The 72,089-nt window shown below is 47.1% G+C and overlaps 1 protein-coding gene across 2 annotated transcripts; it reads right to left on the bottom strand.

The window, feature by feature from the left end:
• Window positions 1-16,305: 16,305 nt before the first annotated feature.
• HJV (hemojuvelin BMP co-receptor) lies at window positions 16,306-58,841 on the bottom strand. Of its 2 annotated transcripts, XM_088474158.1 has the most exons (5): window positions 58,467-58,841; window positions 56,706-57,036; window positions 24,665-24,791; window positions 22,743-23,242; window positions 16,306-18,455 (listed from the first exon to the last, which is right to left on the bottom strand). In XM_088474158.1, the coding sequence occupies exons 2-5, from the start codon at window positions 56,754-56,756 to the stop codon at window positions 17,826-17,828; spliced, it is 1,308 nt and encodes a 435-aa protein (XP_088330284.1). In that variant the 5' UTR covers window positions 56,757-57,036; window positions 58,467-58,841; the 3' UTR covers window positions 16,306-17,825. The 2 variants fall into 2 exon arrangements, with proteins under 2 accessions (XP_088330284.1, XP_088330285.1); XM_088474159.1 differs by lacking the exon at window positions 56,706-57,036.
• Window positions 58,842-72,089: the final 13,248 nt, after the last annotated feature.

The raw sequence follows: 72,089 nt of genomic DNA, 5'->3' as shown, positions 1-72,089 counted from the left end.
TCACAGTCTTGTTTGTCACACTTTGGTTGGACACCTCATCTGTCTAATTCACAGGTTCTCAAACTTGGTCCGCCGGTCCCCACAGAGTTATTTTTTTTTCCAGGTCACTCAGCAAGTGCACAGGTGTAGTCATTACTCACTGACACATATCCAGGTCACCCAGCGGGTGCACAGGTGTAGTCATTACTCACTGACACATTTCCCAGGTCACCCAGCAGGTGCGCAGGTGTAGTCACTCACTGACACATATCCCAGGTCACCCAGCAGATGCACAGGTGTATTCATTACTCACTGACACATATCCTAGGTCACCCAGCAGGTGCATAGGTGTAGTCATTACTCACTGACACATATCCCAGGTCACTCACCAGGTGCACAAGTGTAGTAATTACTCACTGACACATTTCCCAGGTCACCCAGCCGGCGCACAGGTGTAGTCATTACTCACTGACACACATCCCAGGTCACTCACCAGGTGCACAGGTGTAGTCATTACTCACTGACATATCCCAGGTCACCCAGCAGGTGCACAAGTGTAATCATTACTCACTGACACATTTCCCAAGTCACTCACCAGGTGAACAGGTGTAGTCATTACTCACTGACATATATCCAAGGTCACCCAGCAGGTGCACAGGTGTAGTCATTACTCGACACTGTGGTTCCCCAGACTCAGGAGGAGAGCCATACAGCGGAGACGCACTGCCGCCATCCTCCACAAGTTATACGGGGAGGCAGACACTAATATTGAGTGAAAGCATTTCTTCTGGATCCCATACGCTCAAGCTAAAGGAATCCCAGTTTGTGCTTTTCAACTTGCCGGTGAGCATTACACACTATACGTACACAGCTAAACTATACAGGAGACTGTGACTAATTGCATTTCATTAGTGAGAATTTAGGGCCTGATTCAAGGCGCTCGCTGTTTGCGAGCGCTCGCTCTGAATCAGGGCGGGGATTTTTTTTTTTCATCCTCTAGGCCGCTCGCTAAGCTGTGGGTGACCACCCACAGCTTTTACGAGCGGCCTGGCGATTGTCGCGATTATCGCGACCATCGAGCTTGCGAGGAGACCCTGTGGTAGGGTCTCAGCTCTCGCAAGCCCGAGTGGACTTCCTGCTCTAATAGAACAGGAAGTCCACTACTGACATCACGAGTAATGTCAGTAGGGCCGCCCACAAACGCCAGGCGTTCCTTAGGGAACTCCTGCGTTTGTGCAGCCACCCCGCCTACAAAACGGGGCGAGCTGTCAATCAACATCGACAGTCGCCCCGTCTTGTAGCGAGACCCATTGCGACGGAGCTGCTGTCGCAGTACGGATCTCGCGCATGCACACGCCAGAGGGGACGCATGCGCAGTCGGGGACCACCGACCCGCTTACCAGCGCTATGCGCTCACGAGCGGGTCTGAATCAGGCCCTTATACTCAAGTTACCTGGTTTCATATTTCACATCGTTTTATACAAGGACCGATTTAAGTCCAAGGGACACTATTTTATACATGTATGTTTTATTATGTGGTAGATTTGTTATATCTCATATGTGTCAAAATTGCTCATTTTGATTATGTATATTACATTTGTTATATTTTGCTAAGAGATGCCTTCTCTAAATATTTTGTTTCAAAGTCAAGTGGTTATTACATTGTAGTAAATTTTATTAAGCTTAACTCTGAGGCGCAATCCAACAATCTTTTGGGTCTATTTAGTCATTACTCACTGACACATTTCCCAGATCACCCAGCAGGTGCACAGGTGTACTCATTACTCACTGACACATTTCCCAGATCACCCAGCAGGTGCACAGGTGTAGTCATTACTCACTGACACATTTCCCAGATCACCCAGCAGGTGCACAGGTGTAGTCATTACTCACTGACACATTTCCCAGGTCACTCACCAGATGCACAGGTGTAGTCATTACTCACTGACACATTTCCCAGGTCACCCAGCAGGAGCACAGGTGTAGTCATTACTCACTGACACATATCCCATTTCACCCAGCAGGTGCACAGGTGTAGTCATTACTCACTGACACATATCCCATTTCACCCAGCAGGTGCACAGGTGTAGTCATTGCTCACTGACACATTTCCCAGGTCACCCAGCAGGTGCACAGGTGTAGTCATTACTCACTGACACATATCCCTGGTCACCCAGTAGGTGCACAGGTGTAGTCATTACTCACCGACACATTTCCCAGGTCACCCAGCAGGTGCACAGGTGTAGTCATTACTCACTGACACATTTCCCAGGTCACCCAGCAGGTGCACAGGTGTAGTCATTACTCACTGACACATTTCCCAGGTCACCCATCAGGTGCACAGGTGTAGTCATTACTCACTGACACATTTCCCAGGTCACCCAGCAGGTGCACAGGTGTAGTCATTATTCACTGACACATATCCCAGGTCACCCAGCAGGTGCACAGGTGTAGTCATTACTCACTGACACATATCCCAGGTCACCCAGCAGGTGCACAGGTGTAGTCATTACTCACTGATACATTTCCCAGGTCACCCAGCAGGAGCACAGGTGTAGTCATTACTCACTGACTCATTTCCCAGGTCACCCAGCAGGTGCACAGGTGTAGTCATTACTCACTGACACATTTAAAAAGATACACAGTTTGAGCTAATTATTTCAATTGTGATTCTGTGAGGAGACCTGGAAAACATACATTGTTTGGGGTCTTGAGGGCCGCGTTTGAGAACCTATAGACTAATTGATTCCCTTCTTCTTTGTCCCATCTTGCCTATCATTGTTTGCCTCAGATCTGTCCCACCTGTTGTCCCATCCTATGTTTGGGCAGCCAGGGCTATCCAGCTGTTTGTTCCAGGCCAGTATGCCCTTCAGCTAGGGGCTTGATGTCCATGATCTACATGATTGCCTTGCAGGACACACGCTTTGGACATAAAGGCAGCATGGCTTTATGTAATATGTTAGTGCTATGCGAGGACATGAAACCACAGTGCCCCACTGATAAAGAGGAAGTCCTGGGCACCATGCAGAGTGTTTGTTAGAAAGGATACTGCCAGTCCTGTGCCATAGGGATTGCAGACAGTTGCATTGTTTAGTAGTTCCTATGCTAGTCTTACACAAACGCTAATCAGCGGGCCCAAGCTGATGACATGGGCAGAACCAGAAATTGGTTGTGGAATCAGCTTAGTTACGAGCATCATCTGTAAATCTGATAGCCCAAAGACTGATGACCTTCAATGAACTGCGTAGGGCCTCTGTAATCCAGACATTTTACATCCATATCCTGTTGTTTTAATATATTAGCTTGCAACCTCGTGTGATAAGCCTTATAGCTCACTTATAGCTTGCTTTTTTCCTGTAAGCTGACAAATGTGTGAGAGCCTGAAAACATGGTCTTGTCTATACAAATGCTTTGTTAATTGCAGCGACAACACAGAATTTTGCTCTCCATGCACAAATCCTGCTATTATCTGGCTACATAATATCCTTGATAAGAGCCCGATTAAGATTTGTGGGGTCACCATTGAGAGTAATTTGTGGGGTGCTAAGATGTAATTATCTGAGCTGGTTGCCCCACTTGCTGATGGGTGATGTCACCAGTCCCTGCCCCTATTAAGTGGGCATATACGCCAGTCATGCAAACACTTTGGACAATAAAGTCTTTCTGACCACCTGCACTTCATGCTGTCAGACCGTGCCATAGTTCCTGAAAGCAGACAGCTGTCTGCGGGCAGCGTAGGTCACATCATAAGGAGGGTGGTGGGTGCCTTGTGGCAGGGGATTCATTAGTTTATGAGGGGTCCTGCTTTATGGTTGCCCCAGGGGAAGCCCCTCATATATGTCTCTGTCTTTAATCCTATTGTTTCCTTATGCCGCAAAAAATATATAAACATTATTGGCTTTGTATATTCTACAGTCTTTGTTCATGTGAGTAACAAAAAAAGGTAAAACTACATATTATAGGGGGCTATTTATTATAGGATGATCAGTCCTATCGCCCTATCATACCTGCATCCATTACAAACTATAGTGTGCATTTAAATTACAGTGCTGTATTGTGTTACTGCTAACTTATGTAACTTAGGGTGATTAGTACAGTCATAAGTGATATAAGCATTAATTGCGATCAGCTATCTGTGTTGCTCATCTATTTTGGGATGTAACATAAATGTATAATTAGGACAATTATGTAAGATGAAATTCAACACACACTGTAGTACAACATTAATTTATTTATCTTACTCAGGGGCTTATTTACAATCACATGTGGGGAAATCACATGCAGGGAGAGGGGCTCCAAAAAGGGGCTCGTCCCCGCAATGTGCACAGAAGTGAAATGATCAGAAAAGCGATCGGTTCCCTTCTATATCGGGAGCCAGGGCTGGTCTGCGCTGGGGATTGTATTTTTTGCGCAATAGTAGCCCATACTATTCTGGAGATGGCATTATCCTATGGGAGCCAAGCTCTAGAATTCTTTGCATTCCGGATCTTGGTAAATCTGACAACTTCATAGGCCCCGTAGTAACCGATGGCGGCTGCGTCTGCTGTCGGTAATTGGAGGGACCGCCACAGATATCTGCGCTGGTCTCTCCTTCATACAATCGGGGGATTCTTTTATTTTTTTTATTTTTATTTCAGAACTTTGGAAAATGACACAAAAATTATATGCTTTCTTCAACAGTGCCGCAATTAACATTGTATAAATCGAAATATAAATTACATGCATACATACAAATATAAAATGACCAACAACATTCTCAAAACAGAAAAAGAGTGAGGAACATAATAGGATAAAAAATCAAAGTAAAAATCAACAGGCGCGGCCGGCACATCCCCCAAGATCTAAGAAACCATTGTTTGCACATCAATTGGTGCATCTCCCGATAACAATCTGTGGAGTGAAAACATTTATGTAACTGAGGGTCTCATTCAGAACCGCTCGCAAGCGCCTATGCGCTCGCAAGCGGGTCGGTGTTGAGACCCAGCGCACATGCAGCGGCCGCACTGCGCGTGCGCAGGCCCCGGAGCAAGAGAGAAATTCTCTCGCTCCAGGGCTCACTACAAAAGGGGCGGCTGTCGATGGTGATCGACAGCTAGCACCGTTTTGTAGGCGGGGTGGCTGGCCAAACGGAGGCGTTCCCGACGGAACGCCTGCCGTTTGGGGGCGGCCCCACTGACATCACTCGTGATGTCAGTTGTGAGCTTCCGGCTCTAATAGAGCCGAAAGCTCACTGGGGCTTGCGGTAGACGAGACCCTACCACAAGGGTCTCGTCGCAAGCCCCGATGGTCGCGATGGTCTTGACCATCACGACCATCAACCTGGCCGCTTGCTAAAGCTGTGAGTGGTCACCCACAGCCTAGTGAGCACCAAAGAGACCGGCTCTGAACATAGAGGCGGCTCTGAATGAGGTCCTGAGTTTTAAGATAAAGAATCATTGAACCCCTCCCAGATGTGAAAAAATGTTTCAGTACGCTCTTCCTTGTGTAATGAGGCCTCTAACCAGTCCATGTGGAATACGTGGAACATTTTCGCCTTGAACAATTGTATGGATGGGGGTTCCCCGTGAATCCACTGGTGTAATATACTCTTACAGGCTACTGCAGATATTATAAGCGTCAGCCTCTTACTTCCTTGCACCATTTTGGTTGTAGGGGGCATATATCCCAGAACTGCCCAGTCTGCTGAAAGAGGCAAATCACTAAGGAGTCGGGGGATTCTTAATCTTTGCAGGTATCCCACAAATATGACGTGATAGAATAGGCCCTTCAGTCTTAAAGACTTAGGCCCTCATTCAGAGGCGGTCGCAAGAAGCGTTCGCTCTCTCTGAATGAGGGCATCTTTTTTTTAGTGCTAAGCTGATCGAGCAAGAAGCTCCCCACTGACATCACTGCTGATGTCAGTGCGGCCGCCCACAAAACGGTAGGCATTCCGTCAGGAACGCCTCCGTTTGTGTAGCCACCCCCCCGCCCTGCCTACAAAACGGGGCGAGCCACCCCTTTTGTAGTGAGCTCCAGAGCAGGACCAAAACATCGACCCGGTTGTGAGCGTGCAGTGCTTGCGACCGGGTCTGAATGGGGTCCTTAGTTATTTTGCATTAAGACGTTTATCTTCATCTTTTTATTTCCTTCTGTTGAGCTTCGCTCTCAGTATAAAAGTACATTAATGTAGGTGACCCAATTTTGGAACACTCATGGATTAGACTTAAAAACAGAAGCTTCCCATCATGGCACGGGTCACGCTCCTTCCAGCTGTGGCTTAAGTTTCCCAATGAGGAGTGGACACGTCCTCACACCAATATCTCACAGTTACCCCAGCCCTTTCCAGTACCTTTTGCTGCTTAATATAAATTGATTGAGCATCTTGCCTTGTAATTTTGTGATACTCTTATAGTTACTCCGCAATGTGACTCTTCTTTTACTAATTCCTAGACACACTGCTATATGGCGTATGGCATTTATTTTACTCATACTCAACTGGATATGTCCAGTTTTAAATGGATGTAAATGGGGTAGTGGACGTGGTAAATTGCGCTTGTTGCTGAGCGGGCATAAGGCGTAGTCTGAATGGACACATCTGTCATTATTTATCATGTGTAAGTTATCGTATTTGTACATTTCTATACTATGGAGCTGGTGCACAGCTAAACGTGCGCCCATTTGTGGCGCGTATCTTAAGTGAATTTGCGCTGCACATGGTCCAAAACTGACCACACTCAAGTATGGGCGGCAGAGCCGTAACTAGACTTTTTGGTGCCCTGTGCCAGAAAGAGCATTGGCGCCCCCCTCATTTTTCAAAGGGACATAATGCACCCAAAAAAGGGGAATGGCCTCATGGGGAAGGGCCAGGGAAGAGATAGGAGAGGCCAGGAGATCCTGGGGATGAAATAAGAGGAAGCTACAAGCAAGAATGATAATAAACAGAAATGTGACAGGTCCAAACAGTGCCCACTGACCTGTGGTGCTCTGTGCGATGGCACCGGCCGCACTACCCTAGCTACGGCCCTGATGAGCGATGTAACTGATCGTTCTCACGTAGGTAAAGGTCAGTGAGGGCGCGCTCACACAAATGCGGGCTACGCATAGGCGCCGGAGAAAATATGCCCGTTTGGAGGAGTATAAGTAGCACCTAGTACAGAGCAGGTGCAGGTCACTTGAGGATGACTTGTAGCAAACCAGCCGCACACACTGATGCGGTCGCCTGGATATGTGTGCAACATGTGGGCCAACAGAGGCATAGAATGCCCAACTCTGCATCAGGTCCCACGTTCTTATATAAAGAGCTGTGGGGAGAAATGCACCTTATTTACAGCTGGGGTTATTTGCATGTCCAAAGGTAGCATTTCCCAAATCATCCGAGATAATGGCACGGAAATGTTTGATTCCACTTACAGCCCCTTGCATAAGAACTGAAATTAAATAAATGTAAACATGGGTGGAGCATAAATTGGCTAATATATATATATATACATTTTATTTTTAGGATTTGGGACCTTGCTTTTTGTATGTTTGCGGTCACATCAGGATTTTCATACCATTGCGGAACAAATTCACGGGTACGTTCAGCTCTGCGATGCAGAATTTTGATTTCTTTGAATGATCAAGAATGAATAAGCTCTAATATAGTCATTATTATTAGCTTTTGTACCGCTAACATGTTACATAGCATTTATTTATACATTATTACATGAGTCCCAGGGGTAGATTTACTAAAGTGAGAGTTTTTTAGAAGTAAGTTTTAAAAGGTGATGTTGCCCATAGCAACCAATCAGATTCTAGCTATTATCTTCTAGGAGGTGCTAGTTAAATGTTTAGTAGAATCTGATTGGTTGCTATGGGCAACATCACTTTTAAAACTCACTTCTAAAAAACTCTCACTTTAGTAAATTTACCCCCCAGCCCCAAATTCTCTACTGAATAAAAGGGTCTATGTACTAAGCCTTGGATGGAGATAAGGTACCAACCAATCAGCTCCGAACAGTCATTTTTCAAACACAACCTGTGACATGGCAGTTAGGAGCTGATTGGCTGGTACTTTATCTCCGTTCACTTCATCTCCGTCCACAAGGCTTAGTAAATAGACCCTTTAATCTCTCTTCACATTATATCTGTCCAAGGGGCCCGTTTATGAATGATCACATACGCAATGCCGGATCGGGCATGACATCACCGCCTATGAGCGCAGTGCGAAATGCGATCCCAGTGCCAGGATGTATCACCCGCCACATGCAGGGAAAGGAGCCCGTCCCAGCGATGTTCCTGGGGTGCTGTCGGGGCTGCTGGGCATGCACAGTCCCGCTGATGGCACATGCGCGGCCGCCATTACTGGACGAGGGTTCCTATGGAACCCTCTCCCAGTAAGTTTTGCAATGTATAGCCCATTGGCTACAAAGGGCTAACGCCATCTGAAGCTGCCGGGGCTAAATCCGGCAAATCTGTTGGTTAATCTGGCAGCATTGCATCCCCCATAGAAACCTGTGGGGGATGTGGCTGCCTGCGGGAAGGGAGGGATCGCAGAATGTATAGGAGATATCTGCTGTGGTCCCTCTTTCTTACTAAATATTTGCAGTTACCCCCCATAAACACCCGTTTAATAAGCCGCAAATATTTACTGAGGATCGGGCCCCCTAGGCTTAGTACATCTACCCCCCATACTCACTTCAATTACCAGCTACTGTAGTTCAAACTGTGCAGAGAACGTTTCTCTCTGATCCTGAATACAGGAATGTGTTAGTGTCACAGACCAAATGGCACAAAGAAAAAAAGTAAGATATCAGTTTGTATGTTGCGTAGAATTGATGATGTTGTCTTACACTGATTGTGTTTTGTGGATGTGCCCAGCAGTGTCTGCCGGTTGCAGCTGTCATAATGAATTGCTGGAGTACATGTGACGTCTGTCATATAGCGTTATAGTGATCTCCGGCACAATGGAATACACACTTTGTTTTCCTGAGCTCAGAATAAACATTGTCTGCACTACGTAAGCCCTAAACGGCAGTACTGTACAACATTAGCACCCTGTGGTTTGGACAAAGAACATAAAGCACTTCCACTATCAGGTCACAGGGTGCCGAAAAATTGCCACACACAGAGCAACACCTGATACACACTCATATACTGCACTATGAAAAATGACTTAAGTCCACATTTTAGTGGCTATAGTTTCCGTTAATAATGGCGCCTATCCACTACACGAGAAAAATGAGCGATTGAATGATTACAACATTGTTATCATTCAATCGTTCATTAATTGTGCGGTGAATATGCCGGCAACGACCCAGCGATGCGCGTTCCCGCTGGTCGTTGTCGGCATCTGTCTTCGCCTGAACATGCAGGCCAGCACCTGCCGATATGGACAGGTTGTGCATGTTCGGGGATGAGGGAGGGGGCCTGCACTGACTGACATATCATTCAGTGTGGGCACATTGGACCTCATTCAGAGTTGCTCGCAAAAAACGAGCACTCACTCTGGATGAGGGCAGCAGCTTTTGCGAGTGGCCAGGTGATCGCGACCATCGGGCTTGCGACAAGACCCTTGTGGTAGGGTCTCGTCTGCCGCAAGCCCCAGTGAGCTTTCAGCTCTAATAGAGCAGGAAGCTCACTACTGACATCACTGGTGATGTCAGTAGGGCCGCCCACAAACGGCAGGCGTTCCTTCAGGAACGCTTCCGATTGTCCAGCCACCCCCCCTCCCCGCCTACAAAGCGGGGCGAGCTGTCAATCAACATCGACAGCCGCCCCGTTTGTAGCGAGCCCTGGAGCAATGAATTGTTCAACCATCGAGCCGCTTGTGAGCGCATATCGCTTGCGAGGGGGTCTGAATTAGACCCATTATCCACTGCACAGGATGGTGAACGATTGCACGATTACAATGTTATGATCGTACAGTCGTTCTTCTCTCATGTAGTGGATACGCACATTAAGTCTTACAAATCTAGAGGACCTACAGGCATTTTAGGACAGTTCAATCACGGACTTTCCTATGCCAGTAATTTGGCCACAATTTGATTATCTGGGTAATCTTGAAGTAATGATAGTAGTAATCTTATCTCATTAGATTCTGAAATTCAAGCATATTACAGATGTTCCCACACGCACCTATCCTCAAATCTCGCAAGATAACCCTATTTGGCAAGCCGTAAAACCTGCGAATAAGCAGCGCCACAAGTCTTTTTCGTGGAATAATTTACTCAGTTCGCACTGCTAATGCGGCCTAAATCCCGACAGGGGAAGCCCGACAAGGGACTTAAGTTAAGCATCAAAATACCGATGCCTATCTTAATCCCGATGGCGGAATGCATAAGGACGGCTGCCCGAACGAGGTAAGTCCGGGGCGCCCTTAGCGTTAGCCGTGGGAGGGAGAGGTAACATAGCGGGAGGAGGTTAGGGTTAGGCACCTCTAGAGGAGAGGATTAGGGTTAGGCACCACTGGGGGGATGGGGGGGGAGGGTTAGGCACTAAGGGTTTAGGTTTAAACATGAAGGGGGAGACTTAGGTTACAAGAAGGGAGGGTTAGGGGGAGACTTAGGTTACAAGAAGGGAGGGTTAGGGGTAGACTTAGGTTACAAGAAGGGAGGGTTAGGGGGAGACTTGGGTTACAAGAAGGGAGGGTTAGAGGGAGACTTAGGTTACAAGAAGGGAGGGTTAGTTTGAGACTTAGGTTACAAGAAGGGAGGGTTAGGGGGAGACTTAGGTTACAAGAAGGGAGGGTTAGGGGGAGACAGGTTACAAGAAGGGAGGGTTAGGGGGAGACTTAGGTTTAAGCACTAAAGGGGAGGGTTAGGGGGAGAAGGGGGATACCAACCATCGGGATGCCGCTGTCCGTATTTGACAGTAGGCATCCCAACACCCGGCATTACATACCGATTCCAAAATTAAGCTATTACACAGTATTGCTCAAACTCGTAGCAGAGGTGACCTCCCCCACCTCTGAAGCGCATAAAAACACAAAGAGAGCCGCTCACATGTTGAATGGCAATCTCATTACCTGGCGTACCTGCCCTTACTCCACCCTCCGGACACACTCCTATACCTCCATTAGTTCCAAGACCATATGAGGAGATGAAGCGGTTTTGTGATATCTGTCGCTGTCCATTGCAAGCTATGTTTTTTTTTTTTTTAATGATTTGTAACAGAAGACAAATCTAGGAATGGAGACGCCACAAGTTTCAATCCTTTTAAAAGTGTAACTTTTTGTAAGAAATGTTAACCCACACATTCTGGTATAATTCCCGCCATCCTCACAGGTGACCGCGCTGGGGGTGGTGTCATGCGTGCCGTGTGTGAGGTAACACAAATATATGGGAATACAGCAATTCAGCAGTCTGGACACAGAGTAGTTGCTCTTGTGTTCATACCAGAATACTCATAATACATGAAGCAACAGTGCCACCTTCTGGGAATAAAATATAACTGCACCTATTTCAGAGAACAGAAGCAGTAGTTAACATCACAGGCAACCATGGGGTAACATGATGAGATGCTTTGTGATAGAAAACGAGCAATACCCAAATTCCAGTGTCAGTACTGCAGTGGGTGCAGGGGTGTAGCCTGCATGGGGAAAGAAAGTGAGGGGGCACCCAGCAAATGCATGCTCCTTAGCAGATGTCTGGCTACAAATTCACATAAATTATACAAATAATTCCTTAAAGTGGGTGAAAAAATTACTGTCATCTACTTTTGAAGGAATTAAGTAAGGGAGCCATTCATTGTACCTTTCATCTCCAACCCAGGTCGCCATCCTTCTTCATCAAACTCAGGAAACTGAAAGGGAGTTTGCCTGCGGGAACCCTCACCATCTTCAGTGGACGGTTCCCGAAGCCCCACAGTCACAGCCCTACACAATCTGCCCCGATACTTATCTTGGTCGCTGTTTTCCTCGGCTCTCTGTAGGATTTCTGACACATCTCCAATGCTTCAGACATTTATTCCTGCTGCTACTGCCATGGGTGCCACCATATTGGATTTGGCCAGCTGACTGCGGATCATCCAGTCAGTGCCTATCCTCTGTCCAGCTGATTCCAGTGGCTAATCAAGACCCTGCACACTATATATAAGCCTTCTCTGAACTCAATGTTGCTTCTTAGGAAATCCTTTTGGCTCCGTGGGTTAGCAATCCTGCTCATCTCAGCTGTGTTCACTCCAGTTTCTCTCTTGCTGAATCCTACTTTGCAGTTTCAAGCAATACTGGTCCCAGCCTGGTTCCAGCGATACCGGTCCCAGCCTGTTTCCAACGATACCGGTCCCAGCCTAGTTCCAGCGATCCCGGTCCCAGCCTGGTTCCAGCGATCCCGCTCCCAGCCTGGTTCCTGCGATACCGGTCCCAGCCTGGTTCCAGCGATACCGGTCCCAGCTTAGTTCCAGCGATCCCAGTCCCAGCCTGGTTCCAGCGATCCCGGTCCCAGCCTGGTTCCAGCGATACCGGTCCCAGCCTGGTTCCAGCGATCCCGGTCCCAGCCTGGTTCCAGCGATACCGGTCCCAGCCTGGTTCCAGCGATACCGGTCCCAACCCTGTTACCAGCAGTACTGGTTCCAGCCGGGGTTACCAACAACACCGGTTCCAGCCCGGTTACCAGCAATACCGATTCCAGCACGGTTTCAGCAATACCGGTCCCAGCCCGGTTTCCAGCTATAATGCTCACAGCCCGGTTTACAGCAATTTTTTTACTTTATTTTTAATCTAGCTTCTTCAGTACTGTAACTAGCCGGCACTGCGGCCTGTGCCAGCCACGCCCCCCTGACCTGATGATATGACGTCATGCCAAGGGGACGGGGTTGCCAGCATCTGGCAGTACAGAACTGCCCGAAGCATACTGAGTACGCTCAGAGAGGCTGTACAGACTGCAGTGTGCATGTCTGGAGCATCCAAAGGACACTCCGGATGGCACTGCAGCAAAGTTCCTGGCTGCAGGTGCCATTACGGGCACCCTGGTAACCAGAAGCAAAGGCCATCTGGCACCACTTACACACCCCTGAGTTTGATAGCAAAGATAACTGATATGTCATTTTTACCCAATCTTGTATACGATTCCCAGGACACGGTATGGCCATATTTACAAAAAAAGGGTTTTGGTAATATTTTTAAACAGTTTTCTGTGCAATGTGGTAAGATCTGTTCCATTTGTTTGCCAATAATGTTCTTGCTAGATTCATGGCTGCCATGCTGTGCTGTGGGGCGTGGCTAAACCCTCAGCATGTATGTGTGGAGCATTCAGGGGGAATATCGTTACACTTCCCCCCCATTCTCTCCCCCCCCCCCACCCAGTGCTCCCGGACCCCTACAGAGACCTAGGTCCAGATAATCCGTACCTGCTACCTGTTCTCTCACAGTCCCTGGCTGGATTTTACACTGCAAACAACACTGATTTATAATGTCTGCTATTTCTTGGTGAATCAAGATAGGTTCTCTGCTGTTGTATACAATTTTACTAACGTTAATTTTAAAATATGTAGCTATTTAAAATTGTGGCTATTTTCTTATGCTGATCTCTGACGATGGGGCCTATTTATGAAGCAGTGATAACCCCTTTCTCTGGCTTTTTTATTTTTCTTGCTAGAGAAACAGGTTATTTATTATCACTACTTACTCATATTTAACAACAGGGAGTCTGCAGCGAAATCACTAATCTCTTTTGCAGTCATTGTATCTGCACAAATGACTGCACCCCCCTAGTTTGCACGCCGGCTGCACGTGCGCATATTACAGTCACACTTCGCAGGCAGCAGGTAAAGCAGATCCAACAGGAGCCCCGGATTGCTAACTAGCGGCGTTACTAAAAATCGGTATTCCTGTAAAAAGCATAAACTGATCAAGGAGTGTAGGCTTCCATTATATTCATATGCTTCAGGTCAATCATTTTGCATAAGGCTGCATGTTTGTTATATGGTGGAAAATAGTTTTGATATAACAGTCTCCGATTTTATTTTATTTTTTAATTATCTGCATGTTTAACACACAGGGCCAGATTCAGCATGGATGGCAATTGTAAAGCTGCACGCAGGCATATACTGTAGTGTGTAGTGCACGCAGGCTATAGATATGATGTATGCACGCAGGCTATAGATATGATGTATACACGCAGGCTATAGATATGATGTATGCACGCAGGCTATAGATATATGATGTATGCACGCAGGCTATAGATATGATGTATGCACGCAGGCTATAGATATGATGTATACACGCAGGCTATAGATATGATGTATGCACGCAGGCTATAGATATGATGTATGCACGCAGGCTATAGATCTGATGTATGCACGCAGGCTATAGATATGATGTATGCACGCAGGCTATAGATATATGATGTATGCACGCAGGCTATAGATATGATGTATACACGCAGGCTATAGATATGATGTATGCACGCAGGCTATAGATATGATGTATACACGCAGACTATACATATATATGATGTATGCACGCAGGCTATAGATATATGATGTATGCATGCAGGCTATAGATATGATGTATACACGCAGGCTATAGATATGATGTATGCACGCAGACTATAGATATATGATGTATGCACGCAGGTTATAGATATGATGTATGCACGCAGGCTATAGATATATGATGTATGCACGCAGGCTATAGATATGATGTATGCACGCAGGCTATAGATATATGATGTATGCACGCAGGCTATAGATATATGATGTATGCATGCAGGCTATAGATGTATGATGTATGCACGCAGGCTATAGATATGATGTATACACGCAGGCTATAGATATGATGTATGCACGCAGGCTATAGATATATGATGTATACACGCAGACTATACATATGATGCATGCACGCAGGCTATAGATATGATGTATGCACGCAGGCTATAGATATGATGTATGCACGCAGCTATAAATATGATGCATGCACGCAGGCTATAGATAAGATGTATGCACGCAGGCTATAGATATGATGTATGCACGCAGGCTATAGATATGATGTATGCACGCAGGCTATAGATATGATGTATGCACGCAGGCTATAGATATGATGTATGCACCCAGGCTATAGATATATGATGTATGCACGCAGGCTATAGATAAGATGTATGCACGCAGGCTATAGATATGATGTATGCACGCAGGCTATAGATATATGATGTATGCACGCAGGCTATAGATATGATATATGCACGCAGGCAGCTTTGCAGTTGCGATCCTTGCAGATATGGTAATGCAGCAGGAGGCATCATGCCTCCTGTGCATTACTTATCCGAGCTGCGTTGTCCAACGTAGCATCGGATAATCTGCGTAACATCGGCCGGCTAAGGTGACCGATGGGGTCACGCATCCGGCCGCCGCAGTTGAGAGGAAGAATCCAGGAAAATCTCTGTCAGCCGAAGGTGATCCTGGCCTCTTCCCTCCCCCCCCAACGGCAGCGTCACGCCTCCCCGCCCACAAACGGCAGCAGACTGTCAATCACTGCCAGTCTGCGAGCGGGATCACATACCCGCTCTGCACATACAAAATTGGAGAAGGTTACACAAGAATGGGGAAAGAAAGGCACCGATACACACAAATGGGGGGAGGGGCAGAGACATAAGGTGATATAGACTTATATCATACTTGCTGACTTTCTGGCTGCCCCTTCTGGGATGGGGGGTGTTAGGTTTAGGCACCCCCCCGGGGAGATTAGGTTTAGGCAACCCCGGGGAGGGTTAGGCTACAGGGAGGGGAGGTTAGAGTTAGGCACAACTAGGGGCAGGTTAGGGTTAGGCACCACCGGGGGGAGGTTAGGGTTAGGCAACAGTAAAGGAGGGTTAGGGGGGAGAGGGGGAGGTTTAGGGTACTTACCTTCCCTGTCGGGATCTTTAGCGTTCAGGCTTCCGGTGTCGGGATTTGAGCCGGTATATCATACCCAACCCATCGCAAGTGGCCCCATTCATGTTAATGAAGGATGGAGCGAGTGGTCGTTCCGTCGTTCATAACATCACTCTAATGTGTAGCCGCGGCACGATATGTCGGCCTGACGGGCCGACATATCGTCCCAGTGAACATCGCCCAGTGTGTACCTAGCATCTAGCATTAGTGTTTCACAGAGCAAATTTGCAGAGGGAACAAAGTTATTGTGAAGTGGGATTGCAGCTTTAACAGTGACGTCCATAAGGAACTGAAATGATGAAGTCCAAAGAACACACGAAACATAGGAATATTTGCAATATATATTCTGCTTTAAATATTTGCTAGATTATTTACAAGACAACACAAAGTAACATGATGCTAGTGTTTAAAAAAAAAATAGATTGAAATTATATATATATATATATATATATATATATATATATATATATATATATGTTTTATAAAACTAATTTTCTCTTGTCAGTCAATATATAAAACACATCTCAAAAAAATATAACTCCTTTTATTCTATTTCAATATATTAAATATTTCTAGACATTTTACTTATTTACAGTGGTACTTTTACCAGTTGTAATGAGACTACCTAGGCATTGCTGCCACCTAGTGGTACAAGTATATATTACTTGACAAAGGCACATCTTTGTAAAAGTTTTGTAGCTGCTTTATTACAGTCACTGACACTGCCTTCTCTGATTCCATCTCCTGATACAGAGGACCAGTCTTTAGTCAGAGCTGCACAGTTCCAGTTTTGTTGGGATCTCCTACATTCAAGATGTCTGTCACAAGACACAGGCTGACAAAATGAAAACAAGGGAACTTTTTGACCACATCTTAAAAAATAACAAGTATTATTACAGATGCATTACACAGTTCCTCCTCTCGGGGTCGCTGAAGAGCAGACTCAGGTCTTTATTTTCTCTACCTCTCGTGTGGACAGCCAAGAAATAGCGCCACCCAGTGTGTGCAAATGGCAGATACACTTTGAAATCCTTGTCCAGCAGCAGAAGTAAGGAAATGGTAGCACCCTCAATAAATATCCAGGGCCACCTTTCCTCCCTAAACCCATATTCTTTCACAGTATATATTTATTATGCTATTAAATGCAAAATGAACACAGCATTTTGCACAACTTTTTCTCTCTGCAAATTATGATATTAAAGTTTAGTGGTAATATAAGTGCTTTAACATTAAGATATTAAAACAACCTGCATTACTGACCTTTGAGGGAAGGAGAGTTTTGGTGCCATTCACCAGTCAATAGAATGTTCTCTTTCGATAAGGTGCATTATCGGTGGCCAGTGTCACCGTGCTGTACTTGCTAAACTAATACCTAATGCTGTGATGGTGCCAAAGAAGCAATGAATACCCATTATAGTGGCAAGATTACCCACAATGTTGATAACAACAATGGATGACTCAACATACTTCCTCAATTCAGTAATGAACCTTAAAAACAATCCCCACATCGACCTACCCTAGTTGAAACCTCGACGTGCGATTCATTTGTTAAGTGCCACTATTGCCTTAAACGCTGACTCATTCAATGCATATTTACCTACATTTTCTTCAGTCATCCCACCACCCTCACTGCCATCCCACTCATTTCACTAGGAAGTGGGCGAAATGCGTGAGTATGAACTAGTGTCGCAGGAGTCAGTGGATACTCTCTGATACTTGTGTCCCAGGAGTCAGTGGATACCCTCTGATATTTGTGTCGCAGGAGTCAGTGGCTACCCTCTGATAATTGGGAGGCAAGTCTGATTCAATGTGCTACTGAGAATCTTAGAGTTAGACTAGCTATATTAGACATGTCTGTATATAATTATATAGCCATGTCCATAAATAAATATATTGCAGGAGGTTACAACAGCTTAAAACAAGGTGTCACAGTAGGTTGGTGAAGTGTCTTGCCTGTAAAGGCCCACCATATACAAAACGTATGTTCACATTCATATTTCCTGCGGGTCCTTCTGCAAAACTCAAACAACCTGCACAGTATAGCAAATAACAGTCCTGAGGAGTAGTAAAAGAGAGATAGAGAAAGATAAATGGGGTCCATTATCCCCTCTACTGAATATATGTAACGTTCCAGGCTCAGGATGGAAATCTCTGCCATCTTCCAAAGCATAGTAAGCCGCGTCCGTCAAATTTGCGTTCCCTGAAACCATCAAGTCAAACACACAAGCCTGAAAATACACGTCTTCTATGGACAATTTCTCCTTGCACAGCGACCTGACCGTCTCCATGCTCAGAGAGGCCGTCCTGCGGAGGTCTGTAGTTCTAGAAATCCGCTGGCCGGACGGGCAGCCGCTCACACAGAGCTGCAGGTCCTGCTCCTCCTGGAAGGCTTGGGAGATCTCCTCCGACATACGCAGGGAGAACGACAGCTGCCCTTCCAACTGTCGCACCCGGATGGTGGTACCAATGTAAGCGGCCTGGATCTCTATGTACTTCCCAGGCTCTCTCTCGTGGATAGTCAAGCTGCTCCCACCTGCTCTCTTGCCGCCGTCCACCGAGCCATCGTCAAATGCTGCTGGCATGTTGCCCACCTCCGCCTGGTAAATCCTCTGGTCAATGCATTGCTTCATGTCCTTGAAAATAATTGTTAGCTGTGAAAACAAGTTAAGCAGAGTGAGAAAGTGAGGTCATCTCTTTAAGTCCAGTGTTCATAACAGGAAATCATTGTTCCATTTCTTTTTGTTATAGAGTTCCCTGTGGGCTTCTCTGAGAATGCTCTAATTTATAGGACATTACTAAAGTAAAACTTAACATGATATATATTCTCTATGGATCATATGGGCAAAGCAAAATACTAGCAATTTTCCCTACATTGCTAACCTACGCTTTAGTCAAACTATATATATATATATATATATATATATATATATATATATATACAGAACGAAAAATAGTGGCACTCTGAGACTTAGCAGCAGTTAGAAAAAGGACATCGTTTTATTCCAAAGTCAGGAACATCGACCAACGTTTCGGGGCCACAGCGCCCCTTTGTCAAGGTAAGTGAACTTACCTTGACAAAGGGGCGCTGTGGCCCCGAAACGTTGGTCGATGTTCCTGACTTTGGAATAAAACGATGTCCTTTTTCTAACTGCTGCTAAGTCTCAGAGTGCCACTATTTTTCGTTCTGCGTATTCTTCTTTAGTAGGAGGCACCTGAGCACATACTGACTTGGATTGTTGTGAGTGCTGGACTATTGCACAAGTATATATATATATATATATATATATATATATTACTGACAGATATATTGCAAATCCTCAAAGTATATTTATATTAAACAGATGTCAGAAAAGTTAAGGCGCGTATCCACTACACAAGAAAAATTAGCGACTGAACGATTACGACATTTTTATCGTTCAATCGTTCGTTAATCGTGCAGTGAAATGCCGGCAACGACCAGCGATGTGTGTTTCCGCTGGTCGTCGTGGGCATTTGTCATCGCCTGAACATGCAGGCCAACCTGGCGAGATCGTCAGGTTGTGCATGTTCGGGGATGAGGGAGGGTGTCTGCACTGAATGACATATCGTTCAGTGTGGGCACATTGGGCCTGATTCAGACCCGCTCGCAAGCGCATATCGCTCGCAAGCGGGTCGATGACTGGGCAGTGCGCACGCGCGGCATGCGCACTGCGCGTGCCCTCGCTCCGGGGCTCGCTACAAACGGGGCGGCTATCGTTATGGATCGACAGCTCGCCCTGTTTTGTAGGCGGATCAGGGGGTGGCTTGCCAAACGGTGGCGTTCCCGAAGGAACGCCTGCCGTTTGGGGGCGGCCCTACTGACATCATCTCGTGATGTCAGTAGTGAGCTTCCTGCTCTATTAGAGCAGGAAGCTCACTGGGGCTTGCGGCAGACGAGACCCTACCACAAGGGTCTCGTCGCAAGGCCGATGGTCGCAACCATCGCGACCATCACCTGGCCGCTCGCAAAAGCTGTAGGCGGTCGTCCACAGCTTAGCAAGCGGCCAGAGGGCCGGACAAGAAAAAAAAAACGCCCTTCAGACCTGCGAGCGGGTCTGAATCAGGGCCATTATCCACTGCACAGGATGGTGAACGATTACAATGTTGTAATCGTACAGTCGTTCCACTCTCGTGCAGTGGATATGCACCTTTACTCTCCCCGCTTATTAGGCCCCCTAGTGGAAGATCGTTGCTATGTCCATTGTGTGCACTTTGCAGCAGTGAAAAACCATGGCCATTTGTGGTGGGCATCCATCGCTCTACATTAATGGGGCCACTGTGTCTACACACCTCAATTTAGAAAGCTCAGTACGAGTATATAAACATCTAAAATACAGGTATACTAGACAATACGTACATCTATTTCCTTTGCTTATTACAGTGCACGCCTATGCCCTTATTATACTAGCATTGGACCATTATGCTAACAGTCCCTTATTATCCCAGTAACGCCCCAGGATGCACCAGCAGCTCAGCCATTTATGACAGCAATACTTTGCCACTGCCAGCAGTGCCCACAATGTGCCAGCAAAGGCCAACTTTACCAAAGAACATAACCCAACATTGATCATATTATGTGGCTGCTGCAGGGTTTAACACAAGTCAGTTTTGCGGATGGTTCTTGCGTGTTTTCGCACTGCTCATGCTGCGCAGCAGAGCGCATGGATCTAAGGGCGTGCCAAAGCATACTTGCCGACATTTTGGCTGCGCCCTCCAGGAGTGGGAAGCCAGGACGGGGGGCGTGGCATAAGGAGGGGGCAGCCAGGACGGGGGGCGTGGCATAAGGAGGGGGCAGCCAGGACGGGGAGCGTGGCATAAGGGGAGCGTAGCAAAGATTTGACGCAGCATTGTATCATCGTGGCCCCGCTACACAATACAGAGATTACTTACATTGTGAAGCAAGGGGAGGGGCCACGATGACGCGGTTTAGAGCGATGTGAGGGTGTGTGCGGAGGGGTCTATGAGTACAAGGTGTGGCGGAGATCCATACAACTGCTCAAAGCTGCGTATACAGACTCTGACGTATGTGCAGTTGCTAAAAGGCCCCAGTTATGCCACAATGGGCAAAATTTACTAAGCGGCGGGTTCTAAACCCCGGCGGTTTGGTGGCGGTTTGGCTATCCGCAGATTTACTAAGGTGAAACCGCTGCAAAACCACCGTCAAAACAAATTTTAGAATAGAACAGAGCTGTCATTTAGAAATTGACGACAAACCCCGGAGTTTAGAACCTGCAGTCAAACCGCCATCAAACTGTCGGGGTTTAGAAACCGCCGCTTAGTAAATTTTGCCCTTCTGCTCCATTATCACAGAAGTGACCACTATTACACTATATACTGAGCCGGCACATATCCCAGATCTCTGCGGGTAGTCCTGAGACTGTCCCAGGAGGTTCTGTATGAGCCTTATTCCCAAATATACAATGATTAGCATCAGAGGGGGGAAAACCAACAATTGATGCAAATGTTGGAAAAGGGTATCGTAATATTCCTATTGTGATATGTTCCGATTGTAATATAATGCTGTTGTAGATTGTTTCCCACTTTCAAGTGTGAATCAGGTCCGATGTCTTTATCTCGCTGCTCTGATTGCAATAATGATGTCATTCTGACTCCAGTCATCAAACCGTCTACACTCATAGACCAGTCCTCCAAATAATGTTCACAGTTTTGGTCAACAAATTTCAACAACCACTTTTCAGGGCACTGTAATATCATGATTCTGGTTCTTTAAAATGACCTTGAGGTGGGTACACGCTTGTGGAGACCTTGGACAACGCATGATTGCCGGTACACGCTGCAGCGATCACTCGTTCTGTCCTTCATTAACATGCATGGCACCGCATGTGATATCGTCAGGTATCGATGTGCCGCCTGACACCTGCAACCGCGGGAGCGCGCATATCGTGCATGCACACTGCATGATATGCACGATATGTCATTACGATTTGGCCAAATCGGAACAACATGGCCCCAGTGTGTACCTGGCATTATTCATCCAAGTGTAGCTTGCCACAATGTATCCATTAAAAACCAAGTTGCTAAAGCCATATATCGATTATTTAGCCCTTTGATTATGTAGCTAATGAATTGTATGTACCTTTCTTAGGTCTATGGTCACTGCTGTGCTACATACACATAGGCATCTGTCATCGTGCTGTAAGTGTTAAGGAGCGTACACACGGTCAGATTTTTCTTCAGATCTGAACGATAACGATTTCAAAAATCGTTCATATCTGAAGGAAAATCTGACATATCTGACATGTCTGAACGATGAACGATGCACGTTCCCGATGGTCAAATAACGATATCTGACATCTGATGTGTTTGCAGTCAGTTTTGGACGATTTCAGTAATTTTAATGCAGTCAAAAATCATTCATAGTTCAAATCGTTTGCAAAATCGTTGGTCAAATCGTTCAGTCGTTCATCTGACACATCTGACTGTGTGTATGCTCCATTAAGGGCGTACACACTGGGCGAACTGCAACCTGAATGATATTGCTGAACGATATAGCTGATCTTTCAAGAGCAATCGTTGATCTTTTTCAACCTAGTACACCTTCTTTTTTCAAACGATTTTTAAACGATTTTTCAAACGATTTTGAAACCGATCAACATGTACAACATGTACAAACTGAACGATTGAACGATAATGTCATCGTCCACATCAAGCAGCATGTACTGAAGTTGAATAATGTCAAAAAGGACCAGCGGGAGCGCGCATCGCTGGTCGTTTTTTACATTGATCAGAACGATTACTGAGCGATTAATGAACGATTAAACGATTACGATATCGTAATCGTTTAATCTTTCATTTTCATCGACCAGTGTTTACGCACCTTTACACAACACGACACAGGTGAATGACAACAGCATCGTTCATCCTGTTTATCCCATCATACGGAACTCATCAGCCCTTACCTTGCTGGTTACCGTAGCGTTGGACATAGGAGAGAGTGGCGTGCTGGTGGCCTGTACGTACAGATATTCATTGTCCAGGAGAGGCCAGGAGCCGTTCACCTGGCACGTTTGAAAGTCGCCACTGAAAGTGCGTACGTGCGGATCCCCAAAGACGGCACAGTGTAGGTACTTGGGGACAGTCCCGTGCTTCTCATGGAAGATCTTCTCATAGTCACAGGCCTGTTTCACCGTGGCATCAGGAAGGGGCTGTGGGGGCTGCCTCCGGGGGGAGTTCGAGGGCCCCACCTTGGAGCAGTTGTACTGAATCATGCGATCCTCGATGATGTGCACGGCGGTGTGGTACACCAAGTCTCCGCGGCAGGTACGGGCTGTGCTGCGCGTGCACTGAGAGTAGGAGCGCAGAGCGTTGCAGTACACGACGTTCTTGTTGGTGGTCCTGGTGTTTGATATGGCAGCGACATAGTCTGTATTACATTTGATGATTTTACACTGCGCATCCACTGTAGAGAGAAGAGAGAGGTGTTACTACTGCTGAGCTGGATGTATTGAATGGTAAAATACATAGTTTAAAAGAGCTATTTACTTTAGGACAGCCTCCAACTTTTTGGAGCCAGGACAAACCCCTACCCAGTGATAGAGGCTCACAGCCAGGGGCGTATCTATAATGGATGCAGGGTGTGTGGCGCACACGGGCCCCTGGGCCTAGGGGGACCCAAACCGCACACCATGCACCCATATACAGCTATACTTACCTTTCCTCAGTCTCCAGAGTGCTGTTCTGCAGCACCAGGCCGGCGCTGCAGAGAAGCAGAAATCACAGGGAAAATGGCAGTGGCGGCCATTTCCCCGGTGACTCGCACATGCACAGAAAATATGTTCTCAGGAATAATGTGTGGGCGCCATTTTCCTGGAGATTAACGCATGTGCAGTAGATTCTGGCATTAAGCTAGATGCGGGCAAGTCTGCATATGGGCTAATTTCCATGCGCGCAGTGCGGACAACTTTTGTGCAACTGTGAATCAGGCCCAGTGAGTGCTATGCATAAGCAATTGAAAGCCTTTATTTGTGACAGTGAGGACTGATGCTGATTCCATGATCATTGGAGAGGTGGGGCGTTGAGAAGAACCCTTGTTGAATTGCTACTTAAATTGTACTCCTGCAAAAGAGGAGGATTTGTCCAAAAGTTCCAGACAACTTTCACTGTATAGCCTGGAATGAACGTAACCTCAGGGTTTTGTATAATGGCACCATATTCCTACTGATCTGGACATGAAAATGACTAATACTTTATCCTATGGCCCACGTGTCATTAATGAGACCGTAGAAATCACATTCATTACTGCGGCAACCAGGCCGGTCCTGGAGCAGAAGAGTCTCTTCAGCATATCGTGCACCCCCTGGTTCTCAGCGCCAATGCCGAAGATGATCAGCCTTCCTCTACCTCACATAAGTCGAAGGGAGCACGAGAAGGAGCATTTGGCCCCCAGACATGTGTCAAGCATGAAACAAGACTATAGAGAAGACGTATCAAACCGTATGAGTGCAGAAGTTTCCCATTGCAACCTATCAGCTTCTACATATCGTTTTCTGGAATGTACTCAAATGCTACCTCAAAGCTGATTGGTAGCTATGGACAACTTCTCCGCTGGTCCACTTCTCCTCTTTCCCTTTTGGAAGGAACTCAATGGCCGAAAATCGGCGCCAGGTTCCATTCCAGAACAGCACATCATGCCCACCAGCATCACAAGTTTTCCCTCGGACACCATAGTAGTGCAAGGGGAAACTGGAGATGTCTGCACTGCCATAAGTTCCTAATATATGTGCAGCCGGGCATCCTCCCCTGTCAGCTAATCGGCATGAACTGAGTACAGTTACTAAAGATGCTGTGCTAAAAGCTCTCGCCCGGCCTTCAACGCCCTTACCTTGCTCCCAGAAGATTAGCAGAAGCACGGTTTTCAAGAGAACACTGTCTGAAGATCTCGAGAGGTATCGTCTAACGGTCGGTCTACCCATTCCAGTCCATTCAGATCTCACCGGTGCATCTTCTGCCTGCCATATGAGAGTTATTCATGCAATTAGTATTCTGCAGCTGAGATGAAGCAGTGGTCACTTGGTATGCAAAATTAATAAACAATTACATAGAAAAGATTAGGTACCAAAGCACATAAAGGCTTATTTATCGCATACCCACTGTGAAAATCATTTGATGGTGTTCCAATTTTTGTTTGTTTTTTTAATTCCTGATAGCTATGCCTCCCCTGGTTCCTTCCTGGCTATTGTGTCTGCATCAGGACATCTTCATGGGTTCTTTGGAGGATGTCTCTCATTCTCTGTCTGTCTCAGACGTGACCCTGCTCAGTCCCTGACACCCTCCCCTCTCTAGACTGCTGCTAAGCAACATGGCACATTGCTATCAGAGCTTCGCCCTTGGCCCTGCAGCAGTCAGTCAGTCACTTCCACAGCGAAACAGATTTTGCTGTGACTTGCTTCATTCCAAGGCTCAGTTTCAGATGCTCTATTGTTGTTTCAGCACCCTGGCCAGCTCCTATACAGCAGCTCAGTGCAAGTTTTTTTTTTCGTGACTTGCGTCACTAAAATCATCACTGCTCAGCTCCCTTTTGTCACAGATGAATGGCTCAAACATCTAAACCATCCTCTATCAATGCTGTATAGAATAGTGAAAACCCCATCAAAATCCATCCAGCGGTTTAAGAGATTAGCCCAGTGGTGTCAAACTCGGGTCCTTCAGCTTTTGTGGGACTACATATCCCAGCATGCCCTGCCACAGTTTTAGCATGCCCTAATAGCAAAACTGTGGCACTGCATGCTGGGATGTGTAGTTCCACTGCAGCTGGAGGGCCCGAGTTTGACACCACTGGATTAGCCGAACGAACAGACAGACCCCTAAACCGGGATGTGCTATTGCTGTTTATCATATAGAAAATCCTCCCAATAGTTTTGATTTTTACAATCAAAAGGGGTGTGGTGTCATCAGAAATGGGGGTGTTGTCATCAGAAATGGGTGTGGTGTCATAAGAAATGGGTGTTGTCATCAGAAATGGGTGTGGTGTCATCAGAAATGGGTGTGGTCATCAGAAATGGGTGTGGTGTCATCAGAAATGGGTGTGGTGTCATCAGAAATGGGTGTGGTCATCAGAAATGGGTGTGGTGTCATCAGAAATGGGTGTGGTGTCATCAGAAATGGGTGTGGTGTCATCAGAAATGGGTTTGGCAAAGACAGACTGGATCATGGTTTGGGTGGATTAGGGGCTCGGCATAAATTAATGTAATTAAACATAATTTATTCATATAAGATTTCTTGCAGACATATTAGGGCTGAAATAGATTTGAACCTCTGTCCATTTTCAGAGCATATTGAGTGTAAATTTGCATCACACATGCTCTAAAAATGGGCGCACGCAAGTACGGAAAATGGCGTTTGTCGTTTTATTACCTGCACTTATGACCTGAGGTTGAACAGCGAAAGGAAGGGGCGTTGTCATGTAGGCAAACTTCTAGAAAGGCAACGCAAATGCGGACTAAGTATATTTTTTCACCTAGTATAGGGCAGATGCTGACAATGATTTGTAATAAACCAGGGACATATATTACGCACGCAGTAGCGAAAGCATCTCCGGACGCATAAAGCTCTGCCTACGGGCGAAAATGCAAAATTTTTCCGTATGTGTTTCTTCTGAGCAAATTTCACCGGATTTGCTTCCAGCTCTGCATCGGCTCCATTTTGTATATTATTACACTTTGACGTCAATTCACATTTATGAGCGATCGTTCTGGCGCAATGTATGGAAGACGTGCAGTGTGCACAAATCCCGTACATAGGGTATCCCGTGCATTTTCAAGCGTCCCCCTATGAGACTGTGGGCCTGATTCAGCAAGGAACGCAACTGCTAATAGGCACGCAATCAGCCGATTTTCGTGTACTGCGCAGACCCATAGCCACTTGTGGGTGGTGCGAGGGAGTGATCAGGGAAACGCAGGCGTGCCAGTGCGTTTGAATGCCGTTGCAGGGGCGTGCATAAATTATCCACTGCGATGCCTGATAGCGTGCGCTGAAGTTACCAGTTTCTGAGTAAAGTCAGAGCCTGTGTAAGGGTGCGAGAGGCTGCGATGATACTCCATTGTAACGATGGTTTCGCAGTCTTGCTAAACATTACGGATGTGTGTAAGGTAAAGTGGGCGTCCTTATGTAGTGCAGCTGTGGCGTAGCGATCGCACTGGATTTGCATACCATCCCAGTTGAACTGCGTGCGTAATCGCTATTGCATTCGCAGTTGCGATCCGTAAAAAATCAGGCCCTGTGTACGAAGGGCCTGATTCACTGACGGTTGCAAATCCCGTCGAAGACTGCGTCTTTGGATTCGGCAGCTGTGCAAAAAATTCAACTATCGCAGCTGCCGGGTTTGCGTTGAGACACCCACTGGCAGCTTACAAATCTGCCGCTTGCGTAGAAGGACACAACCATCGGACGATCATGGGACTTCCCTAAGGACGTGCAGAATGGACAATGGAACTAAGATGCTGGAGCTTTAATGACTGCGTATGGAATCGCAGACACAGAATGTGACATGTCCCCTCAATGGTTGCGACTTGTCTGCATTTGAGTGGATAAGAGAAAAACACTAGTGTTTTCATTGTACACAACCAGCTACTATCAGCGCTGTAATCCATGTCAGTAACAGTGAGTACACTGCTAAATAATCAGTACTGACAATACAAGCTGAGTACGCGTGTTACCGCTGCTCCGATAGTATTGCAGATTTGTCATTCTCGTGTAGTTTGGTTTGACCACAGAGTTATATCATTGCCACAAGCGAAAGACGAAACCACAGAGGGGATGCCCCTGTCTCCTGACACCTTCTCAGTTTACTGGTTAAATTTCCAGCACCAGTGCCTGGTCAGCAACTTGGCAGTTTTAGCTACAGACGCCCAGTGCCACCCACTTTCCCCAAGCTGGCAGACATCCGAGTTTACTTTATAGTGGTGACTGGCTGATTGCCCAGATCTTCCTCAAGCACCTCTTGATGCTCAAGAAGGACTAGTTGAGATTGGCAAAGGCGGACGTCAGTAGTACGTGGATTTCAGCGCCGTTGGTCTCTGTAGTGAACTTATAACACAAGTGTGAAATCCTTTAACGGTCTTGGTATAATGTATCTGTAACTTCATAAAAGTAACCTACCAAGTACAACAGCAAGCTACAATCTCGTTTCACTTCTGTATACGTTAGGTGGGTTCTTTTGGAAAGTGTTGTAGCTGGACGTCTCTGGTCCTCATTTATGAAGCACAGAGAATACACTCTCTATGACGGTGTTGCCCTCCAGGTCCATCTAGATGGCCCACCCACCGCACTTCAGCATGTAGGACTACTCTCTGCTCTCAGATGTCTCTGCAAACTAGAGGTGTGCCTACATTTGTGTCCACACTATTCCCAAGATTGCGGTGCCACAGATTAAGCCATTTATCTGCACCATGCGTTCTGGAATGGGATTGAAATACTGGCGGCTCAAATTCCGACTGCGGAAGCCCGACAGGAGGAGATCTAGACGAAGGAAGATACGTTTCTTAACCCTCTCCCCCTCCCCCCCCTCCCTTGGTGGTGCCTAACCCTAAAACACCTGGGGTGGTGCCTAACCCTAAGTCCCCCCTGGGTTGCCTAAACCTAACCCCCCATTCCCGCACCCTAACCCTAACTAGGGGGTGCCTAACCCTAACCTCCCCCCGGTGGTGCCTAACGTTAACCCCCCTCTCCCTCCCTGGGGGGTGCCTAATCCTAAGTCCCCCCAGGATGTGCCTAAACCCCCCGCCGCAGCTCATATTTAACCTGCCTCCGGTCTCTTACGATCGGGATACTGGCTGTCGGGATTCCGATGCCGGTATCCTGATTTTTGTGCAGAAATAGCGGCGTCTGCTGTGTGTTTGTTTTAGCAGCCGGTGAGAGTCAGACAGACTCTCATCGGCTGCTGCGCCCAATGCCGGAGCCGGGCTTCCGGCTCCCGCAGTGGGTGATGGGAGAGACGTCATGACGTCTCTCCCATCATGCAGAGCAGGCCGGCCTGGGAGGACGCATGCCAGAGCTAGGATTTAGGTAAGTGGAGGGTTTTTTTTTTTCATGTGCGTGTGTGTGTCTGGCAGGGGGGACGGACTACTGCTGGGGTACTACTAGGGGCACTGATGGGGGTACTACTAAGGGCACTGCGGGGGTACTACTAGGGGCACTGTTTGGGGCACTACTAGGGGCACTGACGGGGGCACTAATGGGGGTAATACTAGGGGCACTAATAGGGGTACTACTAGGGGCACTGATGGGGGTACTACTAGGGGCACTGTTGGGGGCACTGATGGGGGTACTACTAGGGGCACTGCTGGGAGGACTACTAGGAGCACTGCTGGGGGGACTACTGGGGGCACTGCATAGAGGGGGATTAATACTAGGGGTACTGTTGGGGTGGACTGCTACTGGGGGCATTGCAGGGGCAGACTGCTACTAGGGTCACTGCTGGGGGGACTACTACTGGGGGCACTACATAGGGGGGGATTACTGCTGAGGGCACTGCTGGGGGGGCTACTGCTAGGGGCACTGCTACTGTAGGCACTGCACTGGTGGGACCATTACTGGGGGCACTGCATAGGGAGGGCTGCTACTGGGAGGATTACTAATGGGGCACTGCATAGGGAGGGCTGCTACTGGGAGGATTACTAATGGGCACTGCTGGGGAGGAGACTACTACTGGGAGCACTGCATCGGGGGGACCACTACTGGGGGCACTGCATAGGGATGGTCACTATATAAGGGGCACTGCATAGGTAGGGGACTACTACTGAGGGCACTGTATAAGGGGCACTATATTGGGGGCACTGCATAGGGGGGACCACTACTGGGGGCACTGTATACGGGCTTGTGTAGCTATCAAGGGTGGGGGCAGGGGGCGTAAGGCTGAAGAAATGCCTAGGGTGCCAAGAAACCTTGCACCGGCCCTGGTGCCACTCAAACGCTAACCTAGGGAAAAAAGCAAAAGATAGGAGTGAGCGGCGCCATGCACCCTGACACACATCGCTGTGCTTAATCTGTGACTTTATACAAGTTCCACTGCCACAAAAATACTAATCCTAAATGCCCAGCAGGGGTTACAGTGGGGCGGAACGGAGTTCCGTCAGTTCCATTTGGAGGCGCAACCAGTTCCGCCTCCTCTGGCCCACTTTACCTGGCCAGTCAGCACTCAGCCCGGTGCCATAGGAAAATCAATTTGCCGGATGCCCGCTGAGATTTTGTTACCAGCGGGCGCCCGCCTCCTTCCCCGCAGCTCTGGCTTCCGGCTCCCTCCACGGGCACTATGGGAGAGGTCTCTCCCATAGTTCTAAGGAGCGGTTGGACCAGACGACAGCGGACGCAGGAGCGGGGCTTATTGTAAGTATTGCGTTTGTATTTTTTTTTGTGTAAGGGGCACTACCACTGGGGGCACTACTAATGGGGGCACTATCACTGGGTTTGCTACTAATGGGGCATTACCACTTGGGGCACTACTACAGGGGGCATTACTACTGAGGGCACTACTAGTGAGGGCATTACTACTGGGGGCATTGCATAGGGGGCACTGCATAAGGGGCATTAATACTGGGGGCACTACTAATGGGGGCACTGCATAAAGGGCACCACTACTGTGGGCACTGCATAAAGGGCACCACTACTGGGGGCATTGCATAAGGGGCACTACTGCTGTGGGTATTGTGTAAGGGGCACTACTGCTGTGGCATTGTATAAAGGGCACTACTACTGTGGACATTGTGCATAAGGGGCACTAATGTGGGCATTGTGTAAAAAGGGCACTATTGTGTGTCATAACATGAATAAGGAACACTATGTGAATCAGGGGCACTATGGGCCTCATTCAGAGGCGCTCACAAAAAGCGACCGCTCGCTCTGAATCAGAGCGGACGCTTTTTTTTTAACCCGGCGACCACCCACAGCTTTTGCGATCGGCCAGGTGATGGTCGCGATTATCGCGACAAGACCCATGTGGAGGGTCTCGTCTGCCGCAAGCCCCAGTGAGCTTCCTGCTCAAATAGAGCAGGAAGCTCACTACTGTCATCACGAATGATGTTAGTAGGGCCGCCCACAAATGGCAGGCGTTCCTTCAGGAACGCCTCCGTTTGACCAGCCACCCCCCTCCCTGCCTACAAAACGGGGCGAGCTGTCAATCAACATCGACAGCCGCCCCGTTTGTAGCGAGCCCCAGGGCGAGTGAATTTCTCACTCGCTTCGGGGCTTGCACAAGCGCAGATGTGCGCAGATGTCGGAAAAATCGCAGACGTAGGGACCATGCTCTGAGAAGATGTGCGCGGATGTCGGACAGATCACAGACGTAGGGATCATGCTCTGAGAAGATGCGAGCGGATGTGGCGCAGATCACAGACGTAGGGACCATGCTCTGAGAAGATGTGAGCGGATGTCGGGCAGATCACAGACGTAGGGACCATGCTCTGAGAAGATGTGCGCAGATGTTGGGCAGATCACAGACGTAGGGACCATGCTCTGAGAAGATGTGCGCGGATGTCGGGCAGATCACAGACGTAGGGACCATGCTCTGAGAAGCTGTGCGCGGATGTCGGGCAGATCACAGACGTAGGGACTATGCTCTGAGAAGATGTGCGCGGATGTCAGACAGATCACAGACGTAGGGACCATGCTCTGAGAAGATGTGCGCGGATTCGGGCAGATCGCAGACGTAGGGACCATGCTCTGAGAAGATGTGCACGGATGTCGGGCAGATCACAGACGTAGGGACCATGCTCTGAGAAGATGTGCGCGGATGTCGGTCAGATCACAGACATAGGGACCATGCTCTGAGAAGATGTGAGCGGATGTCGGGCAGATCACAGACGTAGGGACTATGCTCTGAGAAGATGTGCGCGGATGTCGGGCAGATCACAGACGTAGGGACCATGCTCTGAGAAGATGTGCGCGGATGTCGGGCAGATCACAGACGCAGGGACTATGCTCTGAGAAGATGTGCGCGGATGTCGGACAGATCACAGACGTAGGGACCATGCTCTGAGAAGATGTGCGCAGATGTCGGACAGATCACAGACGTAGGGACCATGCTCTGAGAAGATGTGCGCGGATGTCGGGCAGATCACAGACGTAGGGACCATGCTCTGAGAAGATGTGCGCGGATGTCGGGCAGATCGCAGACGTAGGGACCATTCTCTGAGAAGATGTGCGCGGATGTCGGGTAGATCGCAGACGTAGGGACCATGCTCTGAGAAGATGTGCGCAGATGTCGGGCAGATCACAGACGTAGGGACTATGCTCTGAGAAGATGTGCGCGGATGTCGGACAGATCACAGACGTAGGGACCATGCTCTGAGAAGATGTGCGCGGATGTCGGGCAGATCACAGACGTAGGGACCATGCTCTGAGAAGATGTGCGCGGATGTCGGACAGATCACAGACGTAGGGACCATGCTCTGAGAAGATGTGCGCGGATGTCAGACAGATCACAGACGTAGGGACCATGCTCTGAGAAGATGTGTGCGGATTCGGGCAGATCGCAGACGTAGGGACCATGCTCTGAGAAGATGTGCACGGATGTCGGGCAGATCACAGACGTAGGGACCATGCTCTGAGAAGATGTGCGCGGATGTCGGTCAGATCACAGACATAGGGACCATGCTCTGAGAAGATGTGAGCGGATGTCGGGCAGATCACAGACGTAGGGACTATGCTCTGAGAAGATGTGCGCGGATGTCGGGCAGATCACAGACGTAGGGACCATGCTCTGAGAAGATGTGCGCGGATGTCGGGCAGATCACAGACGCAGGGACTATGCTCTGAGAAGATGTGCGCGGATGTCAGACAGATCACAGACGTAGGGACCATGCTCTGAGAAGATGTGCGCAGATGTCGGACAGATCACAGACGTAGGGACCATGCTCTGAGAAGATGTGCGCGGATGTCGGGCAGATCGCAGACGTAGGGACCATGCTCTGAGAAGATGTGCGCGGATGTCGGGTAGATCGCAGACGTAGGGACCATGCTCTGAGAAGATGTGCGCGGATGTCGGGCAGAACGCAGACGTAGGGACCATGCTCTGAGAAGATGTGAGCGGATGTCGGGCAGATCGCAGACGTAGGGACCATGCTCTGAGAAGATGTGCGCGGATGTCAGGCAGATCACAGACGTAGGGACCATGCTCTGAGAAGATGTGCGCGGATGTCGGGCAGATCGCAGACGTAGGGACCATTCTCTGAGAAGATGTGCGCGGATGTCGGGTAGATCGCAGACGTAGGGACCATGCTCTGAGAAGATGTGCGCGGATGTCGGGCAGATCACAGACGTAGGGACTATGCTCTGAGAAGATGTGCGCGGATGTCGGACAGATCACAGACGTAGGGACCATGCTCTGAGAAGATGTGCGCGGATGTCGGGCAGATCACAGACATAGGGACCATGCTCTGAGAAGATGTGCGCGGATGTCGGACAGATCACAGACGTAGGGACCATGCTCTGAGAAGATGTGCGCAGATGTCGGACAGATCACAAACGTAGGGACCATGCTCTGAGAAGATGTGCGCGGATGTCGGGCAGATCGCAGACGTAGGGACCATGCTCTGAGAAGATGTGCGCGGATGTCGGGTAGATCGCAGACGTAGGGACCATGCTCTGAGAAGATGTGCGCGGATGTCGGGTAGATCGCAGATGTAGGGACCATGCTCTGAGAAGATGTGCGCGGATGTCGGGCAGATCGCAGACGTAGGGACCATGCTCTGAGAAGATGTGCGCGGATGTCAGGCAGATCACAGACGTAGGGACTATGCTCTGAGAAGATGTGCGCGGATGTCGGGTAGATCACAGACGTAGGGACCATGCTCTGAGAAGATGTGCGCGGATGTCGGGCAGATCGCAGACGTAGGGACCATTCTCTGAGAAGATGTGCGCGGATGTCGGGTAGATCGCAGACGTAGGGACCATGCTCTGAGAAGATGTGCGCGGATGTCGGGTAGATCACAGACGTAGGGACCATGCTCTGAGAAGATGTGCGTGAATGTCTGCGCTATTTCACCGCATTTATGTCCACGCTGTTTTTCACATTACCGCCTCTGTGGACAGATGACGGGGGTGTGGTCGGAGTAAAGCAGGAGCGCCTGTCTGTTTGAACGCCGTTGCATGGGCGTGCATAAATTAGCCACAGCGAATGCGCAGCCTGAGTACCCACTGCGTGTGACGAGACGTGCAATTCCTGAGACAGGTCAGAGCTGCTGTAAATGTGCGTGACGGTCCGATGTCCCTCGATGTTACCGATGTGTACGCAGGACTGCGAGGTATTACGGATGTAAGAGAGCGGTAGTGGGTTTCTCTTTGCTGGCAGACATTAGCATATTTGCGCAGCAGCACTGCGTGTGATTACGGAGCTGCGATCCGTGCTAAATCAGTATTATATGTAATCATAGTGAAGTATTTGCAGTAGAGAACAGCAGCTTGTACATTTCCTGCGAGTCCCGTTTTCAATGGCTGATCTGGCAGCCTAGCTGCCATCTGTCTCTCGGCCGTTCTCACTGGCTCCGGGTATTAACTGTGCCATTTGGCCTGTCGTGTAGAGGAATGCATTGCTAATACCACTCAGCTGTGATAGCTGCCCAGTGCACATGTTCAGCTTCCCTGGGTGCAAAGTCTGGAACGTATACACCGCACAGCTTAGCGTGGTTACAAGAGATCGAAGCGCGGCTCTGCCGGTACGACACCTCTTCATGCAAACATTACAATTCCTGCTGTCATTCGAAGCTTAGCAAATGAACAATGACTAGAGGTATTTTGTACCTCAATGACCAGACCTATTTTTCACATTCTAAATGTGTGTCAGCTTTATCAGGAATAACTAAGAGTTTTTTTTCTCTACCAAGCAGATTTTTCAGAAGCATATTGGAATGATTATATTTGATTTTAATCTTAGGGCTTGATTCAGACCCGTTCGCAAGCACTATGCGCTTGAAAGCGGGTCGATGGCTGGGCAGTGCGGTGCAAGCCCCGGAGCGAGCAATAAATCACTCGCTCCGGCGCTCGCATCCAAAAGGGGCGGCTGACGATGTTGACAGCTCGCCCCGTTTCGTAGGCGGGTCAGGGGAGGTGGCTGGCCAAACGGAGGTGTTCCCGAAGGAACGCCTGCCTTTTGGGGGCGGCCCCACTGACATCACGAGTGATGTCAGTGGTGAGCTTCCGGCTTTATTAGAGCCAGAAGCTCACTGGGGCTTGCGGCAGACGAGACCCTACCACAAGGGTCTCGTCGCAAGCCCCGATGGTCGTGACCATCACCTGGCCGGCCGCTAAAGCTGTGGGTGGTCACCCACAGCTTAGCGAGCGGCCAGGAGGCTGGACAGAAAAAAAATAAAAACGCCCTTCAGACCTGCGAGCTGCCTCCGGCAGCGAGCGGGTCTGAATCAGGGCCTTTATATCAAGGGAAATCTAGACAAACATTAGGGAAAAAGCATTTTAGATTATGTTCAATATTGTTATTTAGGGAATAAAAGGAGGAACGAGTTTAGTTTTACTTGTTTTCAACTTTTATAAATTTAATTTTGAAGACCACACAAAGGCCCTGATTCAGAGCCGGACGCTCTGACAGAGTCAGGTCCGGGCTTTTTTTGTTTTGGAGTGGCCTCCTGGCTGCTCGCATAGCTGTGGGTGACCACCCACAGCTATTGCGAGCGGCCATGATGATGGTCGCGATGGTCAAGACCATCGCGACCATCGGGCTTGCGACGAGACCCTTGTGGTAGGGTCTCGTGGCCGCAAGCCCCAGAGAGTTTCGGCTCAAATTGAGCCGGAATCTCTCCACTGACATCACTTCTGATGTCAGTGGGGCCGCCCACATGCGGTAGGCATTCTCATGGGAATGCCTCCGTTTGGCCGGCCCGCCTACCAAAGGGGGCGAGCTGTCACTCACCATCGACAGCTCGCCCCCTTTGTTGCGAGACCCGGAGTGACGGAGCGCCCGTCGCTATCCGGGTCTCGCGCATGCGCACGGCGGAGCCGGCTCCGTCGTGCGCATGCCCAGTGGGTCACCATCGACCCGGTTGCGAGCGCTCAGCGCTCGCAACCGGGTCTGAATTAGGCCCAAAGACTCCTGTATGTCCCCTACCTCTAACATAAGATTGCCTAGACAAATACAGGTCGGCAGTGGAGATTTTTGCTTTTTTTGTTGGCATATCCAGTACAGTCACTTTAGAGAGAAAAAAAAAGTGTTTTGTTTTTTTGTTTGTTTTTTTTAATAAAGTTTTTTTGCATTGACTACAGGAAGGCTGTCTCCATAGCTTGGAAACGCGTTATTTAAATTTCATATCAAAACGCGTTACAGAGTCGAACGCGAAACATCCACTAGATGGCACTGTCCTCCTTGCTCTCTCTACAGAGCATTGTCTTGCAGTAAGAACAGTATTCCGTTCACACACTTATGCAGTTCGCAGGATTTTGAGCACAACCCTGAGTACACTGAAACTGATTCACTACGGAACGCAACTGCGAATGCAAAAGCGATTACTCACGCAGTTCAACTGCGATAGTGTGCTAATCCATTGCCATCACAATGCCGCCACTGCACTACATAAGGACGCTCACCTTACCTTACACACATCCGTAATGTTTATCAAGACTGCGAAACCATCGGCACAATCGAGTACCATCGCAGCCTCACGCACACTAAGCCCCGACCTTACTCAGAAATTGCTCATTTCATCGCACGCTATCAGGCCTCAGGCTGCATAGGGCATCGCAGTAGATAATTTAAGCAAGCCCCTGCAACGGCGTACCAACGCACTGGCACGCCTGCATTTCTAGATAACACTCCCCCATCACCACCCAAAACGCACTTCCTGTCAATCACTCTGCGATGGATCTGAATGGTCACTGTGATTGCAGTCCCGATCACAGTGACTGGTTCACGTACTGCAATTCATACGCATGCACAGTACGCAACAATCGGCCGATTGCGTGCGTATTAGCAACTGCGTTCCTTTCTGGATCAGGCCCACTGTCAGATATATATATACGTACACGTCCCTATCAGGCTCCCTGAGGTTAGAAATGTTATTTTAGGTTAATCTCCCATTATTCTCACATTCCCTGGCAGCATCGCCTGCGCACATCTGTTGAATTTCCAGCTGACAGAAATTTGGGGGTGACATCATAGTGATTTTTTTTTTTTTTTTGGGAAATCACAGAATAATCGGTTCCCACACTTAGCCCTTCTGCCGGGCAAAGTCTTTCAACGTCGGCTGGCGTATTGCGCCACCAGCAAACTGCGAATACTTCTACCATAAAATCGCTTCAATACATTCCACCCGTCTCGCCCTCCTCGTCTTCTCTGAGCTAGGGAAAGGCAGGAGATTTATGATTTTTACATCACAGGGACAAAAGAAAATCCACTAGCTGCGTGTTATTCCTTAGGAAACATCTGCTTTTGTCGCCCCCCTCCTCCTCCTCTTCTTAAAAAACAACATATATCTTTTTCCACCTGCACTGGGGACTGAGAAGTCAAGTTTGCTTGCCCCAGAGTTGCAGTGACCCCTTTCTAATATAAACCATTTGTCACCATTATTTTCTGTGCATCAAAGAGCTGAGACGAGGCGCATATGGGGAGGGTATGGACCTAAAGCACTCACACAAGGGGCACCCTTCATGTCCACCTGCTGGACAGGAGAGCATCTGCAGCTGGGACTGGGAGTGTCTTGGACCTTCAAACTCTTTGCAGTCCAGCTAATCGCTCTCTGAAGGATTGGGAAGAATTTCCTCCCCGATCCTCATGCATCCAGATGTCATGGGTGGGGGGGGGGGGGGGGGACTTTGCAGATGTATATTACCATGAACACACAGCTCTGTCTCTCTTAAATACATATGTGGTCCCTCATAAGCGAGATCTTGCTTTATGGTTCGAAGAAGTGTACAAGACACAGCATTATGTAATCACGTCCTTGTTACCTCGTTAAAAAAGTTGTCATTTCTTTGGCGTAGACACATGGACGAGCCCAGAATTTTCACTGTCTATCAGTAACGTTCCTTACATAAGCACATTGGGTTTCAGAGTTGGGAGCAGATGCAGTTTAGGATTGCAGATTTGTACTTGAACTAGAGATGAGCGGTTCGGTTTTACTCGGTTATGTTCGGATTTCATAAAAAAACGTCAAAAACCATCACTTTGGCTATCTTGCTCTCACGTGTTTTTTATAGCCAATCAAATAAATCAGAACTTGAGCTAATTTGGCGAAAAAGAACAGAGTCAAAACCGAACTGCTCACTTCTAATTTGATAGACTATAAAACGACGCGATGAAAATGCAAATACTCTTAAATTTGGGGAAATCATTGCGGCAGCTTTATCCTTACACTGCGATTGGGGAAGAAAGAGCCCCCCCCCCCTCCTATTTCTCTCCCAACTATAAAACTATCCAAATGTTTCCGAACATGTATAAATAAAGATTACTCTAATTCAGGCGCATAAAGAGTTGGATGCATTTGCTCCCAAAACGTACACGTAAAATGCGCTCTGGAAATCGGTTAGGTGTACACCACACACAATAGTGTGTGAGAAAGCGTCCACAACGAGGAACGCTTTAGGACTGGACTACAATCTGACAATTCAGCTAAAGCTGTGTACACGATGGGTGATATATTGGCCGTTCAAAAGGGCGATATATATCGTGAGCGCTTTGGCTGGTGTGTACCCTCGATATGTCTGTGAACAATGCTATTCACATATCGCATCGACTGTGCAGCACAGCAGGCGGCCGATATATCTGCAGATGTATCGGTGCAACTGCTGGTGTGTACGGGCAACCTGGCGATCGCCTGCACGGAGGGGAGTGACAGCTCAACTGGGTGGGCATTTTAAATTTAAATGCCCGTCCAGTTGTAACGTCAGGCCCAACACATCGGATGGACAATTGGTAAGTGTATATGCCCTTACCAGTCATCATATAGGTCGTCGACCTAGTGTGTACTCAGCATAAATGTCCTGCAAGGTACGATATATATGGGAAACAGTCGGGAAGCCAATGGACGGAATCCCGACCGCCGGCTTCCCGACTGTAATCCCGGCAAGGGTTAAATGACAGGCGTTGAAATCCCGACGCCTGCCATTTTCCCTACGCCGGGAGCCCGACACCCAGCTTACCGGTCTTAGGTAAGCCGGGCGACGGGCACGGACAGCCGTGGGTTTAGGTTTAGGGTTCCCGGGGGGATTTAGGGTGAGGCACCCACCTGGGAGGTTAGGTTTATGCTAGGGGAAGGGGGGTTATGGTTAGGCACACCCCCAGGGGACTTAGGTTTAGGCAGCGGGGAAAGGGGGGTTGGGTTTAGGCACTTAGAGGGGGGGATTATGGTTAGGCACTTAGGGGAGAGGTCTGCGTTGGAAGACCCTGGCCACGGCACAAAACGTTTCTGGGAATGCAGGCCGGCTCCACCCACTCCCCACCCCCAAATGGGCTCTAATGGCACTAATGACAAGCGCAGAAAGCAACAGCCGTCCTTGTCTCATATTGAGGGTGGAAGAGGAGAGATTAGTTTTTCCAGTTGTATTTGGCAGAACGGCTAAAGAAAATCCCAATTAGCTGAGGGCCTGATTCAGCAAGGAACGCACGCTAGCAGACGCACGCACCCAGCCGCTGCGAGAATATGCTAATCAATGCAAACGCACGGAGACCGCTGCACAAGAAGCATACACCCATTAAAACATAAAGCCGCCCACCTATGCCGTGATTGACAGCGTAACCATCGGGAACATCGAGCGCCATGATCGAAGCTGTGTGTAAGCTAAGGGTAGACCTGACCCTGCGCAGGATTTGAGAGATTCCTGCACGCAGAGAGGCGCCCAGCTGCGTGCGGCGCCACTGAGATTACCACCCCCTGGTCACCACCCACAAACTGTCAATCAACATTGAAGGTCTCTGCGGGCTCTCTGCGTACTCTGAGAGAGCCCTTACCGTAATTAGCAATCTGTTCGCGAACGTGCAATGCGATGCATGAGCAGATCGCAAACATCGGCTCGCACCGTGTGTTCTCTCACTTGTGTGCTGACTCAGGGCCTGATTCAGAGCCGGACGCTATTTGCGGATGCTCGTTCAGAAAAAGGGGGTGGCTATTTAAATTAAGCACTTGCTCTTTGCGGTCTGTTGACGCCTCTATGTCTGAACGAGTGAACGAAACATGCGCTCACTATTTTGGAAAAAACGCCCCCTGGCCGCTCGCATCATACGTCATCTCCGCTATTTATTAGATTAATCGAGTACATCGAAAGGCGTCTGAACTGCTCGCAGTGCTTGTGGTTGGATTTTCCTACCGCAATCATGCGAGCAGTTCAGGCTAAAAGACAACCAAGTGACGTGGTCGATGACGCTGCTTTGTTAATTATGCACACCCTTAAAACGCCCGTTTTGACCGTTTGGCACGCCTGCGTTCGGATCTCCACTCCCCGTTTTCAAGCACCTTCCCCTGTTACCACCCACATACGCCTCATCCTGTCACTCAAATTAGCAGTCATTCGCTATTTTGCGAGCACACGATTTTCGACCGCACTGACTGGTTCGCGCATGTGTACTAAAACCCATACGCATGCGCAGATGTGCGAACATCGCTCGGAGCGAACGAGCAGCCGCTTACGAGCGACTCTGAATCAGGCCCTCAGGCCCTGAGTTTACTCTCATTCTGCATCAGGGCTTATAGTGGAGCAATCCAGTTATTTATTATGTGTTTTCTTTTTTAACTATACCTTAAAAGAAGAACATTTGCCCATGGATCACCCTGTTATATAAAAGACAGAAGATAGTGGCTTCACCCGTACACTGACTAGGCTGGTGCAAGTTCTACTTCTTCCGTGACAGGGGGGACCCCAGGCTGTTGTTTCCCTCTTACAGAGTGACCATCCCAAACTATCTGGCCAGACGCTGATTTCCCCAGGCTGTATAACGCTGGTTACTCATCCTGCCCATTTTTAACCTATGTAGTGTGCCATAGGTGGCTGCCTCACCAGGCACTTTCATGGGCAGGTTGAAGAATTATTTATACAGTGGGTATCCTGTTAGTCGCATGTTACTTTACCATTGTCTGTCTTATTTCCAGGTATTACTTAACTCACACATTGTAACCTATATAGTGCACCCTAGATGGCTGTCTCGCTTGGTACTGGTGCGTAGGGTGAACAATGCATGGAACTGATTTTTGCAAGGATTGAGCCTAATAGTTTTATCTCCCCCATTGTGTGTCATCTCTTCCAGGCATTGCCTATTCTGCCCAGTGAATACCTCCCGACTGTTCTGATTTTGATGGGATAGTCCCGATTTTGTTCTACACTGGGGGAGTTGGGAGGCCCCCCTCTCACCCGCTGCTCGGCTTAGCAGAGCAAGTGGTGAATAGATGCCCTGCGCATGTGCGCGGCGTCTATTCAGATGAGAGGGGGACTGGGGGCGTCCCAGTATCTCCCGGAGTGTTGTAGTGAGACCACACCCACTGTAGTTAGGCCACACCCTTTTTGGGGCGAGGTCACCACCGGTATATGCAAAAGTCTTGATTGATCTGTGAAGAATGTTGGGAGGTATGCCAGTGTAATGCTATGTAGTGCACCTAAAATGGCCGCCTCACCTGGATCCTTCGTGGGAAGGATGAATAATCATTGCTACTGATGACTCAAAATGGCTGCTTTACCTGCAATATATTAATGGTTTCTGTATTTATACAAATCCAAATTTCTGTATTATGTTCATGGTATTTGTAGAGTTCCTTCAGTTCTATTAGAGAAAAGCGCTATAGGAATAGAATTATTATTACTAACTCATCAATCTTCACCCATTCATTTGAATAACCCATTCATTTCAGTGGACTTTCTCACACCAGAAACCCCATTGAAATGAATGACCTCTTGGAATGAATGCGAATAGCTTAGTGCTACATGCGACTGGATGCATTCACAAATGTATTTGAACATGTCCAGTGCATATCAAGTGCTGATATACCACCTGTGAACTGCATATAGAATATCAAACGCGTACGAAAGGACCAGTCCCTGCTGTTGCGTCCAAATCTAATTTAGACGTCATTACACAAACACGTCCTTACTGTACTTGGCCTAGGCTTGCCTGCCGATCTCTTCCCTTTACCACCTCTCCAGGAGAAACTCAGTGTTACACAAAAACCTCCATAAGGCACATATGCATGCGTTTTTATGGTGGGTATATACTGCACGAGGATGCATACACAAAAAAAAATAAAGCAAACATATGACGGGCTATACACCGAACTTGTGCACTATTTATATGTCCCCTTCGGGAGATCATGAAGGGTAAATCCAAGTTGGAAGTTAGTGGGGCATGACAACACAATCAGCGTCATGTGGCAATGCCCCTCACTGCAAGCAGCCACAATTTGTGCCATCACGCAGCTGGGGTTAGGCCCGCATAGACGGGATTTGCTGCGAATCGTGTCATCAATTCAGTTGTGGGTGAGATCCGGGTTACTTGATAGTCTCCCGGATTCCGGGGGAACTAACTGAAATCCATCAGACTCATGGACATTCCACGAGATTAGGCAGAGTATGCGATGGACATGTGACATCTGCTGCTGCTTGTCAATCACAGTCCCATGTACAGTGATTGGCCAGATGACCCAGTGCGCCTTACTCCCAGAATGAAAGGAATCTATGTACTAAGCTTTGGAGAGAGAAAAAGTGGACGGAGATAAAGTGGACCAACCAATCAGCTCCTAACCGTAATATTTCAAACACAGCCTGCAATGTGACAGTTAGGAGCTGATTGGTTGGTACTTTATCTCTCTCCAAGGCTTATCTCTCATTTGGCCTTACCCGTCACTAGTCCATTCCATGCAATTGAATAAAGGTAGGAGTGTTTCTATAGGAATGTAAGTTTCTGTATTCTCCCCATTCATACAGCGCTATAAGTATGTGTAATGCTTAATAAATAACACTAATAATAATATATAAAGACAAGTCAAAGCAATGTGGTTTCACTCATCATTTCATAACACAGATAGACGTGCCATGCTTATGGCTGCATTTTACGTCTAAATAATAACGTAGAAAGTGGACACATTTTACTATAAATATATATATATATATAATATATATATATATATATATATATATATATATAAAATATATATATTACACACATGTAATAATATATCTGTGGGCCAGACTTACTATTGGGTGCTATAGTCCACCATGGCGTAAGATCTCCCTGTTGTGTAGTACGGCATTGCCGCGGATCCTTCTGCAGACTGTGGAGGTCAAAAAAGACACAGACTGTGTCCTGTAGTTCACCTGAAATATATTTCAGTGACAGCCGGTGTACAAGTCACCTCGCTTTTTTCTGTTCCTACTCCATGGGAGTGATAATCCCGGACTTTCAGAAGCAGCTGTCCTCCTGTATCTATAGGGATTTCCAACGCTTCAGTAGCTGTCAGCTCAAGGCCTCTATCTAAGAGCGATCTGCCCTTCCAATGCAACAAATAAGGACAGCAGCAGCAGGGGACTGGCATGAAATTATAGCATCACCAGAGTCGTATGTCCGATAATATCCAAAAAGAACATGAGTAATCAATCTAGTGAAATTAATTACTGCTTAGTTATATTACTTGCCAAACTGACACAGAAAGTCACGGACTGCTGTGTTTGCCTCTTCAATGTCATCTCAGAGTATTGAACTCGCAACTTAATCCCGGTAAAGTATATATATATATATATTTTGTTTTTCCGGTGAATAGGTTATGGAAAAATCACGGGTCATCCAAGTAAATTCTCCAGTCGCGTCAGGGCCAGAAAAGGCCAAATCGTGATTTATAATGAAATAAATACAGCACTGTTAGCTGTCATAGGCTTTATAGTAAATTCTTCTCTGCCCTGAGTGAACGGATATCTCTGCCCTGAGTGAACGGATATCTCATTAGTCAATAAAGAGAGAGTTTGCATCCTCCAAAAAACACACAAAGGTAATGATCAACTTGTTCCCGGTATAGACGGCAGAAGCCTTGATCTTTGTCAGTTCTCGGCCATGCCAACTGGAATAGGGGGAAATTGCAGTAACAGTCATGTGTGGTCTTATTCAACTAGTTTTCATCACATACAGGGCCGGATTAAGGGCCACGTGCGCCTGGGGATGAAAAAGATCAAGGGCCTATTGTGAGAAGTGGAGGAGGTGTGACCAGTGCAGTGTGGGTGTGGCCAGTGCTGTGTGGGTGTGGCCAGAGCCATGTTGGCGTGTACATTAAAAATCTAATTTTTGAATGGAAAATAGAAATACAAACTGGGTGGTCAGTCAACATCATGCCGGCATGATGATGGGCCTATTTTTATGTGGAGGCCTGGAGGGGATCACTATGAAATCCCTATTCAAAACCCGACGCTGGAAGACCAGCAGTGAAGATCCCGACAGGTAGGTATTTAAACTATTACTACTAACCTACTATTACTACTAACCCTCCCTTAGGGGTGCCTAACCCAAACCTCCCCTCCAAGTGCCTAACCCTAACCCCCCTGTAAGTGCCTAAAACTAACCCCCCCCCTTCCCCGCAGCCTAAACCTAAGTCTCCCGGGGGGTGCCTAACCCAAACCACCCCCCGGGGGTGCCTAACCCTAACCCCCCCTTACCCTAGCCTAACCCTCCCGGGGGGGTGCCTAACCCTAACTCCCCCCTGGGAGCCCATAACCAAACCCTCCCCCCCCCGCGGCTGTCCGCACTTGGCGCCCGTCTTACCTTCGATCAGTATGCCGGGCGTCGGGCTCCCGGCGTAGGTAAAATGACAGGCGTCGGGTTTTCAACGCCTGTCATTAGACCCCTGCAGGCATTAGACAGTCAGGAAGCCAGCGGTCGGTATTTCGACCATCGGCTTCTTGACTGCATCCCACCTGAAGCCATAGTCCCATCTGCCCCATTGTTAATCTGGCCGTGATTACATACCCTTAAAAGGATCATCTACCATCTACCTCCAAAATTTGAATTATTACCATCTTTTACTATTAGGGTTCCACAAGGGTTTTGTAGCACCATGCATAGGAGATAGAACAGGCCACAAAACGTACATAAATATAAACTGTTGCAGAAGAGTTAATAAATTAATAAATATACATAAATACGTGATTGCATAAGTACAGACCTCAAATTACATATTCACATAGAGAAAGACAGAGAGGGACACACTTGCAGAATTTACATACATGTAGAGGAGAACACGTTATTATTATTATTTTTTTTACTGTACCATACTGGACACAGGTCTCATAACAAATCGCATGGCCCAGCCCATGGCGGATGTTCAGAGTAGCGCTGATTCCCTGCTACCACCACTGTGCACCAATACCCTCATCCTCACACTTTCGCTGCTCCCTCCTGGCTCCAATACAGCAATCCCCACTTCTGACACCAACTCCCAAAGTCTACAATTGCCGGCAGAATAAATGCTACAGGACTTGTTTTTATTTTTATATATTAAACTATTTTATGGGTTTTTTTTTATGAACATAAAATATATCACAGGCTACTTTGAAACCATTACTACTTTACAACAAATATATATGCTCTGTCAACATAAGAGAACTTTGATAGCAAACTGCAAATGAAACTGAAGTTTCATATAAAGTTGTCTGGATTCTAGGAACCCAGTAAAACATGGTGGGAACAGAAAGGAAAGAAAAAAAAATAAGAACTGTCAATAAAATAATGAAGTTAAGGGTAAATTAAACATGTTGGATTAACTGAAGGTAAAGTAAAACAAAATTGCAATAAAACATTTCACAATTAAAGGAAATCTTAATAAGCATTCTTAATCAAGAAATAATAGAAAATACTAAATCAGGTCAGGATAGGTTAGCAGGAGCTATTTTTCAGCTTTGGGGCAATAAATCGGGCTGCTGGCAGGGGGCTTGTCGGAAGATAAGCTGCGCCATGATTAGCAGGCAGCTATGTGCTCAGCCAATCACAGCAGATTGCTGTGACACTGGTCATCACTGCCTGAGGTGGCTCAGTGAATCTTCTGAGTTTGAGTCTCCCTGCAGCAGGAGAGCTGCGACAACAATCCGGACCACAATCAGGTTGGAGTTAAGCTGGCCATACCCTAAATTATAATCATTAAATCAATCAATCAATTAAATGCCTGAAAAGACAACGGGATCCCTTGATTTGATTGTCAAACATGTCCCAACCATTGTTCAGCCAATTCCATGCAGTGAAGGGAAGACCATGCCCACTTATCGTGCAGTGTATGGAGACGCTAAGATTTTTGTTCATTCGCTCAGCCCCTCGACCTTTTTAGTTGGGTCATGTACTGTAGTCCATTGTGCAGTCTATGTCCTCCGTTACCATCCACCAACAGATGGCTCCTTCTGTAGATCGGCTTTTGGGGCGAATGAAGTTTGGTGGTTAAGCCCTAGTTTAACGCAAGCAAAGACTCCAAGCATAGCATCTCATAGAGTGAATTTGTCATCAGGAGGAGGGTCTGCACGGACACTGGGCCATAGTGAAATAAAGCCTTTTAGGGAAAGATGAGCGACATAGGACCTGATACAGTGGTGGACGCTGTCGGGCACAGCGGAGCTATGTGTGCCAAAGCCTCAGTGCACACATCAGCGATTGGTTAGCGATGGTGGTTGCAGAGAGGATTTATTTGCAAAATGAGTGACTGGTATGGGGAAAGTAACAGGGAGTGGTTAGAAAACACAGGCACGTCGGGTCTGTTTTCTGGGTGTTCCCTAGTGGGCCTCTGCCAATCGTACACAGCCGGAGAGGCCCCGTCGTCTTAGGTGGGACGCTCATTCTGAGACAGCGTAGGCTTACGACTGATGTTTCCGCTTTTGTACGGAAGAGGCGGATGTGAAACGCCGGAGGTGGGAGTCTCATGTAAACAAAATGGCAGCTGAGTCATCAGTATATTTTCCTAAGTCCGCTGCGTACGGGACCCCAACAGCGACTGGCATTGTGTCCGCCTCTGAATCAGGCCCACAGTCCCCAAAACCGAGACAATCCTGCAAAATTTGGTAGAGCCATGACTTGGAAAACAGGACTGGCTCTATCATCGAATCTTATGTTCAAAAGACATGTGCACCTTTGTGGACAAATAGGTCTTTTATTCCGATTGAACCCCCTGCATATACAGTATTTTCCAATGTGACCCCCAGATTCTCTACCAGTGATAGATAGATACTCTCTGCAGTATAGTAGATTAGAATTATCTAGCATGCCCAGAAATTAGCAAAAATGTTCTTGTCCTGCTGGTATTAGGTGATGTTCACTTGATTGGCCCCTCGATCATGGCTAATGAGGGTATAACATAACCTGCAGACGATGATGGGACTATAATGACTGCCCACTGATTGTGGTGCAACAGTCCCAATTTGCAGACCTTAAAAGGGTTAGAGATTTGTCTACTAGTGTGCTTTTCTGTGCAGAACGGGGTGTGGTTTGTTGGATGGGGGTGGGGTTTATGTTGAAGGGGGAGGGGTTTATATGGATGGGACAGGGGGTTAATTGTCAGGATTTTGGTGTAGAAATATTGGGAGTTTTGGTTTGTAATATGTGGTAGGAAAACAGTGTTTACATGTATGTTACGATATTCCATTTAATAAAAAAAAAATCATATTTTAAAGTACTTCTGTTACCTACACCCAGCGGGACAGCCATGTCTGTACTAATAGCTATGAAAATGCAGCCTATCGGCTCTCTAGGAACAAGTGACATCACTATACAGCCATGTTGTTGTCCTGCCAGGACATAAGGTTGGTTGCACATACAGTGGTTGGTAATTTGTGAACATAGAATTAAACTATTTCCAAGATTCTGTGTTGTTTATAAGCATTAACCGTCCCAACAAAACTCTCACCCTAAAGTAAAAGCCCGCTGCCTTCAGGCTTATATTTATATTGTCAAGGCAACTAGCATGCTAAATTTAGAGCACACTCTTGACAGGGCCAATTAAAACATGCACCTGGCATGCTGAAGTAGAAATAGCTTATACGGGAAGCAGAGTATAGGCTGGGCCGCTGCCTGAATCTGGTGCAATGTGCTCTACTTTAATCATCTACATCCCTGCCCCATCCCCCCAACACCACACCTGTATATTCATTTTTGTTTTGTGTAACGCAGTATAAACATATGAGATCTGTTGTCTTTAGGGGGATATAGTCGGGAGGTATGCCCGGCTGGCACTTGCCCCTTCAGTGCTGTCTGTACCAGACACACACAGCAATGAAGGGGTCTTTAGATAGGAAGAGAAGGTGGGCCAGAGAACGTGGCACACCCCTCATGTCTCTCTCCCATACCCTAAATCATAAATTTTGAGATGTATGTTCCTCTGGGGTGACCCAACACTTCAGAAGCACAAGCCACACACCCGGTGGTAGGGATGGCCATCAGTGGGGTGTCCATCAATGTTTACCATCGATATGTCCATCGGTGATTACCATTGACGGTACAAAAACCATTGATGGTTTGCAACCCTTGATGTCCACCACTGCTGGGGGCACAGCGGCCTTCGGACCAATAATAAATAGGGGCGGGGTTTAGCGGACACCGGAGGGTAAAAAAAAAAATCAAACATTGTCTCCCACTCGTCCATTGATGGCAGAGATCCAATGTCAAAACCATTGGCCATTGACAGGCAACCATCAATTATTGATAACTATCGATGGTTGACTTATTATCCCTACCAGGTGGTACATGGCACCGCCCATGGGCATAGCTGTAGTGGATGCCACTGCTATGGGGCCCAGAGGCTTAGGGTACCCCCGACCAAAGTCATATAGTTACGGAATGACTGCTAAGAAAATGGGTCCCGTCTGGGAAGGGTTACTTGTCAGCGCTCATATAAATGGCGGCGGCGGTGTGCCCCTGCTTCTCAGTATGATTCACCTCCCACACTCCCATGCACAGCTGAGCCAATCACCGAGCCCAGCACTGTCAGAGAGTTGGCTTCTCCTTCATTACAACCTTTGTGAAGTGACCTGAGGGGCGATTGAGCTCCGAGATTAGGACTGTCCCAGACAGGCACAGTGTGCCGAAACTAAGAAGATCTCCAAACAAAGTAGAATCTCTTGTATTAGGAAGTATCACCCTTAGGCCTGAGCCGTGACAGGGCATGATTGCGCCCTGTGCCGGTCCTGCCCACTGAGCGTGCAACGTCATTCCGTTGCGGAGACGGGTGCGTGACCGGCTGCTCCAGTAAGTGCAACGGCTACATATACTGGGCAGGGTGCCCGTCTTCTGTCCCTTCCCAGGATTCTCCACAGGTGCCATTCCAGGCACCCTGCTAGCCGAGAGCGAAGGCCTGGGGGGACAATGGTGCCGCCCACATACCCTCTGCGCTCTGTGCGAGGGCACCGGTCGCACCCCCAACAACATGGCATGCCCCTGTGCAAAATGTCCCGATTCGTCATATTGACTGGATGTCTGCTAAAATACATGTACATTATGCACGTGGAATTTTGTATATGGTAGAATAAAATCATTTTTGCCTGGAAACTAAAACTGTGGCCTAACCCTGATGTGTTATAATGAGAGAGCTAGGGTCTGACGTGAGTGCTTAGAAATATACATTTGGTGTATTAGCTTTATCTTTGATTTTATTGGTATTGCAATGAAAATGTTCCCTAGTAAGGTGCATTAGCGATGTAATCATGTTTCTGCCTATATAGATATGTAGAGTAAATTCTTGTCATACCGCGCCTCGGACTCCAAATTTGTGAACTTTGTTTCTGTAACTATGATCAGTTGTACGGGGGTCCCAGACCCGGGAACCTGGCAGTTATACTAATTGGTGGAGTGGGCTATTATATTTTATTATGTGGGGTTCTGACACTGGGCCTGATTCAGAGCCACTCGTAAGCGGCCGCTCGTTCGCTGAGCGATGTTCGCAAAACTGCACATGCGTATGGGTTGTAAATGTGCATGCGCGAACCAGTCATTGCGGTCGGAAATCGTGAGCTCATAAAACAGCAAATGCCTGCTAATTTGAGTGACAGAATGAGGCGTTTGTGGGTGGTAACAGGGGAAGGTGCTTGAAAACGGGGGAGTGGAGATCCGAACGCAGGCGTGCCAAACGGTCAAAACGCAGTTTAATGGGTGTGCATAATTAACAAAGCAGCGTCATCGACCACGTCACTTGGTTGTCTTTTAGCCTGAACTACTCGCAGTGATAGCGGGAAGTAAATCCTACCACAAGCACTGCGAGCAGTTCAGATGCCTTTCGATGTTCCCGATTAATCAAATAAATAGCGGAGATGACGTATGATGCAAACGGCAAAGGGGCGTCTTTACAATACAGCGAGCGCATTTTTCGGACGCTCGCTCAGACATAGAGGCGTCCACAGACCGCAAAGAGCGAGCGCTCAATTTAAATATCCGGCCCCTTTTTCAGAACGACCGTCCGCAAATAGCGTCTGGCTCTGAATCAGGCCCTCTGTGCAATAGACAAAAACAAATGCTTTAGCCCTTTGCCACCAGATAGGCATTTACTTTCACTATAATTGTAACATTGACAGCTGGAATCTGATTGGTTTTCATGGATTTAAGCATATTTGTGCACTATAATAATAATAAACATGACGCTGAAGCAGTGTCGGATTACAGGCGCGATGGCTGGGGCGGTCACACAAAAAAAAAGGATTGCCCATCGGCAGTACTTCTGCGTGGCATCATGTGAACTGGAAGGTACTTCTGCGTGGCATAATGTGAACTGGAAGGTACTTCTGCGTGGCATAATGTGAACTGGTAGGTACTTCTGTGTGGCATTATAGGAACTAGTAGGTACTTCATACCTACTGACTTTTGTATTTACCTCTCCGGGAGTTGCCCGGAGAGGAGAAGTAGGTGGGCAGTGATGGGGGCTGGGCCATGCTATCTGCATCATTAGACCCCGCCTCCTCACTATTAAATGACGGGAATCCCAATTATCTGACTAGGGGGTGTGGCCAAATTACGCGATTTGCATAGAATCCCGTCATTTTGCCCGCCTCCTACTCAAAGATGCGGTGATCCCCGAGAAAATTCTCCCCATTCTGACCACTTCTCTAGGAAGTGGGTAGAATGTGGGGGAAGTGCCTATTCTTCCGGGGGTGCGGGGGGTTACCTGAAAAATCCGGGAGGGTAGGCAAGTTTGAGGTACTTGTGTGGCATAATGTGAACTAACCTAGGTAGGTACTCCTCTGTGGCATAATGTGAACTGGTAGGTACTTGTATGGTATTATGTGAACTAAGGTAGGTACGTCTATGTGGCATAAGGTGGACTGGTAGGTACTTATTTGGCATAACATGAAATAACATAGGTACTTTTGTGTGGCATAATGTGAACTGATAGGTACGTCTGTTTGGCATAATGTGAACTCATGTAGGTACCTATCTGTGACATAATGTGAATTGGTAGGTACTTCTTTGTGGCATTTATGTGAACTAATTTAGGTACAGTACGTCTATGTGGCATAATGTGAACTGGTAGGTACTTGTGTGGCATTATGTGAACTAATGTAGGTACGTCTGTGTGTCATAATGTGAACTGGTAGGTACTTCTGTGTGGCATGATGTGAACTGGTAGGTACTTGTGGCATAATGTGAACTGGTAGGTACTTCTGTGTGGCATAATGTGAACAGGTAGGTACTTGTGGCATAATGTGAACTGGTAGGTACTTCTGTGTGGCATAATGTGAACAGGTAGGTACTTGTGGCATAATGTGAACTGGTAGGTACTTCTGTATGGCATAATGTGAACTGGTAGGTACTTGTATGGCATAATGTGAACTAGTAGGTACTTGTGTGGCATAATGTTAACTGGTAGGTACTTCTGTGTGGCGTAATGTGAACTGGTAGGCACGTCTATGTGGCATAATGTGAACTGGTAGGTACGTCTGTGTGGCATAATGTGAACTGGTAGGTACTTGTGTGTCAAAATGTGAATGGGTAGGTACTTCTGTGTGGCATAATGTGAACTGGTAGGTACTTGTGTGTGGCATGATGTGAACTGGCAGGTACTTGTGTGGCATAATGTGAACTGGTAGGTACTTCTGTATGGCATAATGTGAACTGGTAGGTACTTGTGTGCGCATAATGTGAACTGGTAGGTACTTGTGTGGCATAATGTGAACTGGTAGGTACTTGTGTGGCATAATGTGAACTGGTAGGTACTTCTGTATGGCATAATGTGAACTGGTAGGTACTTGTGTGCGGCATAATGTGAACTGGTAGGTACTTCTGTATGGCATAATGTGAACTGGTAGGTACTTGTGTGGCATAATGTGAACTTGTTGGTACCTCAAAAACTGAGGATTTTTGTTTTATGCTATTTACTGACCCTATATTGCTGCCATATGGGATACATGCAATAAAATAGAATATAGTGATGATTTCTTATGTTTCTGCTCCTGGTTTCTGCTGGAGCAGACATGTGTAACAGTTATTAGATTGCAGTTGAGCGGCTGAAGTGGTCATTATTTATGCTGCTACCAAACGAGATATGTGCAATTAATCATACGCTGTTATCATAGGGGATAAACACAATACTACGATGCATATGTCAGATGCATATAAATATATATTATATGGAGATGAATATCTGAATCCATCATCCTGTGTGTGCAAACTATACAATATTACTCCCTCATGGGAGATGTGCATTATATGCTGCTACCTAATGGGATATGTGCAATGAATCATATACTGCTATCAAAAGGTATAAACGCAATATTATGAATAGATATGTGTTGTCAGACGCATATAAACATATTCTATGTGGAGATGATTATTTGATTCCAACATATAATTTGTGCAAATAATACAACATTACTAGCTCATGGGAGGTGTGTAATAATTCTATCCCTGTTTGAATTAACATCTGATTTATAATACCCTCATTCATATCCTAGTTATATGGGGCCAAATGTAATAGGGTGAGAGTTTAGAAAATGTGAGAGTTTAGCAGTGAACTTTCACATTGGTTGAGTTTTATCTTCAAAATGGGAAAACATCAGAATGAGATTTTAAATCGCGAGAGTTTTTTAAGTCTGAAAAAACATGCACGTTCACTCTGTTACTTTGTTTTTGGACTTTATTACATTGGCAAAGTTTAAAAAGTGTCAGAAACTCTCACTTTTCTAAACTCTCACCCTATTACATTTGGCCCTGATCTTGTAAGATCTTGACCGATTCCCTTTCTGCGGTTAAGGACAAGTATGTGAATTTGGATGGTATCTGAGTAAACCAATTCACTGGTTGTAACCGGAGGTAATCTCTTATATATACTGACTAACATATTATCTAAGATGACTATATTTCAAAGAATTTCGAGTACATTTTTTTTTTTTTTAGTTTTTCTCACATAACATTTATTTATTCTATATAAGTAGGTACCAATAAAGTTAAGTTTTAATTTGTATAACCTCTACACTAGTTTCACATAAGAGTACCCCAACAATGGATTTTTTATATTTATTTTGCCCTTGCAAAGGACGTACTTCTGTGTGGTATAATGTGGACTGGTAGGTTGTTATTTGTGTCATATTCTGGACTGGTAGGTACTTTTGGGTGGCATAATGTGAACTGGTAGGTACTTCTGTGTGGCATAATGCAAACTGGTATGTACTTCTCTGTGGTATAACGTGAACTGGTTTGTACTTATTAAAAAAACTGATAGTGATTCACACAATATAGTATATACTATTTAATGACATTGTCAGTGTATCATTCTAAATATGTTATTGATAGGGGCCTGCACAAATTGATTGCCTTAGGTCCCCCATAAACATTAATCCAGTCCTGCCCTGAAGGCGTATATCCCACCTGTGCCAATGTAAATGGGACAGTCCAGATTCTGGGGCACTGTCCTGTTGCCCTAGCAGCAAGGAGTTTTACGCAGACTGACGGCAATGTTAGGACTGGTATGTCCCACCCTTAGCAGTGAGCACACACTCCTGTCAGTTATGGGTGCAGCAATACAAGAGTGCTTCAGAAGTTCTAGGGTTCCCCTGAGAAGAGGAGATGACACCTACATCAAGATGAGGTCGGGATCCCCTTGTGATGCGACCACACCCCAATAATGCCGTGGCTATGCCCACTACTCACAGTGTCCCAGATCCAAAAACTGGAATGTTGGCCAATATGCTAATGGTCTTCCTTCATCCAGCCAATGGAATGAATATCGGTGGTCCTAACTGGCACAAATGGCTTCCACAGAATGCCAGTAACTGGAATAGAGATATTTGCCCCCAGTTTAATGCTGTTTCTTTTACATATGGTAACTGTGTTTTTTTTTTTTTAATTGCAAAAACAAATATTTATATTTGTTTGCAAAAATAAACAAACAATATGTTGTTTTCCAGCGATAACGAGGAAATGGAGGCCACCGAAGACTTGTCGCCCTCATAGGGCATTTAATGGAAATATGAATGAATAATGGCTTTAATGGAAAACGTGAGATATTCACATAAACCCAGTCAGCGCTGCAGCCTTGCGAATGTTAAGTAGCGGACATATAAACAAGGTCATATTTTCATGTTCATCTCCCGTTCATTTTACTTTTATTGCAGGCTATTCTGTCAGGTGGGAATCGTAAAGAAGGAATTATGTCCCCTCGTATGTTGCCTGTAAACGGTGCACACATGTATTTAGTGAGGTGAGGTGTCTGAGGAGTTTCCGCATGTGACAGATGATTGATTTGATTCAGCAATATTTATAGAGACACGCACACGTAACACAAGCAAGCCAACATGCTCTCCCATGTGGTAAGTTCAGCCAGGTGCTGAGGAGTAGGGGGGGGGGGGGGGGGAGCTTGTTGTACATGTCAGGGGAGCTCTGGGGACCAGGCATCACTAATCTGTTCATATCAGGCCTGTGCACAGCTGCTGAACACGTTCAGAGTCACTGTGCTAGGCCAAACCATATTGTAATGCATTGCAGGGATATGTAGCTGTGTGGCTCAAAGATTAAGGCAAATGTATACGTATCAGATCAATCTGATTATCTACAGATAGAAGTAGAAGTCTGCAGCCAGTTGCCGACCCTCATATATAAACTTCAGTCGCAAGTGTATAATAATTTATACTTTTATATAATACTGGGGGAGATGTATCGAGCCTTGGAAAGACGGAAAATGGAGACATTGCCCAAAGCAACCAGTCTGTGACGTGATAGCTGGAAGCTTTGGGCAACTTCGCCACCTTAGCTCTCTAAGCGGCTTGATACATCTCCTGAGATGACGTTGCCTGCCGGGTTAAACAACATCATTTCGGCATACAGGGCCGTATTCAATTAGCCGCGATAAGTCGGAGACTTTTCGCAGCCGTACTTTTTCGCCGTCGTCGCTGGTTTTACCTGCGGAAAAGTTTTGTGCGCGTCCACGCTATTCGCCGTATTCAATTCCAAAGGAGGCGAAAACGCGTCCGGGCGAAACTCAAACATGCGAAAAGTGCTGTCAGTTTTGGGGAAATCAGCCTGACACCCCTCAAAAGATGCACTAACATTGGGGATCACTATAGATGTCCCCGATTAGCCCCCCTGGAGCTATTTGGGGTATTTAAGTGCTTTCAATTGCCTCTATATAGCGTCTTTGCACAAGTGGTGAAGAATAGCATTTAGCAGGTTTGTTTTGGAGAAAATAACTAGTCCCCTCAAATTTGGGGTACATGAAAATAGGTGCAAGCATGGTTAAAAATTGCTAAAGTTAAGTTTTAATAAAAACGTAAAAAAACGCGCCTTCAGCAAGCACCTGCAATAAAAAAACCCTCCCCCATACTTGCAGGCCCCCCAAAAGCTTATTTCGCTAGTTTTTAAATTTGTACCCCAACTTTGAACTTTGTTTGCCCCCTTTTTCAAAGTCATTTTTTTGGGGGTGTTCCTCATTTTTTTTTTTAGGATTTTTTTTTACGCATTTAACCTTTGGGGGGCTGTCCCAACGGTGCAGGGTAGTTTCCCCACCTTTGCACCCCAAAACCGCAATTCTGCACTTTTTTCGACACCTATTCACAGGCGAATCTATTTAGCCTATTACATTGCATTGCGTTTTCGTGCCGGCGAAAACTCTGAGGAATTGAATATGGAGGAATCTGTCACACTGGCAAAAAGTCGCAAACGGCGATACTTTTTCGCGGATTCGGACTTATCGCGGCTAATTGAATACGGCCCTAACTGGGAAAAGAGGAACCGCCCAGAAGTTAAACACCACAGGGGATTATGAGGAAGGTTAGTACTGGTAGATACTGCGGGCAGCTACGCTTGTCGCAGTGGAGAAGTTATTGAAGCTGATATATGGGCAAGTGTAAGGATCTTGATCGACTTTGACAAGGGCCAAATTGTGATGTTAGACGACTGGGTCAGATTTTTCGGTGTAGATTCGTCCACTGCTTCCTAGTCAATAATGCTGATAAAGTTTATCACAGGTTATTTATTAGTATCTGATCTACGTATACAAATGCTCAGCTTCGCATCTTTCAGTATCTGGCCTTGCTCTGTATGGACGGGATGTACTAAAGGCTGAAATGCAGTCAAAACTCCCAAACCCACTGTTTTTAGTGTTTAGTGGCCTTCTTTTCGCACTTCCCTCCAAGAGGGATCCAATCAGATCCCTTCCAGCACCCCCTTGCGGCACGCGTCTTTCTGCACATGCGCAGAAGGACGCCATTGGGGCTTCTGGGTCATAAACCCGCAAGTCGCTCTATCGCAAAGGACAGCTCTTATCGGGAGAGCTGTCCTTTGTGATTTTAAATCGCATTTCTAGGTACATACTGGCGATATTATTGCCGGTATGTATACGATAAGAGGCGGTATATATACTGTGAGATGCTTAGTACATCCTGCGATAATTACACTGCATGAAGACAGGAGCGCTATTTTTGGAAAGGCTCGCTGGAGTATTCGCCTGGTTCGGAATTTGCCCGCAAAATATCAAGTGTTCACAGTCCTACACCCGCTGCTGGATACTCACTCTTCCGATAGAGAGTTGCCTTATGATGACATCAGGGGGGGGTAATTCCATTAGTAGCTCACAGTCACCGATATAATTAGAACTTCACATCCCCAGGTGTCTCCTTCCATCCACTCTAGAATCCTGCATCCCCTTTACACGTAAGTGCCATATTCCCAGCACAAGCCTGGTGTAGTGCACTTTGATGAGTCTGTCACCTCTGGTGGTGCAGGGACTGCCCGCTGACAGGTTCTTTGACCCTCCCCAGAGTATGCCCTTCTGTCACAGGCAAACGCCTGCAATGTGGACAGCTGTCGTGTGTCACCCGGAATGTCAGGTCACTCAGTTATTCCTCCGAACAAACAGCAGAAAATAATGTAATAATAAATACCACGGGATATAAAAAAGAAAAACATTCTGTATAATAAGACAACTTTACAAAAACATTAAACGTGCATTTAAACATTACCCTGGTTAAACCAAGTTTGTCTGGTAAACAGAGATTGGGAAATGGGTCTGGGAAGAGGCCACCGGGTGTAAGGCCTTTCCGGGAGCAGCTGGGATAGACCTCACTACAAAAATACACATCTGACATCTGAGCTGAAGCCAGTGTATATGTTCCAGGGATAATGAGTTTAGGGTGCAAAGGACGAGAACATAGGTGCAGGGATTACGTGGCCAAATTGGCATTAATGAGCCAGCCAACCTATGTCCACCCAGCTGTTGTTAAACTACTACAGGTCCCAGCATGCCTGAGAGTTCCTAAGCCAGATACAAACTCTCAAACACTGACGTAATTGTACAAAACTTATTTGCACTGTTCTTGCTTAGAAACTCATTATCATATGGACTATACAATGCATTTTTTAGGCACAAACAAAATACAAAAAGGGTTTGTTTTATAATGTTCATGAAGCTCTTTGCAAGATCAGCAGAAAAAAGTTCTTAAAATATATATATATTTTTTTTGTCAAATTTATTTATTGAAAATATTCAAAGATCAAACCAAAATAAAAAAATGCATTTACTTAAATTTTGCAGAGGTGACCCTATATTACCTCACATGAGAACATCAAATACATTCTGCGAAATGGCATTTTTTTGCGATAAGTGTTTCTGAGATTTGTTGGTGCTATTTTGTATCTCGAATTTTTTTTTTTTAAATAGTGTGAATTTAAGCTAAACCCTTCGCTGATTTTTTTAAATTTAAATAAAAAATAAAAAAAACTGTCAGAGTAGCAGCAACAGTTTGTTCACACTGATTGATGTAACGTATTCTAAACTACAAACATTCTAAAGGTCAAGAGACGTGAACCTGGCATTTACGCAATGAACAGAATATTATTAGTACGTCACTGTGTGTGTTGCTAAACATGACAGTATTTACCATATATCCTGCAAATTGTGACCCTAACATTTGCGAAATCTTTTTGAAGTTAAATATAAACCAATTTTTTTTTTTTTTACTTCCATAATATCTCTCATTGATTCCCATTTAAATGTACAAAGATAACTGATAGAAAGTTTCCAGAAAGTCACCTGTGCAGTGCTCGGATTTACCTAGCCGGTGGTTTTGCGATTTCAGACTACAGACATGCTGTTGTTTGCAGGCCGCCTGCCCGATTTACAAACACAGGAAAGAAATGTTTTCATTTCGTTAAGGACCTGACCGACTGTAATCCAGATACTGCTTTAGGCTCTTGCCAGTTAACAAGGCAGGCAATCGTGCGCCAGATGGCAATTGTTGGAAAACAATACGGACAGAATGCAACGGAATCTTACCTTGACCCAACTCGTTACTTGCCCATGGTTCCGGGGTGATGCAGCCGCACAGATGCCGGATGAATGGGCGCTCTCACTCCGCCACCTGCCTTAAGAAGGACTCCACCAGGACTCAACCATCTCAAAGAAAAAATGAGTGAATGCAATGAGCCAACGCTGTCTCCCCCAACTGCGTTCCCTCGGCTGCTCTCTCATCTAACACCACCTTTTAGAGCGTGGGTGCAGATTTTCTCAGCAGGGCTCCAGAGATACCGGAGGAAGGAGGGGGGAGATAAATCAATAGACATTGGCACCTGCTCTTAGCTTGAACAACTGCGTATGGCTTCCTGGTTGCTGCTCGCTCAGTACATATGTTACTAGCTGGATGGAAGAGGCATAGGCTGTGTGTGTGTGAGAGAGAGAGAGAGAGAGAGAGAGAGGGAAGGGGGAGAAACTAGAGGGGTCTAAAAAAAGATTCAAACAGATGTAGTGGAAGCCAGCTTGCTCACTATGTCAAGTCTTCCTGTAGCTTGGACAAGAGCCGCACATTTCTGGGGAAGCATGATGCAAGGAGCAACTCAAAAGTTTTGTAGTCAGTGGAAGCAGAAATCTGGGCGCTATCGCACGTGCATAAATACGTATATACAATATATTTCTCAACATACGTATTGTTATCCATGGCATTTCCTAAACTGTGCAACCATCTCACGTGCCGGTAAATTTGACAATATAATGACATATGTAAAGGGGTTTATGTCCAGGAGTCCTGAGTCCTGTGGAGCAACGCGATCCCAGCTGCAGGTTTAAAGCGGCAATCATTTCAAAGGATAAACCAGGTCGGCTTTGCATTTTAAATTGTTGCCTCTTTAAATCTGCTGCCGAGTACGCCATAATCGCGCTGCTCCACAGAACTCGGACCCTAGGACATAAACCCCAATGTGTTTATTTCAAGTAGAGTTATTTCAAATAATACAGGTTGAGTTTCCCATATCCAAAATGCCCGGGACCAGGGGTATTTTGGATAACGGAATATTCCGTATTTTGGAATATTTGCATACCATAATGAAATATCTTGGGAATGGGACTCCAATATACACACAGAATGCATTTATGTGTTATATACACCTTATACACACAGCCGGCTGGTAATTTCATACAATATTTTCAATAATTTTGTGGCCCAAGCAAAGTTTGTGTACAGAAATGAAATTCATTTATGTTTCATATACACCTTATACACACAGCCTGAAGGTAATTTTATACTATATTTTTAATAATTTGTGCCTTAGACAAAGTTTGCGTACATTGAACCATCAAAAATCAAAGGTTTCATTATCTCAGTCATGCCAAAATTATTCCGTATTTCGGAATATTTGGATATGGGAGACTCAACCTGTAATAATAAAAACATATGAATAAAAAAAAAAATGCCTAAAGCTCATTAACCAATTCTCGGATTCCGTATAACTCTTCAATTTCTTTTAAGACTTTAAGCTAAATATACACGTAATGTACTCACGCTCTCATTGTAGGCACAAGAGAAGAAAAACTAGAACATTTTTATTTTATTTTACAGCTTGTGCTACTTAGGTTTAACACTGCGGGGGAAATTTACTGAGCTGCTGTCTTACCAAAATACAGTTTTCCTACGATGTACGATTTAGTAAAGGCAAAACAGCATGAATCAAAACAGCACGTTGCGAGATCATATTTGCGTTTTGGAGACCTTACTGGGATTAATTTTTTTGCATTTACCAAGCATCGATTTGTCAAAGTGCACGGCAAACCGCCGCTGAATAGAAAAAAAAAGAAAAGTAAAACTTAGTAGTGACGTCATGATGTCACGTGCGCAGGGACGGAAGGCGTTAGCGTTAGGAGTTAGTCATCCCTGCTGACTTCCAAAGGAAAATTTAATAATTTAAGAATAAATTATTCACCCCCAAATTAAGACTCATCACAGGTACTTCCACAGACTCAAATTGTTTTAAATGTGGTCAACCTGATGCGGATCTAATGCATTGTATGTGGCACCGCGCGGAGGTACAGAGGTTCTGGTCCTTGGTACACACCTATATATCCACCAAGTTGGGAATTGTTTTTGAACTAACACCCGAGTGGGCTATGTGGGATATTGTACCATCATCTGGGTCATCCTGTGCCCCTGGAGGTGCCTGTCTATCACTAGCAAAGATTGCAGCAGCTGCGAAAAAAACAATATTATCTCAATGGATTTCCACTGACACTTTAACGCTCAGTCTTTTACAACCTGGAATTACATACCTATTTAATATGGATTGTCTAGAACTATCCCTTAATAAAGACAAGGAAGCAGAGAAGTTCTTTAATATCTGGCTCCCGTATGTTCACACATTAACACCTCAGGTTAAAGACGCTCCGTGCCGCAGTCCAACTCACAGCCTGGTATAATGAAGAAACCTTGTCTTCAGGTGAACCACCATTTTAATTCCTGTATTGTTACGTTCCTCATGGATACATTGTATTGCACATTACTGTTGTGGTCCTGTTGATGTCTTGTCATTTTCTGATCAATATGTTATATTGTTTATTACGGTTTTACAATAAAAATATGTATTAAAAAAAAAGAATAAATTATTATCCTTCCTCTGTGTTATAGATTGTAGTATTTGAAGCAGCCACATAAGCATATTGAAAGTGCTAGTAAACCAAAAAATATTTGTGAAAAAAGAAAAATAACATTTTTTTTTCCATTAATTTTCATGATCTGGATGTAATTTTGTCATACTTGGCTACTCACCCGGATACGCCCGGGAGGCTCCCGACCGCCCCCCGAAAGTGGGCAAGTCTCCTGGAGCCAGCTGCATCCCCCATTCCCCCCCCCCCCCCACAACTGCTCACTCCAGTATCCCCCTCCTCTGCAGTCGCCCACTTACAGAGCCAAAGTGGGCGGACCAGAGGCGGCGGGGCTGATGACTAGATTTGCGCTGAACCACATCATCATAGTCCCGCTCTCGACTGTACTGGCAGGCATACATAATCATACAACAGAACAGCATGTTACACAATAAACATATTCAGCAAAATAGAAGAGTAAAATAAGTATTATACAAACAAGCTTCCCAACGCAAACATGGCCGACACAGTCACATTGATATGAAAATCCCAAGAGGTGCAGGCAAAGACACAACTAGACTTAAGTAACAAGTGGTAAAAGAATGGGTGGATCCATCAGAAACCGTTTCATACCACAAAGTCGTACCAAAACAATGATAAAGTTGACACTCTGACAGAGCGCTCGCGCTGAATCAGGGCCGGTCTTTTTTTTTTTTTTAGAACGACCTCCTGGCCACTCGCATAGCTGTGGGTGACCACCCACAGCTATATCGAGCGGCCAGGAAGATTGTCGCGATGGTCAAGACCATCACGACCATCGGGCTTGCGATGAGACCCTTGTGGTAGGGTCTCGTTGCTGCAAGCCCCAGAGAGATTTTGGCTCTAACAGAGCCGAAATCTCTCCCACTTACATCACTCGTGATGTCAGTGGGGCCGCCCCCAAACAGAGGTGTTCACATGGGAACGCCTCCGTTTGGGCAGCCACCCCCCGGCCCGCCCACCAAAGGGGGCGTGCTGTCACTCAACATCGACAGCTCGCCCCCTTTGTTGCGAGACCCAGAGCGATGGAGTGTCCGTCGCTATCCGGGTCTCGCGCATGCACACTGGCCCACCATCGACCCGGTTGCGAGCGCACAGCACTTGCGACCGGGTCTGAATCAGGCCCTAAGTCCAGAGTCAAAGAATCAATAAAACCCTTCCATAAAATAAAGACGTCATTCTAGACTCTTTATGTAAAGTATTCTCCAGCCAGTCCATACACAAGGCATATAATAATTTGGGGGACAAAGATGGAGAATCCTTCTGCACCCACATAAGCAATATGCACTTGCACACCACTGCCGACACTATCATCAGCAAGCTTCTACTCCCTCCCGGCAATCTAATGTTATACAGGCAGAGAGGGGGAGATAACTTAATAACCAAGATAACCAAGTGGAAGCAATTCTAGGTCTCCAAAAATAACGAATAACGGGGCAGTCCCCCATACAATGCAAAAATGTAGCTTCAGATGGATATAATTGTTTTGCAATGCTACAGGTGTAACTAGGGTGCTAATAATTTGGTTAATTTACATTGGACACAGGGGAAGGTGATTGAATTGTTTTGTGGGCGGCGATAATTATTGGGTGCCTAGTGTTGCAATTCAGTTGTTCTGGACGCCCATTATCACTGTCATCGCGCCAAATGAGACTGGGTTTAGCCATGTAAATCCTGGCTGGGGCACTCAAACTGCTGTTGGGGCGCCCTAACCATGGGTTTATCGTACATTTTTGCTCACACCCGCCTGTGGTTGGGAGAGAAATGCCGGCGCCTACGACTGTTGGGCGCCCAAAACAAATAGCCGCCCCAAAAAACCAATTGAATGACCCCCATTATCTCCCAGAGGATTAAATTACAAAAATTGCTTGGGATATTTTTCGCTAGCATTTCTCAGTCCTTATCTGCATAATATACCTTGCTTTGATCTTTTCTTGACTATTGTTGTGCAATTAGCATAATCCGATGCCCTTATAGCCATTGGTATTGTCACTTTTAATGTTTATTTGTTCATGTTAATATTCTTTCATTCATTACACAGTTTCACTCCTGGAATGTACACACACGTTCGCCCAAGGCATTTATACATTTTATGGTTAGTAATTTCACCTTACACACCTACATGTTTCACAGCACGCTTTCATTTCTCCCTCCAGTAGGCGGTGGAGATGGGCATCCGTGGTTACCTGGTAAACCGAATGACATCACTCAACCTCTCTGCTGGCGCGTCCAGACTCGGACACATAGTACATACGTCTGCGTTATATAAGGTAAGCACTTTATCACTGTTCTTGTACAACATCCTGAAGAAATACCCGGTCTTGAAACGTTGGTCCTTTTTGTACAATACATTTGAACTTTTTGAAAAATCCGATAAGTGTCGCTTGTTCTTTCTGTGGGGACCTGTAACTGCGTTGCTTGGAACCTGATGAACTATCCATAGCTAGGAAGGTACCCCGGTTAATAATCTATATTTCCAGAGTGAGTGTTTGTGTGGTTCGGTAGAGGGGTCAGTGGTGCAGTATCTAGGTGCATAATAAGGGTCCACACCCAGCTTTCAGGTTAAATGAAATAAATGGTGCTTTGCTTTATAAAATAATAAACGACCTAGCCCCCATTCAGGGCACTACCTCACTTCTTGGCCCCTCTCTATAACAGGCAGCTAGTCTGCAAACATAACAGTGTCAGTCTTTATAGTCCTGTCTTTCACAGGTTGAGATATGGCCTCCTCCTGGCCTGGCTTGGTGGCAACAAAATCACCGTATGCAAGTATGGACACTAAACCTCCTGGCCTGTAGCTTGGCTGCTACAACTTCACATACACAGTCAGAGATTTGTGGTCCTTCCTGCAGGTCTGGAGACGGCCTCCCGGCTTCCCACTCGCCTGGCTTGGTACACTGGGCTCTTTGGCTGCCTTAAGGCCCCAATACACCTAACGGCGGATTGCACGACCCTGCGATCGGAAAAACGCAGATCATCTGGTCGGAAAAACCAACCAACAGCCATATACTGTATGTTCTGCGATCCGTCAGAGGATCAGTGAAATTCACCATGTTAAATTTCACCGATTTGTAAATCAGTGAAATCCAACATATACCGGTGGAAGCCTGTGTATAAGCCGCTAATTGTATTAATTGCGAGGCTATGGATACAAAATATGTAGTACCTAGCATCTAGCATGCACTACACATCTATGAGAATTCTGAAGCAGTATAAGGAATTAGATCCCAATGTTAATATGTATCGTGAAATACACTGTTCCCAGTGTTGATAGGAGATACGTATTGTAACATACGGAGATCGATATAAACCAGTGTTGGCTGATATAAACTATATGCTTCGGATGAAGGTGCACTATAAACAAATGTGACAGGTGGACATTGAGATATACAAATCTGTACATAGGATCAGTTACAATATCAATAAGTGTGCGATACAATTGTATCAAATTTATGTATGTATCACGTAGTTACAAGGAAAACCCGTTATAAGTTCTAGGGAAATTACTATGGATGTCCTGTAACACTATTTAACTATAGAAGCATTGTGCTCTTGGAGGACTAATAAAGGACGTTCTCTATTTATACATTAACTCTCAAGATGTCACGTGAGAGGAGTCATTTCTATCTGAATATAAAAGTGGCATATATATAGAAATATAGATACAATAGCCTTATGTAGGCTATTGGTGATAATTATACACTCATATTATCAGCCCTTTAATCCGCAGACATCCATCCAACGGAACAGGATATTATTATTTAGCGTGGTGCTACCAACAGTACAAGTAATGTGGTTAGTGGATAAATCTTTATTTGTTTATTACATATGTTATGATGAAATAAAATCAATAATAATAAAAACTAAAAAATTTGAAAATATTAAAATATATATAAACAATATTTTGCTGACTTTATTTTAATAGACCTAATAAAAGTAAAATTTTAATACTGTGTATAAGAATAATGACTATTGTATTGGGAACACTATGGTGACAATACAATAAATAGTACATTTGAACGGCGAGTGCCCCGCTATAGGAAAACGTTCTCTTCTTTTGTCCTTTCACCAATCCTGTTACCCGGCATCTCAGGGTGGCGGCGATCTGTCGCTGGTGTATGGGGGCCTTTAGTCTCCTCCTTACACTGATTCCACATACAGTCTGGCTGGTCTGCCTCATCAGCATCACCTGGGCTCTGTACACAAGGCAGCCCCTAGGTGTGGTCACACTTCCTTATTGTTCCCTGCGCGGGGAGATCCATCCAGCCCCACACAGAAACGGGTGTAGTAGGTATTACCGCCGACAGCGGTAAGGGTGGAAATCCAGATCATCCCTAAGGTAAGTATCGCTAACCGAATCCCCTCCCTCCCTTAGGGGTGACTAACCTAAACCCCCCTTCCCCGACGCCTAAACTTAAGTCCCCCCGGGGGTGCCTAGCCCTAAGCCCCCTTTCCCCTAGCTTAACCCTAACCTCCCGGGGGGTGCCTAACCCTAAATCCCCCCCAGGAGCCCTAAACCTAACCCTCTCCCCCCGCGCGGCTGTCCGCGCCCGGCATCGCCTCTATTAATACATTTTAAACGACTGTGTGTGCTGCTGTAGACAAGAAGCTGCAGCAGCAGTAGTCCAGCAGTAGCTCCTTCCCCCAAGTCACACTGTGACACGCAGGGGCCAGTGTTCCTCCCTCCTGGGCCCGCATCCACACCTACCCTGCACTGCTTCAGCAAACTGTTGCTTCCTGTTCCTCACCATCGGCCTGTTGTTCAACTCCGCCCTGCAGTGTCCAACGGTCTGTCACCCCCCTCCTGCGGCACCCCGTCCCCCCCCCTCCCCCTCTCGCGGCACACCCGACTCCCCCCCTCTCATGGCGCCCCCCCCCCACACTCCGTCTTCCTCTTTAGGTGGTCCAGCTGATAAAGGCGTGTAGAAAGGGTCTCTCAGGCCAGGTAAGTAACTACTTATTGTTATTTCTTAGATTTTATGTATTTTTGTTTTCCATATATATATTTGTATAATATAACAATGTAAATTGTGTGTGTGTGTGTGTGTATATATATAAATATCCGGCACTCAAAAAGCAATGAAAGGACCCCGTTGCCCTCCGCAATTAGTGTAAGCATACACCACACATACCATTCCAACTAACGGCGGCACTCGGGGATTTTTAAAAAAAGAGACGACTCAGCCATCATTTGGTCGACATGTCCTGAGGAAAATGCAGTTGCATTGAAACGTTGACCAAATGATGGCTGTGTTGTCTCTTTTTTAAAAATCCCCGAGTGCCGCCGTTAGTTGAAATTGTATATATATATATATAAATGTATGTGTGTGAGAATAGGAGGGAAGCAATCATAATCCCGACCGCGGGGGATTGCGGCATTCAAAATGCCAACACCGGAATCCCGACACTTGTCAGAATAACGGTGCCGGCATCATGGCAGCTGGGATTCCGAAGGTAAGTAATGAGGTTAAGGGGAGGGTTAGGGTTGGGGTTGGGCACTAGCTAGGGGAGGGTTAGGTTTAGACACTAAGGGGAAGATTGGGTTTAGGCATCGGGGAGGGAGGGTTGGAGGTAGGGAGAAGGGAGAGGGTAAGGATACCGACGGACGGTATCCTGCATTGTGCTGTCCCCCCCCCATCTGTATGGTCCTGCATTGTGATGTTCCCCCTCCCATCTGTATGTCCTGCATTGTGCGGTCGGGATGCCGACGGTCTAAATGTCTGCATCCCGACTGTCTAATCCCGGCAAGGGTCTAATGAAAGTTGAAATCTCGACGCCTGTCATTTTATCTACGCCGGGAGCCCGTCATCCCGATCGAAGGTAAGCGCGCGCGCGCGGGGGTGTTAGGTTAGGGGCTCCCGGGGTGGGGAACAGGAACAGGCAGCCCCCGGGAGGGTTAGGGTAAGGCTATGGGAAGGGTGGGGTTAGGGTCGGGCACCCCCCCTGGAGACTTAGGTTTAGGCTGTGGGGAATGGGGGGTTTAGGTTTAGGCACTTAGAGGGGTTAGGGTTAGAGGGGGGTTAGGGTTAAGCACTTGGGGGGTGGGAGGTTAGGCACCCCTAAGGGACGGTTAGGGTAGGGAATTAGGTTAGCGGTACTTACCTTAATTAGCAGTCGGGATCTTCACCCCTCCGCTGTCGGGATTTGAACCGCTGGCAAATCATACTGATTCCGTGCAGACTACCCCCCCTCCCCATCTGTATGTCCTGCATTGCGCTGTCCCCCTCCCATCTGTATGTCCTGCATTGCGCTGTCTCCCTTCCATCTGTATATCCTGCATTGCGCTGTCCGCCTCCCATCTGTATGTCCTGCATTGTGCTGTCCCCCTCCCATCTGTATGGCCTGCATTGCGCTGTCCCCCTCCCATCTGTATGTCCTGCATTGTGCAGTCTCCCTCCCATCTGTATGTCCTGCATTGTGCAGTCTCCCTCCCATCTGTATGTCCTGCATTGTGCAGTCTCCCTCCCATCTGTATGTCCTGCATTGTGCTGTTCCCCTCCCATCTGTATGTCCTGCATTGTGATGTCTCCCTCCCATCTGTATGTCCTGCATTGTGCTGTACCCCTCCCATCCGTATGTCCTGCATTGCGCTGTCCCCCTCCCATCTGTATGTCCTGCATTGTGCTGTCCCATCTGTATGTCCTGCATTGTGCTGTCCCCCTCCCATCTGTATGTCCTGCATTGTGCTATCCCCCCTCCCACCTGTATGTCCTGCATTGTGCTGTCCCCCTCCCATCTGTATGTCCTGCATTGTGCTGTCCCCCTCCCATCTGTATGTCCTGCATTGTGATGTCCCCCTCCCATCTGTATGTCCTGCATTGTGCTGTCCCCCTCCCATCTGTATGTCCTGCATTGCGCTGTCCCCCTCCCATCTGTATGTCCTGCATTGCGCTGTCCCCCTCCCATCTGTATGTCCTGCATTGCGCTGTCCCCCCTCCCACCTGTATGTCCTGCATTGCGCTGTCCCCCTCCCATCTGTATGGCCTGCATTGTGCTGTCCCCCTCCCATCTGTATGTCCTGCATTGTGCTATCCCCCCTCCCACCTGTATGTCCTGCATTGTGCTATCCCCCCTCCCATCTGTATGTCTTGCATTGTGCTGTCCCCCCTCCCATCTGTATGTCCTGCATTGTGCTGTCCCCCTCCCATCTGTATGTCCTGCATTGTGCTATCCCCCTCCCATCTGTATGTCCTGCATTGTGCTATCCCCCTCCCATCTGTATGTCCTGCATTGTGCTGTTCCCCTCCCATCTGTATGTCCTGCATTGTGCTGTCCCCCTCCCATCTGTATGTCCTGCATTGTGCTGTCCCCCCTCCCATCTGTATGTCCTGCATTGTGCTATCCCCCTCCCATCTGTATGTCCTGCATTGTGCTATCCCCCTCCCATCTGTATGTCCTGCATTGTGCTGTCCCCCCTCCCATCTGTATGTCCTGCATTGTGCTGTCCCCCTCCCATCTGTATGTCCTGCATTGTGCTATCCCCCTCCCATCTGTATGTCCTGCATTGTGCTGTTCCCCTCCCATCTGTATGTCCTGCATTGTGCTGTCCCCCTCCCATCTGTATGTCCTGCATTGTGCTGTCCCCCTCCCATCTGTATGTCCTGCATTGTGCTGTACCCCTCCCATCCGTATGTCCTGCATTGTGCTGTCCCCCTCCCATCTGGATGTCCTGCATCATGCCTTGTGCTGTCACCCCCTTCTGTGTGTCCTGCATTGTGCTCTCCCCCCATATCGGTATGTCCTGCATCATTCTTTGTGCTGTCACCCCCTTCTGTGTGTCCTGCATTGTGCTCTCCCCCCATATCTGTATGTCCTGCATCATGCTTTGTGCTGTCACCCCTTCTGTGTGTCCTGCATTGTGCTCTCCCCCATATCTGTATGTCCTGCATTGTGCTCTCCCCCCATATCTGTATGTCCTGCATTGTGCTCTCCCCCCATATCTGTATGTCCTGCATCATGCCTTGTGCTGTCATCCCTTCTGTGTGTCCTGCATAGTGCTCTCCCCCATATCTGTATGTCCTGCATCATGCTTTGTGCTGTCACCCCTTCTGTGTGTCCTGCATTGTGCTCTCCCCCCATATCTGTATGTCCTGCATTGTGCTCTCCCCCCATATCTGTATGTCCTGCATCATGCTTTGTGCTGTCACCCCTTCTGTGTCCTGCATTGTGCTCTCCCCCCATATCTGTATGTCCTGCATTGTGCTCTCCCCCCATATCTGTATGTCCTGCATTGTGCTCTCCCCCCATATCTGTATGTCCTGCATCATGCTTTGTGCTGTCACCCCTTGTGTGTCCTGCATTGTGCTCTCCCCCCATATCTGTATGTCCTGCATTGTGCTCTCCCCCCATATCTGTATGTCCTGCATCATGCCTTGTGCTGTCATCCCTTCTGTGTGTCCTGCATAGTGCTCTCCCCCTATATCTGTATGTCCTGCATCCTGCTTTGTGCTGTCACCCCTTCTGTGTGTCCTGCATTGTGCTCTCCCCCATATCTGTATGTCCTGCATTGTGCTCTCCCCCCATATCTGTATGTCCTGCATCATGCCTTGTGCTGTCATCCCTTCTGTGTGTCCTGCATAGTGCTCTCCCCCTATATCTGTATGTCCTGCATCCTGCTTTGTGCTGTCACCCCTTCTGTGTCCTGCATTGTGCTCTCCCCCCATATCTGTATGTCCTGCATTGTGCTCTCCCCCATATCTGTATGTCCTGCATCATGCCTTGTGCTGTCATCCCTTCTGTGTATCCTGCATAGTGCTCTCCCCCTATATCTGTATGTCCTGCATCCTGCTTTGTGCTGTCACCCCTTCTGTGTGTCCTGCATTGTGCTCTCCCCCATATCTGTATGTCCTGCATTGTGCTCTCCCCCCATATCTGTATGTCCTGCATCATGCTTTGTGCTGTCACCCCTTCTGTGTGTCCTGCATTGTGCTCTCCCCCCATATCTGTATGTCCTGCATTGTGCTCTCCCCCCATATCTGTATGTCCTGCATCATGCTTTGTGCTGTCACCCCTTCTATGTGTCCTGCATTGTGCTCTCCCCCCATATCTGTATGTCCAGCATTGTGCTCTCCCCCCATATCTGTATGTCCTGCATTGTGCTCTCCCCCATATCTGTATGTCCTGCATCATGCTTTGTGCTGTCACCCCTTCTGTATGTCCTGCATTGTGCTCTCCCCCCATATCTGTATGTCCTGCATTGTGCTCTCCCCCCATATCTGTATGTCCTGCATTGTGCTCTCCCCCCATATCTGTATGTCCTGCATCATGCCTTGTGCTGTCATCCCTTCTGTGTGTCCTGCATAGTGCTCTCCCCCTATATCTGTATGTCCTGCATCCTGCTTTGTGCTGTCACCCCTTCTGTGTGTCCTGCATTGTGCTCTCCCCCATATCTGTATGTCCTGCATTGTGCTCTCCCCCCATATCTGTATGTCCTGCATCATGCTTTGTGCTGTCACCCCTTCTGTGTGTCCTGCATTGTGCTCTCCCCCCATATCTGTATGTCCTGCATTGTGCTCTCCCCCCATATCTGTATGTCCTGCATTGTGCTCTCCCCCCATATCTGTATGTCCTGCATCATGCCTTGTGCTGTCATCCCTTCTGTGTGTCCTGCATAGTGCTCTCCCCCTATATCTGTATGTCCTGCATCCTGCTTTGTGCTGTAACCCCTTCTGTGTGTCCTGCATTGTGCTCTCCCCCATATCTGTATGTCCTGCATTGTGCTCTCCCCCCATATCTGTATGTCCTGCATTGTGCTCTCCCCCCATATCTGTATGTCCTGCATCATGCCTTGTGCTGTCATCCCTTCTGTGTGTCCTGCATAGTGCTCTCCCCCTATATCTGTATGTCCTGCATCATGCCTTGTGCTGTCATCCCTTCTGTGTGTCCTGCATTGTGCTCTCCCCCATATCTGTATGTCCTGCATTGTGCTCTCCCCCCATATCTGTATGTCCTGCATCATGCCTTGTGCTGTCATCCCTTCTGTGTGTCCTGCATAGTGCTCTCCCCCTATATCTGTATGTCCTGCATCCTGCTTTGTGCTGTCACCCCTTCTGTGTGTCCTGCATTGTGCTCTCCCCCATATCTGTATGTCCTGCATTGTGCTCTCCCCCCATATCTGTATGTCCTGCATTGTGCTCTCCCCCCATATCTGTATGTCCTGCATCATGCCTTGTGCTGTCATCCCTTCTGTGTGTCCTGCATAGTGCTCTCCCCCTATATCTGTATGTCCTGCATCATGCCTTGTGCTGTCATCCCTTCTGTGTGTCCTGCATTGTGCTCTCCCCCCATATCTGTATGTCCTGCATTGTGCTCTCCCCCCATATCTGTATGTCCTGCATCATGCCTTGTGCTGTCATCCCTTCTGTGTGTCCTGCATAGTGCTCTCCCCCTATATCTGTATGTCCTGCATCATGCCTTGTGCTGTCATCCCTTCTGTGTCCTGCATTGTGCTCTCCCCCCATATCTGTATGTCCTGCATTGTGCTCTCCCCCCATATCTGTATGTCCTGCATCATGCCTTGTGCTGTCATCCCTTCTGTGTGTCCTGCATAGTGCTCTCCCCCTATATCTGTATGTCCTGCATCATGCCTTGTGCTGTCATCCCTTCTGTGTGTCCTGCATTGTGCTCTCCCCCATATCTGTATGTCCTGCATTGTGCTCTCCCCCCCATATCTGTGTGTCCTGCATTGTGCTCTCCCCCCTATATCTGTATGTCCTGCATCATGCCTTGTGCTGTCATCCCTTCTGTGTGTCCTGCATTGTGCTCTCCCCCTATATCTGTATGTCCTGCATTGTGCTCTCCCCCCATATCTGTATGTCCTGCATCATGCCTTGTGCTGTCATCCCTTCTGTGTGTCCTGCATTGTGCTCTCCCCCCATATCTGTATGTCCTGCATTGTGCTCTCCCCCCATATCTGTATGTCCTGCATTGTGCTCTCCCCCCATATCTGTATGTCCTGCATTGTGCTCTCCCCCCATATCTGTATGTCCTGCATCATGCCTTGTGCTGTCATCC

This window comes from Taudactylus pleione, unplaced genomic scaffold (assembly GCF_031769625.1).
Source record: "Taudactylus pleione unplaced genomic scaffold, aTauple2 ptg000148l, whole genome shotgun sequence".
Taxonomy (NCBI): Eukaryota; Metazoa; Chordata; class Amphibia; order Anura; family Myobatrachidae; genus Taudactylus; species Taudactylus pleione.
Note: the sequence above shows the minus strand (reverse complement) of the source record. Positions and strands in the feature narration are given on the sequence as shown.

Bases quoted from the DNA above. Each gene is read 5' to 3' on its own strand.
- HJV (XM_088474158.1), bottom strand. From the start codon at position 56,756: ATGGAATTACCCCCCCCTGATGTCATCATAAGGCAACTCTCTATCGGA. The intron at 24,792-56,705 runs GTGAGTATCCAG...CTCATATGGCAG, and splicing joins GGCAACTCTCTATCGGAAGA to GCAGAAGATGCACCGGTGAG. The intron at 23,243-24,664 runs GTAAGGGCGTTG...TTCTCTCTACAG, and splicing joins GCTAATCTTCTGGGAGCAAG to TGGATGCGCAGTGTAAAATC.